General features: G+C 36.2%; 2 protein-coding genes and 3 long non-coding RNA genes across 6 annotated transcripts; 3 read left to right on the forward strand and 2 right to left on the reverse strand.

Annotated features, from left to right (window-relative positions):
* Window positions 1-15,877: 15,877 nt before the first annotated feature.
* On the forward strand, window positions 15,878-21,303 carry LOC104119815 (polyadenylate-binding protein RBP47-like). Its single transcript, XM_009631407.4, has 6 exons — window positions 15,878-16,446; window positions 18,244-18,724; window positions 19,656-19,720; window positions 19,799-19,929; window positions 20,020-20,116; window positions 20,908-21,303. Exons 1-6 carry the CDS (start codon window positions 16,021-16,023, stop codon window positions 21,076-21,078), a joined length of 1,371 nt encoding a protein of 456 aa, XP_009629702.1. The 5' UTR covers window positions 15,878-16,020; the 3' UTR covers window positions 21,079-21,303.
* A 1,630-nt stretch (window positions 21,304-22,933) lies between these two features.
* Window positions 22,934-26,596, forward strand: LOC104119817 (F-box/LRR-repeat protein At3g26922-like). Its single transcript, XM_009631409.4, has 5 exons — window positions 22,934-23,160; window positions 23,335-24,165; window positions 24,279-24,440; window positions 24,951-24,979; window positions 26,125-26,596. Exons 1-5 carry the CDS (start codon window positions 23,110-23,112, stop codon window positions 26,192-26,194), a joined length of 1,143 nt encoding a protein of 380 aa, XP_009629704.1. The 5' UTR covers window positions 22,934-23,109; the 3' UTR covers window positions 26,195-26,596.
* A 1,798-nt stretch (window positions 26,597-28,394) lies between these two features.
* LOC117273311 (uncharacterized) lies at window positions 28,395-34,039 on the forward strand. The gene is made up of 2 exons (XR_004503324.2): window positions 28,395-28,647; window positions 31,570-34,039. It is a non-coding gene; the product is annotated as an uncharacterized lncRNA (long non-coding RNA).
* Window positions 34,040-43,210: 9,171 nt separating this feature from the next.
* LOC104104062 (uncharacterized) lies at window positions 43,211-44,658 on the reverse strand. 2 transcript variants are annotated; one of them, XR_011415835.1, is made up of 4 exons: window positions 44,456-44,658; window positions 44,196-44,287; window positions 44,017-44,115; window positions 43,211-43,441 (listed from the first exon to the last, which is right to left on the reverse strand). It is a non-coding gene; the product is annotated as an uncharacterized lncRNA (long non-coding RNA). The 2 variants fall into 2 exon arrangements; XR_011415834.1 differs by lacking the exon at window positions 44,456-44,658 and having other exon boundaries at window positions 44,196-44,310.
* Window positions 44,659-49,843: 5,185 nt separating this feature from the next.
* On the reverse strand, window positions 49,844-51,286 carry LOC138910684 (uncharacterized). The gene is made up of 2 exons (XR_011415836.1): window positions 51,085-51,286; window positions 49,844-50,300 (listed from the first exon to the last, which is right to left on the reverse strand). It is a non-coding gene; the product is annotated as an uncharacterized lncRNA (long non-coding RNA).
* Between the last annotated feature and the right edge of the window lie 7,697 nt (window positions 51,287-58,983).

Below are 58,983 nucleotides of genomic sequence, written 5' to 3' on the forward strand. Positions count from 1 at the left end.
TATTTATACCCCTGCAGTCATACTTTGGGTTTAAATATACCGCTCATTTAAACGGAGGGACACGTGTCATCGTCATGTTGGTCAATTCTAAATATCTCTTATTTAATTAAAAAGACTCATTACCCATACCAGAAAAATAATATATATTTTTTTTGTTAAAACTGGAAAAAACTGAAATTATTTTTACTAAAAACTGAAAAAACAAAAATATTTGTTTTTTAGTTTTTACAAAAACTGCTTTAGAAAAAACTGAAAAATATTTTCTAAAACAATATTTTTGTAAAAACTAGGGGGGAAAAGGCTGAAAATTAATTTTCTAAAGCAATTTTTTTTGTAAAAACTGGAAAAAACTGAAATTATTTTTACTAAAAACTGATAAAAACGAAAATATATTTTTTTCCAGTTTTTACAAAAAAAGCTGCTTTAAAAAAAGCTGAAAAATATTTTCTAAAATAATATTTTTGTAAAAACTGGAAAAAAAAAAATAATTTTCTAAAGCAATGTTTTTGTCAAAACTGAAAAAATAAATATTTTATTTTTTCAGTTCTTAGTTAAAAATCATTTTTTTCTAGTTTTTAATTGCTTTAGAAAATTGGTTTTCATCTTCTTTTTTTTTAGTTTTTACAAAAAAATTATTTTAGAAAATATTTTTTTCTAAAGCAATTTTTTTGTAAAAACTAAAAAAAAAAATTCGTTTATTTCAGTTTTTAGTAAAAATAATTTTAGTTTTTTCTAATTTTTACAAAAAATATATATTATTTTTCGGTATGGGTAATGGGTCATTTAATTAATTAGAAAATATTTAGAATTGACTAAGTGTGGCAAGTGGGCCAGTCCAGGCCCGGAACCCGCGGGCCAAACGGGCCAGGACCGTTTAGCCCAGTTTTAGTGGGCCTGGGCCGGTCCTATGATTTGGACCTGCCAAGCCCGGGACCATTTAACCCGCCAGGGTCCGGGACCGGACCGGTCCCTTAGCGGGCCAAACGATCCCAACGGCTATATATATATATATATATATATATATATATATATATATATATATATATATATATATAGCCGTTGGGCTGTCAAAAATAGTCGTTGGCTATTTATAAAATAGCCATTTAACCTCCCCTCCCCCTCCCAACTTTGTTTTAATCCCAAACTTTTTATAATTATAATTTTTTCCTATTTTCAACTATAAATACCCCATCATTCTTTCATTTTTTTCTTACAAAATCATCAATCTCTTTCTAATTTTCTTCTATAATTGCTACTATTGTTTACTTTATTGTTACAATTTGTGGAACAATTGTGAAGTTGGTGAATTGATAGCGATAATAGTTTATTGCAATTTACTGAAAGTCAATTTTGCCATGATATTAGAGCTGGTAAACAATTAGACCATGAATTAATGAATGCTCTTTATTCTAATCCAATTATTGATGAAAATGATGACGAGGAAATAGATTTTGATGAAACTCAACCGGATGATGATACACCAACTAATCCTGCTCCTGATTTTAACCCAACTAGTGATAACCATGCTAATCCTAATGATGCCCCATTTGATACTCCTGTTACTACCCTTACTTTTTCTAGACAACCTAGCAAACGGACGGAAACATCTCCCGTTTGGCCATTTTTTACTCAACTAATTCCAGAAAATAAGGCTAAGTGTAAAACTTGTGGCACGGAATTAGTTTTTAAATATTTTGGATCGGGGAGGGAGGGGGGAAGATGGGAACTTTGGCTAGACACATAATGAAACACTCTCAAGATAGAGTGAGATATCTTCATCTGAAAGCTTTGGCCGAGGGGAAAAGTCTACCTACTCCTAGTCAGGTTGACCCTAGTACCGGTTCAAATCAATTTCAACCGGGAATTAACAGTGTTACCGGTGGTATTTTATATTATGATCCAAAAAAAGATCGGGAAGAATTGGCAAAAATGGTAACTGTTATGTGTTTACCCTATAGTTTTTCTTCTGACCCTAACTTTGTGCATTATATTAGAAATTTTTTAATCCTACTTATAAAGGTTTTCCTCGCACAACCGTAAAGAGCGATATTTATAAATATAAACATGAATATGAACAATATTTGCGCTATTTATTTACTCATATAAATTGTCGTGTTGCTATTACAACTAATATTGGTAGAAGTGGTAACGACTGTGATTACCTTACTGTTACCAGTTATTGGATTGATGAGGATTGGATAATGCAAAAGCACATTATTTCTTATAGAATAATTAATTCACGTCACACATGGCAGTTTATTGCTAGCACAGTTACAAATATTTGTAGATATTTTTGCATTAGTGATAAAATAATGTCAATTTCAATGGATAATGCTACTAGTAACACAAATGCTATAGCCTCGATATATATATTATACATTTAATATATATACTATACTATATATACATCTTATATATAGTATATAAGATGTATATATACCTTATCGAATATACCTTATATATATATATATATATATATACTATCTATACATCTTATATCGATATACTATATATACATCTTATATACTATATATATTCGATATTAAATATTGAATATTAAAATTTAGGTCACAATTCTATAATAAAATTTACAAAGAATTGTCTTAGATATTTTTTTTAACATCCTTTTGTCTATAATATCTATTTAATTTTTTTTTTTTAAAAATATGTTGGGCTCACTTAGCCCACTTAGCCCGTTTAGCCCGCGGGCTGGGACCGTTTAGCTCGGGACCACCAAACGGTCCCGGTCCGGTCCCTACAAAAAGCATGTTTGGCCCGGGTCCGTTTAATTTGGGACTGGGACCGGGACCGTTTGGACCGGCCCACTTGGCCCGTTTAGGTCCGGGACCGGCCCACTTACCAGCCCTAGAATTGACCAACAGGACGATGACACGTGTCCCTCCGTTTAAATGAAGGATATATTTGAACCCAAAGTATGACTGCAGGGGTATAGATAACTCAATAGTATAATGAGGGGTATTCTTAGACCATTTTCGAAAGTAGAGTGACATATTTGGCCCTTTGCCGTTGTTTTAATTGGTACGACTTAACAATATGTACCTAGTAAACGTTTGTTATTCACATTAACATATTGCATAGACATTTTAGTGATGTATGATGCAGTTGACATAGCATAAATGAATTAGATACGGCATTCAGGACTATATAAGGTCCAGACCTAACTACTCGTTCCCAACATAAAATCTTAAATCTAAAGTAGCCATGCATTTAATATTATAGCCTAATTTATGTGATAGTAAGAAAGAAGCAAATGAATTTGAGTTTGTGGCACCGTCATTCAAATCATGACCAGTAGATCACTACGCAGTCCATAGTTGATATAATTATGGAAAGTCAAAGTTCATAAATACGGATAGAGATGCTATTATAGCTCAATATTGATTGAATGTTTTCGTTTGAAAAAAAAAGGGGGAAGAGAAAAGTTTTTTTTTTCCTTTCCAGTTTGCTGTATTTATATATTTAATTTAAGTTTAATCATCCGTATACATTAAGGCCTCATTTATTTTTATTAAGACATATGAATTTGGATACACATCTAAATATTAAGATGTGTATTAAAATTTAGACCTCTGAATCTGAATATACATCTGAATATTAAGATGTTATATTAAGAACTGAATACTGAATAATTAAAGATGTTTATTTTCTCAGCATCTGAATGTATAAAATTTATTTTTATTTATAAGGTAATATTATCAATTCAAAATAATAATACTAATTAATATAATACTTCTAAAATATATATGATGATTGGTGGTGGTGATGGCTAACGATGGTGATTGTGAGTGCCAGCTGGCAGTGGCGAAGCCACATGGTCATAAGTTGCTCACCCTTCATCGAAAAATTATACTGTGTACATAGGTAAAATATTACGTTTTAGATGTATATAACACATATTGAACACCCTTTATTGGAAATTTTTTTCACTTCTTTTAAATTTGAACACCCTTGAAGAAATTTTTAGTTTCGCCACTGCCAGCTGGAGTAGTGAATGGTGATAGTGTTGGCTGATGGTGGTGGTTGTAGGTAGTAGTTAGTGGTGACGGTGGATAGCAGTAGTTGTTAACAATGGTAGTTGATGGAGGTGGTGCCTAGTAACAGTGGTTAATGATATATAGTGGTTAATGATGGTGGTAATAGTCAGTAGTAATTGGTGGTTGTTGGGGTAATAGTGGTTGGTGATGATGATAATAAATAGTGACTAGTGGCAGTGCCATCTGACTATGATGATTGGCAGCGGTGGTTGTCGTGGTTGAATATGGTGGTTTTGAGTGGTGGTGGTGGGTAGTGGTAGTCTATAATGGTGGGAGGCTGCGTTAGTTGATAATGGTGGACAACAATGACAGTGATGGTGATGGTTAGCCATAAAAATGTACTGAGTAGTAGTGAAATATCATCTTTGCATAAATTCTTGAATGTATAATATCTTAATGATATTAAGACTTTGTTATAAATCTTATTTATTAAGATCTATTTAGACCCATAAAGTGATTGTAAAATGAAAAAATAAACGAAACTCAATGATTAAGATCTGAATGATTAAGTTTCAGATCTAAAAAACAAACACTCGTTCAGACCTCCATTAAGTGCAAAAACAAATGAGGCATTAATATGTTTGGTGGAAAATGAAGGGAAAAAAAGGACAGTGTGATGCACAAAGCATCCCGCGTTCACGCAGAATCCGGGCCTAAATATGTTTGGTGGAAAATGGCGTAATTAAAATTCACCTAGATAGATTTGATGACAAAGTTGACTATATTAACATGACATGAGCGTTAAGCGGTTCAAGTTTCCGTTTTCCTTATTGTAAGGGCTAAAATTGATTATTTGTTTTTTCTAAAGATGTGTATTCAATTTCTTAGATAACACATTGATGAATGTGTTTGCAATAGCAATTACAACTTGGTTGTAATTGGTTTCGGCACAAAGCTAATAAAGCGTCAAATATGAGAGATGTTTTCAATAATTGATCCTATTTTTTTTTGCATACAATATCTTTTATATTGGGTGAAAATTGTGTATTAATGAAGTGCTTCCTCAAACAATTTTAGTAATTTACGGATCAATATTTTTTCAGAATAAGCAGGCGAATAACTTTATTTACATTGCTAAAATTGAAAAATTGTTATGTGCAAACAATGTTACATATGCATGCGTGTATATAAGTAAAGCAATTATATTGAGTTAATTTGCTCCAATTGATCATTTCTGGAATAAAGCTGATAAAGATAAAATAAAATCTCAACTTTTTGCCAAATCAAATTATAAAGAATGATCTGGCAAAAAGAAGAATCTTCTGAGTTTTGATTAAAATTTGTTCCTGCTGAATGTAGATTTGGCCTTTGGGAAGTCTGAAGTCTCCAAACAAGCCAACGTGTGATTATTAAGAAGTTTATGTGATTATGGTTAAAACTTAAAAGCACTTCTTCAGGATGTTAACCAAACATTTTGCAAAACAGAAATTTTGGGCCTGGGCCGAATAAAGATGCACGCAAGGGCAAGTGCACAAATAGCCATTCTCAGGAATGCTATTTAAAGATTAGCTATTATTTATGTTTTCCAGAAATTTTAAACTAAAAATCATAACTTAAGGACAATTCAGGACATTTTTATCCTGAAAATTAAAATTCAGAATGCATTGACTAATTTATAAATAACAGCCCTTTAAGTGACTCTACCTGGTGTCATTTCTACAAGTATGCATAACAACCCATTGGTCCTTTTGGTAATTGGGCTTATGGAATGAGTCCACTATGTCATGATTGATCGTGATTCGCTAAAGACTTCTTCTTCATCACTAGTCCAACGGAGGCTACATTGATTCTAGTAATTTTTACCTCCTATAGCAAATGTATACATTTTATTTATTATAAACTAAAATTATTTTAAAATATTATTTTCTATAGCTACCTTTTATATTTTATAGCAAAATAAGTATTTTATGGTATATACTACCATTGAGGCATGAAATACGCTATTTATGTTTTCTCTCTCTCTTAGACAACTGGACATACCTATTTTTAAGGGATTGTCGTTACTGTATTCATGAAAACATAGCGCGAATATATGTAAATATATGTGCGTACAACTATATTCATGAATACAGCAGCGCGAATACATGTGAATACATGCGCGTACAACTGGACTGCCCTGATTTTAGGCGCTTTTTACTGTTGTATTCATGAATACAGCAATGCGAATACATATAAATACATGCACGTACAACTTGACTGCCATGATTTTAGGCGCTTTTTAATGTTGTATTCATGAATACATGGCGCGAATACCTGTGAATGCATGCACGTACAGCTGGACTGCCCTGATTTTAGGCATTTTTTGTTGTTGTATTCATGAATACAGCAGCGCGAATACATGTGAATACACTACCGTAACAACTGAATAGTAGCTATAAGAAGAAATTATGTATACGGTAGCTATAGGAAGTTAATAGCCACTAAACAATAGTAGTTTCTGAAAATTCCTCTTGATTCTACGGTTTATTCGATCTCAATAACTTTGATTTTTTATGTATTAAAAAATCTCTAAATAAATACAAATAATAAATTTTTTGGGGGGTGGAATCATTCTTTATAATCATAAGTTGTGAACCTCTATGATCAAATGTAACGAACCGGCCGGTCGTTTTGAGTATTATAACCCCATCCCCCCATTTACTGTTCAATTTCTATTTTACAGTTGTTATATGACTTGTTGGGGTAACTAGTTCGGGTCCGGTGAAGTTTTGAAATGAATTGAGACACTTAGTCTCCAAAATAAAAACTTAAGTTGAAAAGGTTGGGTGGATGTCGACCTATGTGTAAACGACTCCGAAATAAAGTTTTGATGATTCCAATAGTTCCGTATGGTGATTTTGGACTTAGGAGCGTATCCGAAAAATTATTTGGAAGCACGTAGCTAAATTAGGCTTGAAATGGCTAAAATGGAAATTTAAGTTTGGAAGTTTGACCGGGGAGTTGACTTTTTGATATCGGGATCGGAATCCAGTTCTGAAAAATTGAATAGGTTTGTTACGTCATTTATGACTTGTGTACAAAATTTGATATCAATCGGACTTGAATTGATAGGTTTCGGCATCGAATGTAGAAGTTAGAATTTTTTAGTTTCATTAGGCTTGAGTTGGGATGTGATTCGTATTTTTAGTGTTATTTGATGTGATTTGAGGTTTCTACTAAGTTCGTCTGATATTTTAAGACTTACTGGTGTATTTGGTTGAGGTCTCGGGTGTGTTTCGGGGTGGTTTCGGACCAAGTTTGGCTGGGTTGCTGCTCCCGATTTGCTCGTGTTCATGTTGTTCTTCGCTAACGCGAAGAGACTCACGTATTCGCGAAGAGAAAATTTGGACTGACCCATTTTGTGCTTCGCGTTCGCGACCGAGGGCACGCGTTCGCGAAGGTTTGAGGTGCAAAGCTACGTGTTGGCGATTGAGGCCTCGCGTTCGCGATTGAGCAGCCTGGTGAAGCATCGCGTTCGCGAGGCCAGGCTCGCGTTCGCGAAGAAGAAAATTTGGGCAGCACATTTTTGTGCTTCGCGAACGCGAGGCAAGGGTCGCGTTCGCGAAGAGGAAAGACCTGGACAGAATGTTTAAGTTGTGACCCATTTTCCATTTTTAACGATTTGGAGCTCGGAAAGAGGCGATTTTCGGGAGATTTTCAAAAAAAATAACGGGTAAGTGTTCTTAACTCAATTTTGGTCAAATTATCCGAATTTTTGGTTGTTTTTAACATTTAATTAGTGATTTAAGTTGGAAAATTTAGAAAACCCTCTTCGTTTAATTTGAAGATTTGAGGGTCGAGTTGATGTCGGAATTTGAAAAAATTTATATGACTGGACTTGTGGTTGAATGGGCGTTCATATTTTGTAATTTTTGTCGGGTTCCAAGACATGGGGCCCACGAGCGATTTTTGAGTTAAATTTTGGATTTTGTTGGAAAATTAGTATTTTCATATGGAATTAATTTCAATGATTTGTATTGACTTAATCGAATTAATTGTGACTAGATTCGAGAAGTTCGGAGACTGATTAGCGAGGGAAGGGTATAGAGGAGTAAAGAATTATACGATTTGAGGTAAGTATTATTTCTAAACTTGGTTCTGAGGGTATGAATCCCCGAATTTTATGTTACATCAGTTGTTGGAAGCGACACACATGCTAGGTGACGAGCGTGTGAGCGTGCACCATAGAAATTGTGACTTAAATAAATTATGTGAAGTTGTAAATTTAAAGAATCATGTTATTATTCGAATATTCTCCACGTGTTAGGGAAATTGAGCTAAAACTCGTATTAAAGATCATGTTTAGGCTACATGCAGATATTTTGGGACCCATAGGGTTGTGTTGTTGTTGAATTTAATTGTTTAAAAATATATATTTCATTCTCAGCCATGTTCATCCATTGTGAGGATATTTATGGGATCGGGGGCTGCCCGCCTGCAGCAGGCCATATCGGTTATATATATATATATATATATATATATATATATATATATATATATATATATTATATGGATCAGGGCTGCCTGCCTGCAGTAGGCCATATTAGCTTTATTATTATATGGATCGTGATTGTCTGCCTGCTGCAGGCCATATTGACTTTATATCACGCTTGGGCTAAAGGAGCCCCTCCGGAGTTTGCACCCCCACAGTGAGCGTAGATGATTATATATTCGGGATGGACTTCCCAGAGCATGGACTTGCCTTATTTATTTATAATCATGATGAATTCCCTGAACATGGATCTTGTCCGAATTATTTACATTTGGGGATAAATTACCCTAGGGCTAGATTGGCCTTATACGGTACTGAGTGACTGACTGTCAGTCGATGTATATATATATACGGGATGGAATTCCCCTAGGCTGGATTGGCCATATACAATACTGAGTGACCGAATAACTAGTGATCATGAGTACACAGGGTTTTTCAGTGAGATGTCATATGCCTCATATCATGCAATATTGATATATTTTACTTGTACTGAGTTTAACTGTTAAACTTGAAAGCATGCCTACATTTCCGTACTGTTATTTCTATACTGGACTATACATGTTGAGCTCGTCACTACTTTTAGCCCAAAGGTTAGTCTTGTTACTTATTGAGTTGGTTGCACTCATACTACACTCTGTACCTGTGTGCAGATCCAGGTGCTTCCGGATACAGAGACTGTTAGATCTCAAAGTGTTATCAGTTGGAGATTATCAAGGTAGCTGATTGGCGTCCGCTGACCTTGACTCTCGTCCTTTCAGTTATTGTATTGTTCTATATTGTTCAGACAGTGTTTTTATCAGTCAGACCTTGTTATCATTTAGATGCTCATGTACTCAGTGACAGCGGGTTTTGGGAATGCATTTTATGTCAGTAATTTGTGAGATTTTCTATGGAATTCAAATATTATATTTTCCAACTTAAAATAAATTGTGATTTATTGAGGTTGTCGGCTTACCTAATATTGAGATAGACACTATCACGACATGTTAAGATTTTGGTAGATACATCAAATTGCATCTCGGGTGGCTTTAAAAGCCAAATTCTCTCGCTTGTCTGCTAGGTGTATCCAGAACAGAAATATTCCTTATGTTTTACGAAACTATTAGACTCGAATGAATATCGAGATCAGAAAAAAGTCTTGAAACCCAAAAGGTAATAAGTACACTGGTACGCAACGTCCAAAGTGCTTATACATGAAATTGTTTTCCAAAAAATTCAACTTTAACCTAATTCCCTCACCTTCAATGCTACATATTCAATTGCCCCTCCAGAAAAAGATAAAGAAAACAGAAGGCAACTTGGAAATATGTAACATTTGACTAAGTGAGTATTATGCCAACGAGGGGGGGGGGGGGGGGGTCAACCCGGTGCAAAAAATAACTTGCATTCACACAGGATCCATGGAAGAATCGCAACCTAAGTGGTATGATGTAAGTCTAACCTAATTCGAGCATTAGTAGCTTAATTACTTTCATGGCTCGAACCTCTGATTTATAAGTTATACGAATACAACTTTATCATTGCTCTAAAACTTCCTTCTACCTAGCTACCACCTAGGAAAGTGCATATCCTTATCAGATAAAATCATGATGTAAAACAGAAAAAAATGAATGAATGTCAAATACCCAAAAGAATAATGGAGAAAAAGTGTCCATTGTTTATGGGATTCTACAGTTGAGTTGGATTCAACTTCCCCAACTTTGGGAGCCAACCAGGCAAAATCCATTTAATTCTCTATTGAAGAATCTTCCCTTAAGTGGAAATAAATTAATACAAAATCTATAAAGTTTGAAACTAGTAGGAATCTTTGAGAAAAATATGACTCAACCAGGAAATTATGGCCTCCTCTTTGTGATCTCCTAGTCCCCACTCTATATGCTAGAATTACTCCACTAAGCAAAGCACATTTAATTTCGAAGTTGTTGCTCCCACTTTAATTTGTGTTTTACAACGTTTTATGTGTGTGAGCTTGCTCATAGTGCTACTTCCACACTTAGATAGACCTATATAAATTAAAAAGCATAAAAAACTAATTAATTAATTATGATGAATCCCGAGGCACACTATAGGTTGAAGAGTTACGGGCACCCGGACTCTGATACTTGCAAATGTCTTAAAAAAAAAAGGTCAGATATTAGCATAAGCCCTATAGCAGTGATAAATTTATATTAAATGTCATAGTGTCTCCGCGACCGACGAATCTTAGGTCCGTCTCTGCTCATACTATAGAGTACGTCGATCGGACCCTATCTTGCTTCGATGCATAGTTATTATTGTAGTATCAAGATCTATTTTTTTTTAAATCAATAATTATCTAACACCAGTTGTACGTTTACATGGTGACCAATAAGACATCAAAATTTTGGGTATATAGGGCGAGTATCATGAAACCCATTTAGTCGTTATTACTTGATTAAGATATAGCAAAAATGATCTTGTTAAGTTCTCTCAATATTATTTATTTCCTTTTCACTATATATAGTTTTTGATTTCTTCTTTGTGATTTACTAGCTATATTTTTTTCCGAATTAGGATAGATTATCACATAACAAATTAGACTTAAAAATAACACACCTTTTGAAATCACATTTGAAGGACCTTTGACTCGTGGGTGCATGAACCAACTTGATTTGGAGCGGTAAATACTCAGTTCATCATTAACTAGAGATCTCAGGTTTTCAACTCTGAATATGAAGCCACTTTTGTTCGAGAAAGCTTTACCCCTAATATGAAAATTTATGATAAGACACCGAATTTAAAAGAACCTATAATACGGACATCTCACACCGGATATAAAAAGCCAACTTGACTATACGAGCACATGGAAAATTATTGAACTAGTATGGTGGACGTACTATTTCTGCAGGCAAAAAATACACGAAGCAGATTGCTAACCCCTATATATTGGACTTGTACCAGACATGTCTCTCTCAATGCAAGTTAGTGGGGGTTTCTAGTATTAGTAAGCTCAACACTAACGTCTAAAACTTGAACAACTTGATCAAAAACACCACCCTTTACTTGTACAAAACCTCTTTTCTATCCTATGTACTTTTGCTCAATTATTTGCACTCCCACAACTTGACATTGCGTCCGTTGGCTCCGTTAAGAACAGGCAATATGATCTGAATTATTGAACACATTTACTAATAATGGAAACTTTCTTTGAAATGATATTTCTTTTTCTTCTTTTAGTTTCTCGTTAAATCATCTCGTGTCCAACACTGGCTGGCACAACTAATCTGGCTTTGTATCGGGTAGATCCACTACGATGTTAAAATACTTCTTGGTAACAGAAAGTTATTCATTCTTCGAACTTAAACCCAAGATTTTTAGTTAAAAATAAAGGAATCTTGATTATACAAGGTTGCTAATTTTTTTTGGGAATGATCATTATTAAATGCACAATTAACATTACTGTTCTGTTAGTATTGCTCCAAATTGGACAGTGGCCATGCATATGATCAAATAATTCAACTGGCGAGAATTTATATTTGTCGGGTTTAACTTTAATCTCTTACCATGAACTCAATTATAGGTTCAAAATTATATTCTTTTTGAAATTTTAGTAATTTTTACATATATATCTATACTCTGTGCCGAAATCAAGATCGTTCAGAGTGGAATTTGAACCGCTAATTTCACTTGTAGAGGTGCACCCCACACTAATTGCTCCATAAGAGTCTTTGAGCATGAGTTCGCGCACATATATTTAAATAATTTTGAAAAAATATAATATTATTATATATAATTTAGAGGAAAAAATATGAATTCACGTGAACCCATATCCTCAACCTCGATATGCCTAACTTCAGTAGCTTGCACATGTAAAATTAGTACAAGGAAGGTTGACAATATAATAATGTATTATGTATACAAAAAAAAATATCTATTGGAACAAGAGAAAAAGGAGATAAAGTTAGATTATATATATTCAATTGGACACTTTTTGCACTATCAGTGGTTATTTCATATGTGGTGGCAAAGTTCCATTTCGAATACTCTGTGTTTCCCCTGAAACTTTTAGAGATCCTTTTCATAGAATCTAGGAACCACTACAAAGATATATATAAACTTGAGTAGAGGTGGCAAAACCAACTGATCAGTATTCAATAATCCGTTCAACTTGTTGTTGTCCAAGTATAAACGAGTTAGGTTATGACTCGTTTATTATTTAGACTTGACTAATTAACCGGTTGAACCCGAATTGAATTTACCTATTGAACTATATTGGGTCAGAACTCGTCAAAATAGTGTAACTTGATGGATCAAAATATAATCCAAACCGAAACATACAAAATCAAATGAATGGAGATGGAGAATTATGTAAATTTAGAAGAACTTTACCCAAAAAAAAGAAGAAGAAGAGGAGATTGGGCCATGTTACACGGATTGAGCCATGACCCATTCATTAACTTGACCCGTTTTAACTAGCTCAAATTTGACCCAACTCGTCTATTTTCCACTTTAATTCATCAATTCTTTCTTTTTAATATTTTCTAAAAGCTCCATAGCTCTTAAGACTATAGCCCGTGCCCATGGCCTATGTAGTCTATTAACGATGAGTTCAATTGAATCCATAAGTTTCGACGCGGATTAAGAATTTATTAAAATTACAAAAATAGTAGATATGAACCCATAACTCTAAAAATAGAGTAGGTTAAATGCTAAAAACCTTAAAAGATTAACCTATAAAGTTTAAATTCTGAATTCGCTTCTGCCCCTCAGGGGCGAAGCTCTGTTGGCCTAAGGGTGGTCAACTAACCACCTTTCGCCGAAAAATTATACTACGTATAAGGTAAAATATTACTACTTGTTATTGATTAAAAATAGATTTTGAATACCCTTGCATAGCCCACTGGCAAAGAGTGTTCAAAATTTGAACACCCTTATTGAATTTCTGGCTTCGCCACTGGTGCCCCTGCCTCTCTATATATACCTCAAAGGAAAGGAGCATCATATACAAGTATCCTACCCACCAAACCAAGAATATTGAGAGAGAGAAAGAGAGAATTAGCAATTTCATGGCTGAAGCAAAAGTGGTGTGTGCTTGTGTTCTCTTCCTAACATTAATAATCATCTCCTATGAGACTTTATTGAGTGAGGGAAGAATCTTGAAAACAGAGAAGAAGACTAGCTTCACAATAAGCAATGGAGAAAATAGTAGCCAAAGAAAAGTGGAGAATTTCAACTTTGTTCATGATCATAACAATATGCATGTCAATAATGTTTCAGAAGATGATCGTAAACCAAGCCCAATTGCTGCTATTGATCATATGTTAACAGAAGGAGGTCCAGGCCACAGCCCTGGTGTTGGTCATGCAAATGGACCTTCATAAAAGAATAATCTGGAATTTTTACATCTAAAATTAGTTGCTAAGGTTGGGTGCTTGATCAATAACTTTGTATATTATTACTACTTACTTGCCGTGGAAAATTTAATTTAAAATGTCGTGGAAACAGCATATCGCAGAAATGCAGGGTAAGGTTGCGTACAATAGATCCTTGTGGTCCGGCCCTTCTCTGGATCCCGCACAGTAGGAACTTAGTGCACCGAGCTGCCTTTTTAGTGTGTGGGTAAATAAAGATGGTGCTCAAGCACTGAGTAACGTTAATATAGGTCCGCCACTGATAATCCATTTACCTAATTGTGTAAAAATCTTTATACATTTAATGTGTATAAGTTTAATTAATCCATTTACATGTAGCTATGTATATATGTAATTGTACTTGAATTTATTGGCTTCGAAGTTGGATATAGTAGTATTATTCTCCTTTTCTGTAACCTAGTTTAGCTTGTAGATAAATTAATACTTAGGTTATCAAAATATCTCTATTGTTATTTAAATCTATCACTATATATGTAAACTGTCTTTAAATCGTTTTTATCTTACTTTATTGGTCTGTAAAGTGTAAATTGTTAGTATGCCTTAAAGTTTTCATTTAATTGTTTATGCTTCAAACTGACTCTTATTAATTGTTAATGAATGAGATAAATAGGATAAAATATATATGTTCATGTTTAAAACGAAAAGAAAGGACATCTATCTATATTTTCATCAATCAAACACCATAGAAGCTAATTGATAATTTCCTTTCGGGGATTAGAAAATCACCATTGGTTGGCTATTTCTAATTGTAATTTTAAAAACAGAAAAGTGAAACATATTTTTACTTTACTTTATAACTCTTGAGATTAAATTATTTTGCGTGGTTCACGCACCAAGTGTAAGCAAGCATTTTTCAACGTGAAAAAAAAACTAATAATTTTTCTATTTGGAGTGTTAGTCATTAAAGAGAGCTATTACATGTGAATGTGCATTATATCATTAATAATACCTTTTTAGGAAAGTAAGAGTATTCTGAGCATATATACTATAGAATTTAGTTGACTAAAATCATTATCTTTTGATTTATCTCCTTAGATTTTTTCAAGAAATCAATAACAATTAATGCTCACACAAGACATGGATCGAAAATTCAATGATCAACCGAAGGACCCCATTTATTACAACGTGCTCGTCTTTGTTAGCTCCTTCAAAATTAAAAGCTCGCAATTTCATATGTATTATATGGTGACTAGTGAGCTCAAAGTGCAGTTATATTAGTTATGCATTAATTAATGCAGTATTTTGGGCGGGCCGGTGCAAGAAGCATCTGTATTTATGCAGGGTCCGGGGAATGGTCACATCCTAAAGAGTGTGATGTAGACAGTTCACCTTAATGCACGCATTAGTGACTGATTTCACAGTTCGAACTCGAACCTATAGGTTATACAAAGATAACTTTACTATTGCTCCAAGATTCTCCTTCAATTAATGGAGTATTTTATGCTAGATAAATTGATGCATAATTCATTATATTATTATCCACTATATAAATAATCCTTTCATTAATGTCTGTAAAACTAATCTGTAAATCAAACAATTCTAGTAAAAGAAATGTGTTATTTATATGAATAAATTAAAAAGTGAAATAGTAGTAGTGTGTCACTACTTACCAAAGACTGCCAAATCCAACTATATTCCTACAAGTACTATAAATAGCAGTCATAATTTTCTGTCATATCTATCACTGTAAAATCTATCAGAGGTAAAATCAGTAACTGTAAAATCCTAAAGAGGTAAAAAAAGACAAAAAAGATGATAACCCAAAACTGGTGGCCGACCAAATTTATACGAACTCGGTAAAGATTTAGTAAGCAACTATTCAGTTCGTATATATCCAAAACATTCTGAAATCAACGGTAGATATTGAATGACCACCGTTTAATCCAACGGCTGATAATTCATACAGGCTTCACTGAACCCGTCATCCTCCCCCATAAATTTTCTCTTTCTTTTAGCCTCCATCCTCTTTTTTCTCTCTCAGATTCACCTATACTTACACACTCTATATTTTTATAGGATTATTAATTATTATTATATAAATATAAATAAAAAGTGTGTATTTTTACGTGTGTTTTGTTTACTCTAGGGTTTGTTTGAGGTAAAGATGCAGAAGAATAACGGTACTGAATCTCAAGAAAATAAACAACCGCCGCCGCAGCCGTCACAGCCTACGGCGTCACAGCCACAACAGCAGGGGGTGAGTGGGGGAACGATTGTACCAGTGGTGGCGGCGCAACAGCAGCCTTGGGTACCGATGCAGTATCCGGCGGCGGCGATGGTAATGCAGCATCCAATGATGCCGGCCCCACATTATCCGCCACACTACATGCCGTATCATCCACACCACCACCACCATCTCCTCCACCACCACCCGCCGCCGCCTCACTCGCCGTCGCCACATCAGCAGCAAGGTGGAGGAGGATCTAATAATAATAATAATAACAATGAGAACCGAACGATCTGGGTCGGTGATCTTCTTAATTGGATGGACGAGGATTATCTACGTAACTGCTTTGCTTCCACTAACGAGGTTGTTCTTTTTTATTTTTTCTCATTTCATATAGATGCTTTATTTATATGGTACTCTGTTTTTTTTCAACACGTAATTCATGTTTATTTGTAAATGTATCTTGGGTATTATGTTTTTCGTTGATTAATTACCGTTGCCAAATGTGAATCTAGACTTATTAAATTAATGAATGTATTGAATATTTAGCTAGCTAGCTAGCCGCCGTCACTCGGTTTTAATGTAAAATTTGCGCTTTTTGTTAATTAATTGTACATGTTTTAAATTAGTGGCAGACGTGTTGATATTTTGGAGTAGATAGTTTGCATGCTTAGTCCATGCTTTAGTGGTTATGCTATCTTCCTTATTAATTAGGGCATAAATTGCAGATTTATCAAAGTTCATATAGTCTTGCCTGCATGTTATCTAGAGAACATATTTAAGGCTAAATTACAGATTGCATTAAAAAATGGGGTAATTAAGGTAATTATATTATTTTTACTAGTAATTCTAATTTTATCATATCATTGCTAATAAAGGAGCCTACCGAAAAAAGCCTCTCTGCATACCCCACTTGTGAGAAATCATTGGGTATGTTGTTGTTGTTGCCAATAAAGGAGACAATGTTGATTTGAGTCAAGAACTCAAGTTGGCAGCTTCTCTATGACTGCAGGAGGTTAGCTTTGGGATTATTATAAAAAGCTTATGTTCAAGGTTGAAATTATTGCTACTGAATCCAAATTTTAGGATCCAGAAAGCTGTCAGCATTATAAATTTCCTCATGTTGAAAATTGAAACATGCTTTCGAAGTTACTGCAGGATATATATACGCATAATTTTTTGGTCCATATGGATTCATCATGTAAATCTCTATATAACCTCTCTGATCTGGTTAACATTGATGTTGTTTGAGAGGGCTAGACAATAATGCAGATAGCCAGAAAGTACAAGCTTAACATTGTAATGTCTTAAGGTTTCAAGGTAAGGTAGTTGGAAATTTCATGTTATAAAACTTTATTTTCATTTTTGAAGTTTCGAACTTTGGTGTGTCAAAGCTTCTCTAAACTCTCTATTTATCTAAGCTGGAATTTTCTTAAAAAGACGTGGAGTTATGAGAAGATTATAATATAATCTTCCTTGAACAATTGGGTTGTTTTCAGAAATTCGGTCTTGCTGGAGTATAATAATCTTAACTATGTAGTACGTATTAAATTTCCAAGTTCAGCTGTTAATGTCTCTTCAACAAGCAAGTTTAGTGAGGAAATAAAAGCATAAGTAAGTTTTTGTTGAAATGTCTATTTTTTCCTCGTTGTTGGCTTTTCGATATGTTTAGCAAAATTTGGATAACAGCCATTAAAAATACTAATAGTATGTAACTATGATGCTATTGAGAACCTTCTGAGAAAGCACCTCCACCTGTCATTCTTTTGGCTCATAAGGCTACTCTATACTGAAAACACATCACACAATAAAGGTTTTTGTCCATGTAATGAACAGGACAAATCATGCATCAAAGTTAGTGAACATTGACTCACTCTGGTGTTAAAATTGAATATCAAGAAGATACTACTTAAATAATAACAGCACATAGATTCCTGGTAGCAGTTTAAGATATATTTATACCTGAAAGTCTGAAACAACATCAGCAACTCTTGCATGAAGATGAAAACCATTTTTAATTTTATAATGTATTTGGAGATCAAGTATTGACGCCTGGCTCAAGCCAAACTTGACTCTGCTGTATGGGAAAAAAAAGGAACAAACTGAAAGTCTTTGACCACATGATTTTCTTGTCAACTGATATGGCTCTTGTTTGTGCAGGTTGCCTCTATCAAGGTAATTCGTAATAAACAGACTGGTTTCTCCGAAGGATATGGTTTTGTGGAATTCTTCACACACGCAGCTGCAGAGAAAGTTCTGCAGACATATTCTTGCATGACAATGCCTAATGTGGATCAACCTTTCCGTCTGAATTGGGCTACATTCAGCATGGGTGACAAGCGAGCAAACAACGGTTCTGATCTTTCCATCTTTGTAGGAGATTTAGCTGCAGATGTTACTGATACCTTACTGCATGAAACTTTTGCGACAAAATATCCTTCTGTTAAAGCTGCTAAAGTTGTCTTCGATGCCAACACTGGTCGTTCAAAAGGATATGGTTTTGTAAGGTTTGGAGATGATAATGAGAGGTCTCAAGCTATGACTGAAATGAATGGTGTGTATTGTTCAAGCAGGCCCATGCGAATTGGTGCAGCCACACCACGGAAATCATCAGGATACCAACAACAATATTCTTCTCAAGGTAATGACCGATGTAGTTTTAGATAGCTTTGTTGGCATAAATTGTTGATATTCTTTCAAGTTTCTTTTATTTCTGAACAATAAACAGTCACACCGTTGTGAAGGAAAGAAAAACGAGTTGCCTAGTTGCATCTTACAGCTGTTTTACCCGTAAAAAGGGTGATAAGGAACTTTGTTCTTACACATTTTCCTTTCACGAATGCCGTGAAGTCAAAAGTTCGTTCTTTCTTCTTTTAATTTTCTAGTTTAGTAACTTCAAAAGAGTGTCACTGAATTTGGTTCCTCTAATCAACTTCCTGCCTTGTCTTTGATATTTGTATACTCATTCAGAGTGATGATTTGAACATAAAAGTGCCTAGCAATTTCGTTCTTCAAAGTTAACCTTGAAGCATGCATGTTTTTCTACATTCTACATGGTTTAGCTAACAAAATTTAATTCTTGAAGAAGAGATAAAAGAGATGAACTCCTTTCTCACTCCAATTAGCAAGAAACACGCGCTTCTTTCTTGAGGTTGTGTTTGTAACTGTCATCTTTGTTTGTAATGGTCATCTTTAGGTGAAATTTTTACGATAAAAGTGATTACTTTAGTTGGTGGCAGTATGTGTCAGGTTGTTATTTGGCACGTAAAAGTGAAAGCACGAATGAGATTTCTTGTAACTTGATAAGACGTTTGTATTTTCTAGAGCAGGAAACTAAATTAATGTGCTCCCTTCCTTATTAATACATTAGGCTGTGTTTCCAATTGCACTTCATCTGCAGTTCTCCATAAATTGCAGGTTGTTGGTTGTTTTTTCTTTTGCTGTTTTGTCGTAATTATAGTGTAAACTTCAGATCATGGTTCGTTACTTTCAAACACTGACTGTGGATGTTGTGGTAGTCATGTTGATGGTTCTTATGGCATTTAATACTTGTGTCTAACTGCATTTGATAGGTGGATACTCCAACGGTGGACCAGCTCAAGGATCACAACCTGATGCAGATTCTACAAATACAACAGTTTGTTAACTAGTCCATTCTTTTTTCTTTCTTCTTTTTTAATTTTCTAGTCCCTTTGGCTAACCAATATTATCATAGATTTTTGTTGGAGGGCTAGACCCCAATGTCAGTGATGAAGATCTTAGACAGCCTTTCGCACAGTACGGTGAAATAGTTTCTGTAAAAATACCAGTTGGGAAAGGGTGTGGGTTTGTGCAATTCGCGAACAGGTAGCTTGTTGGTTTTGAGTTTTCTCTTCGTTAGGTATCTTATTAGAGAGTAAATGTTCAGTAACAAATCTCCATAATTTGTTATGCCAGGAACGATGCAGAGGAAGCCTTACAGAAGCTGAACGGAACTGCTATTGGCAAGCAAACAGTGCGCCTTTCTTGGGGACGAAACCCCGCAAATAAACAGGTATTCTTTCTTTCATCACCTCTTTATCTCTTCTCTGTTGCTTCTTTGAAGTTTTTGTCTTTGGATAAAGTAGAATCTCCAAGACAGCCGAGCAAATGCTTAGGACAAGTCATGAATGCAGTGGCTAGCACCTGTCACGTCTCATAGTTACTCTATTATCCAGCATTTGCTTAACTTGAACTCCTAGTTATGCTTGTCAGTAGAAGTGGGAATATCTATTATTTAGTAAGGTTATCAAAATTTTAATTACTGTTCCCTCCCGTTCTTCTGAGAGGCTTTTGATATGTGTAACCTCTGATAAATCGTCTGCAACCAAATAAGCTGCTTTGCACCAGATTCTTTTTATTGCATGACCTCTTTGTCTCCGCTCTGTTGCTTCTTTGAATTTTATGTCTGGAGAAAAAAAGAATCTCCAGGACAGATGTACTAATGCTTAGAACTTGTTACCAGTGGCTAGCATCTGTATCTCTCATAGTTATTCTAGTGTCCAACATTCGCTTGAGTTACAGAAACTTTAATCTATGCTTGTTGGTAGAAGTGGGACTATCTATTATCATATTGCATACGCTATTGAGAAAACACTAGGGTGTTGAAATAACATATTGTTGAACATATGCAGTAAGGTTTATCAATTTTCTTGCTCCTCCTCCCCCTTCTTCTGAGGGTGGCGGGAGGCTATTGATATGTAATCTCTGACAAATTGCACCTATTAAGATGTTATGCACCAGATTCTTTAACATGTCTCGATATTTGATTGCATTACTCAAATCTCCACCTATGAAATATTGCAGTCAAGAGGTGATTTTGGAAACCAGTGGACTGGGCCATACTATGGGGGACATTTTTATGATGGTTATGGGTATGCATTCCCACCACCGCATGACCCAGGGATGTACGCTGCAGCTGCTGCCGCCTATGGGGCTTATCCGATGTACGGGACTCACCAGCAACAAGTAAGCTGAAAGCCTGCACCCGAGTTCCTCTGCTTGAATGGTGAATGTGCTTAATGCCTCTATCTCTTTGTTTCAAGCAAGGAATGTAGAAATTAATGATTCCCTCCAAATGAGGAGTGGAACTGAATTTTGACTTGATGTGTTAGTCTCCTAGGGATTTTATTAAACATTTATTTAGAAGTTTGGACTTAGACATGAAACTTCTTGAATGGAATAAATGATCTTACCGTGGTACATGTTCTGTACTTCAAAAAGCAAAATGGTGCTTGTATCTTAAAGGGAGACCATTGTCCACTTGATGGTGGCGAATTCAGGATTTAGATGATTTATCAGTGGAGAATTCTGGATTTAGACGATTATTGGTGGCAAATTCAGGATAACGTTTTGAGTTCGGAGTTGAAAGTATGGATAATAAAAGAGTTGTTAGTTGAATGTACGGACACTAAAGTGTATATCAACTTTATACACACGTCTATGTATAGAATTTGAGCCAAACGTAGCAAGCTCTAAGGATAACAACTGATGGGGAAGACATGATTGGTATGAAATAATTCAACAAGATATGAATAATACTCCTATTATTGCCCTGCTTTTATTATGGCAAGTATATTAATTATTGTCTTCCACCAACATCACTAATCAAATGCTTGGTTTGCGCACATGTTTAAAAGAGAGGACATCTATAGTTTAATTATTGTCTTCAACCTATTTGCTCATTTGCTGTAAGGTAAGGATATAATATCACTCGATCTGTATCACATAATTTCAGAACTCAAATCTCACGGATGAGCTCTTTTTTCAGTTTTCCAGTGACCTACTTTAGGAAAAAATGTAAATTAAAACGAAGAAATGAACTCAGAACAGAAGTAGAATAAGCACAAGTATACTGTGCGAATGACCACCTAAGCTTTTGGTGGAGTGTAAATATTCCTCAATTATTCTGATTTTTTCTGGGAATGAAGTCGCTTAAGCAGGGGTGCGGTTTACCTCATAGTAAAACTTTCCGACGCAAAAGGGTGCGGTTTACCTCATAGTAAAACTTTCCGACGCAAATCCATACTAATAGAGCCTTAAAATAGGTATCGGACATTAAATCCATACTAATAGAGCCTTAAAATAGGCATCGGACATTAAATGAAAAACCAAAAAAATAAGATACGGATGGAGGAATAATTGGTGCAATGTGGTATCATGAAACAACACCCGACAATGGTGTGCTTGCCATGAATTCTGGTGATAAAAATATGCACACCCACAATGGGTGCGTTAGCAGTTCAATTGAGAATTTGACAACGAATTCATTGCGGCACACCCAAAGTGCCCATCCACCATGGTTGGGCTAATTTTTTTTTTTACAATATCGGTTTAAAAAGTAAACAGTAATTTTTACAAGCTATTTGTGCAAACATTCTTTTTTTTTTTATGAGAACATTTATATAGTTTATATTCTCAAAACGAAGAAAACAGAGTTGATGCTGCATGTTACTATTTTGAAAAATAGTATATAATTATTAATTAAATTTGTTGTTATTCACAATGATTCTTGTTTAAGATATCAACGTGTTAACTGTCAACCATTAACTACTTCAATAGGTTTAATTGTTCATTTACTCCGATTAGAACATCGTCACGTGATTCAATAACATCATCACGTGATTAGAAGTATCTAATAACAAACATAAATTATACATGATTGAAAATTTATAAAGGGACAAATGCACTGTCAATTCGATTAGAGATTGATTCAATTTATTTAGTTAATACCAAATCAATGAAATATTATTTCAAGCATGTTTTAATTTTATCACCTATTGCAGTTAGGAGTAAAGTTATTCGGTAAAAGGCATTGTTAATTCGTAATATTAGTTAAAATTTTCAACCTTTTTTTACTAAAGTTCTGGTTATCCACAAGGAAGTGCCTCCAAATTTTTAGTAAGGAGTTTATTATTGCAAAACCTTTTTAAGGGGAGTTAAAAGTTAAATAGAAGCCAATTTCCTGAGCTAATCAAACCCTACAAATCGAAACAATAACAAAGAAGAATGAGAGATGGACAATATTGTACTTGTACCTCTCATGTTCGGCTCCAACAGGTAATTCTGGTTTCCACCTTTTTTGTGGGGGTTTTTGGGGTGGGGCAGGGTCGGGGGGCAGGGCCTAAGTTACAGATGACCCCATTCGTCGAAAATTATACGGCATATATATGTAAAATATTAAGTTTTAAAGACACTATTTTATTGATAGTATTGTTGCCTTTTTATGTGTAGGATCCGATGGAGTGTAAGATTGACGCATTGTCCGATGAGTTGCTTGTGGCAATTCTTTCATATTTATCAGTAAAGAAAGCAGCAACAACCTGTCTTGTCTCTCGTAGATGGAGATATTTATGGCAGTATACCTCTGGCTGTCTTGAGATTTATGATAGGGATAAAAGCACTAGAGATCCGAATGTAGAACATGAGTTTGTGAAGTTGGTAAATCATGTTTTGAAATTGCACCAAGGTCCAACTTTAGATCAATTCCGAGTTGGTTTTTGCTTTGGTGGTAGTTTTTTCACTTTTGATCACTGGATTAAATTTGCCATTGAAAAAGAAGTCAAAGTATTTGAATTGAACTTAGCAACTGGCGGTGGATTTGGTGTTGGATTGCGATATTATTGTTTTCCTGACATTGAGAAATTGTCGTCTAAGCTAAAGATTTCCAGATTTTGTTGTAATCTAAAATCACTTAGCCTAGTTAATATCGGTGTTAAGGAAGAAGTCGTTCATTTTTTTCTATCCAATTGTCCATGCCTCGAGAAAGTACGTGTTTCAGGTTCTAAATGTCTACAGAATTTGAAAGTTACGGGTGCACTTCCTAGTTTGAAGTTCATGGAAATATCACGGTGTTACAATGTCCAGGTTCTGGAGGTTGATGCTTCAAATCTAGAGTCTTTTACATATATTGGACCTGATATACTTGTGCCTTTTCAGAATCTACCCAAGTTATCTGAGCTATCGATCGGACATCAGTATTGTCATTCTTTTATCTTTGATGCGGACAAGCACACACGCTATTCCTCTAAGCTGAGAAAGCTTAGACTAATAGTGCCTCCTCAGGTTGTAACGTCACTTTGACACACACACACACCCTTTTTTTCTTCTTAATTTTCCTTGAAGAACCATTTCAGTTTTGTGTTTTGAACTCAAGTCTTATAAATTTCTTGCCACAGACTTTGTGGAGTAGGCTCACATCGAGTCACCCTGATAATTTCCCTAGATTGGACAATTTAAGGGTGTTGGAATTGGACTTTATGTTGGCAGCTTGTGAAAGCCTACTCTTCTTCACCTTTTTGGTCAATGCATCTCCTTTGCTGTCTAATTTCACAGCTCGAGTAAGTATATCATCTTTACTGCCTCACCATTATCTTTTATGTTCTACACAACCTGCATTATGTGTTTGCTTCTGGCAAATTATAATCCTGAGCTGATACCATAGTGTTTGGGCCGGGGTGGGGGAGATCTTCTTTAAGCAGGGGCAGATCTAGCTTAATAGGTGTGGGTTCTTTAAGCATCACCCTGTATATGTATTAAAAAATCTACTAAATATCTATAATTGTTTGATTGTGAACCAGTTACTTATTGTATATTTACTTGAGGTTTGTGTAGGAACCCATAAACTTCAAATCCTGGATCGTCTTTAAGGAGCTATTTTTTTTCTCTGTTTCACAATTTCCTTTAAAACATAGAGTCTTCACTTAATTCCTTTTGGCGGTTTTTCCAGTATTATGCATTATTAGACTTGCTTTCCCTATTTGAGATGACTGTTTTCTGCATTCGCTCCTGGCCCTATCAGCAGTGCTCTTACTCATTCTTTTCTTCTTTTGTTGTTTCTATTGAGGCAGATACAATACACCGGTGTCTTAGCTAGGAGGTAATGTATTTTTTTAATGTTACTTCTATGGAAGCTTTAAGTTTTAAATTGGAGAGTATAAGCATTGTATTTGGTCCTGATTCGATTCGATTCGATCATACCCAGTATATTTGGGATCTGGGGAGGGTAATGTGTACGCAAACCTTACCCCTACTCAGTGAAGATAAAGAGACTGTTTCTAATAGATCCTCGGCACAGAAAGGTGGAGATGATAAAGAGGAAAAGAGGAAGAAAAAGAAAGAAGGGGAGGGGAGGGGAGGGGAGGGGAGCAACAACAAGAGAATACGATAACCGAAACAAATTAAATAACATGATGCAATATAGATCTACTAGTACTACTAGCAAGAAAGAAGGAAACTCTCAGCTACCTACTAACCATCTACCCTAATTCTCGATCTCCACACCCTCCTATCAAGGGTCATGTCCTGAGTGAGCTGAAGCCGTGTCATGTCCTGCTTAATCACCTCCCCCAGTACTTCTTAGGTCTGCCTTGACCTCTTCTCAAACCCGCCATAGTCAATCTCCCACACTTCCTAACAGGTGCGTCAATGCTTCACCTCTAACATGCACGAATCATCTCAGCCTCGACTCCCGCATCTTGTCTTCCACGGCGGCCACTCCATTTTGTCCTGAATAACTTCATTCCTAATCTTATCCCTCCTCGTACACCCACACATCCATCTCAACATCCTCATTTATGCTACTTTCATCTTCTGCATATGAGAGTTCTTGACTGGCCAACACTCCGCTATCGGCGGAGGCAGGATTTCTGCTAAGGGGATTCAAAAAAAAAAGTTAAAGAAAATTGTAGCTAGTGATATTTGAACCAATGACCTTACAACGGTTTTGACCCTCCTTGACCACTAAGCTATGCTTTCGGGCTGTGCCAAGGAGATTCAAAACATAATATATAGATAAAAAATAGATTTTAACTTATATTTGCAGTATAATTTTTCGGCGAAGGGGGTTCCGAACCCCCTTCTGCCCCCTAAATCCGCCCCTGCACTCCGCCCCATACAGCAGGGTCGGTTAAACCATTAATCCAATACGATGCGTGGCATCCTCGCCGATCTCCCCGTTACCCTGTATAATAGATCCGAGATATTTCGTCCTGATTGTTGTTCTTTTTTTCTTTTTGGTCGCAGCGTATGGATATTCACCGTCATGTTGAACGTACAGCTTGGCGGGCTACCCGTATTGTTCACAACCATCTAAAGGTGGTGAAGATAATTGGTTTTACAGGATGTAGAAGTGATTTTAACCTTGCCTTGCATTTACTTGGAATTGGAGAGTCTCTTAAGAAGATGATCCTACAGCCTACTAATGACAGGCATCACTACAAGGTTAAGGAAATGGCTGCTACATTAATGGAAAAGCAGAGCAAGCAACTTGAAGAGAGGTTGCCACCAGGGGCTAAATTGGTGATGCTATAGTTTCAGTTCCATCTTTGACTTACTTTTTCAAGATTTTTTTTTAAAAAATTATGCTCTGTGAGCTTTGGGATTCTCTGTTTATTTCTCTGCCAATATGTGATAATAATATGGAATAGCAGAACATATGTTTATTTATCAATAAATGAACTCAATGGTCAGTGAAAAAAAAGACAAGGAATAACATTTTTAGTCCTATTATTGCTTTATTATCACGTGAAAATAGGGGACGGTTTTGGTCAATACAGTATTTGTGAGACACAAATAATATAAGAAAATTTAACGTTAATCGGCTGGTACAAGCAAGTGGAATAAAATAGGGACATAAAGAGTTATGATGGAAAATCATATAGATGCATAAAGGAAGCAAGTTAAATTCTTTCATTTGGTGTAAAAGATTTTGGAAATTCGAAGATAACAAAGCTCCTGAAAGTAGAAAAAGACTTTTTTTGGAATGGTAACAGAAAATACAAAAAGTCTTGTGGAAAGTTCAGTACAAAGTACCAAACACAACCATGGTATACCGTATACGTGCTTGTGTATAAGAGAAAAGTAATCAAGCAACTCAATTCTCGTAGCATAACTCTCCCACCCTATAACATAACCATGAAAAAAAGAATAGTATATATTTTCCATTGACCAACCAATTTCAGCTTTGGGAAAGATCCAACTACCTGTAGAAATGCAAATGAGATCTCCTGAAGCAGAGACTAAAGTACTAAGATGACCAATGGAGAAGAAGATACTGTTAATGGAAGAAATATGCAAACCATTACCTTGTCCAATGCTGATAATTGATAAAATGAAGTCAGAAAGTTCTGGAACAACAAGAACATGAGCTCCCTTTTCACCCTAAACATCACAAAGAGATGTTCAAAACGACCCAATACTTGGCCAAAATGGGAAGTCCATATGTTACAACGGTTACACATATACACACAAAAGAACAACATCATGAGATACCTTGAGGCTTTTGATTAGTCAGGGCGTATCAGAGAAAGTAAAGAACAAAATATAACTTTAGAACAAAAGAAAATTTTTAAAAAGAAAAAATGGATAATCAGACGGATAATTTGATATTGCCAGAAAATATTATATAATTCTTTTAGTTTGAAACTGCAACCAGCAGTCTCCACAGAAGCTCAACGAGATGTTCTATTGCTGTTATTGTTATTCCTGTCTTTCACAAACTAGCAGAAATGCTAGTGATAAATGTATTTCGAGACTGTAGACTTCACTACATGTCCTTAAGAAATTTAATCCATTCATTGTATTCGAGGTTACAAATTATTTCCTCTCAAACTAGAACAGAATAATTGTGAACAACTAATTTTTGACCACAAACAAATTCTATACTATTTTACTGTAAATATGTATTTTATGTCTAATTTTGATATTTCAAACCTTTATCTCACTTTTAGTAGAGCTTATAAAAACTACAGAAATATTCACACTTTTAGAATAAATTTTTTATTTCTATTTGTAAAGAGAAAAAGAAAATTTACAAAAAATATTTGATTTTTTTTAATTAGAATTTTTAATATGTAAGTTATGGTATTTTTTTTAGTGTCATTTAAATTATAGTTTAAATATTTGATTTTCTTATATCTTTTTAATATATAGTTAATTAGATTCTTACTTAGGTATTTTGTTTTATCTTATAAAAAATAAGTACGTTTCTTTTAGTATTATAGACCTAAGTATGTAGTACTTTTTTTAAAGTAATTTCTTTCAGAAATATATGATATTAGTATCAGTAGTTATTTTTTTCTTTTTAATATTTGATTATTAAGTCTTGTTAATTGGCTTTTGCTTTTCTTAAAAAAAAAAAAAGGATAAGAAAATAAATAAAAAATGATTTCTTCCTATCCTAACTAACAGTCTAACACCACGACTTTCTCCTTCCAATCCCCATTTCCCTAATTCTCTCATAATGCTCACATTAATCCTAACTCCCTCACATTCTATTCTCCACTTCCCCCATTCATCTCCTTAACCCACATATTTGTCACACACACAAATATTCTATATATAGCACACACACTTTAGTAGAAGAAAAAGGCAATCAGATAGAGAAAAAAATAGCAACTAAGAAAAACTAGCATTGTTTTTTTAGAGTGAAAATTACTTTGAGATAAACTGGTTGGTGGACTTAGTAGGTTCGGAGTAAAAAATCGAAGTATCCTTCGTGATTTTAAGTTCACGGGTTCAACTCAACAGATTAAAAGATTACAAAAGGTAACACTCAATCTCCTCTGTATAGTTTAAACATGATATATGAGATCTATGTCTTCTTAAGTCTGAAAATTTTCTTTAATTTGTTTGTAAGTTTTTGTTAGAATTATTTTTTTGCTATCTTTTCTTTTTCTCTGGTAAGATAGAGAAAAGTGGCTAAAGTTTGTTATTCCTCTTTGTATGTAATATTTAATATGTTAAAAACACTTTTATACTAATTCATGAATTTGGAGGCAAGATATAATGAGAGTTAACATGTTATTCTTAATTAGTTAAGCTTATATAGTTTGTAAAGCTCGATTTTATTTTGAATAAGTAAATCAAATTTGGGGTTGATAATATTAATTAATTTTAATAAATAGGTCAAATGTTTTTGATAAGTCAGTGTATTAATCAAAGGACTTTTATCAAACAAGTTTAGTAAGTTGACAAATTTTTTTAAGAATCCGTTGGTAAATCTAGTATGTTCGGTTATGGTATTCGATACATTTATTTTACTCTCCTGGATATAAAATAATCTTTGAGTTTTGGAATTAGTTTGTATTGACAATATACTTACCGTCAAATAGATTTAATGAATTAAATTATTGAGTCAAAGAATTTAATATTCGATTTTGACAAACTGATTGTATTCTTTAGTGCAAGTTTATTTATTTTAGTCACATATTACATTTCGATTTTTTAAAGATAAATACTTATTTTCTTATTAGAACGTAAGATAAAGTTCTATATTTTTCAAAATGTGAATATGGAATCTGTTTATATTGACGTGTGCTTTGGTAGAAGAATTGTTTCGTATCATGTTTGATGGCTTCATATTTGTTATCCATTTTTTTTCTTTATGACAGATTAATGGTTTGGGATATATGTCTGTTCAAATATTGTAGCTTGTTTGGTATATGATCGTTGCAAGAAGTAAAATAATTAGCATGGTAAGAGTAAAATATTTGTAAAGTACCGAGATGAGTCAAATAAACGGAATACTCTAAACCTCTAGAAAATTTTTAGATGTACTTTAAATATTAGCCCATGTGTTCATACCCGAACTTTGGATTGATATGCTTAAGTACTAAAAGGGTCATGTGCGTATTCTCGCATCTCGATGCCTTTAAATTTAAAATAATTATGTTTTAACCATGTGTACATTCTGTACCTTGGTTTAACATCTACCTTTAAAGGAATACCTTGTGTGCATACCGCATCTAGGTCAAAAGAATCAATAAAATATAATAAATTAAGTGAAGTGGTAATAGACAAGTCATAATCAATAAAATAAAAGAATAGCCAAAAATTAATTTTAGCCTTACATTAGTCAATAAATCGACCGTGCTAGAACTACGGGATTCGAGGGGTGCCTTATACTTTATCCTCGGTCAACAGAATTCCTTACTCAGTCTTCTATTTTCGTAGAACATAAATTAAGAGTCAAACCTTCCTTTTGATAAGGGATTCAAGATAAAAGATGACTTGGAGCACCAAAACTCAATTTCAAGTGGCGACTCCAAATAATAAATAATCTCTTTTCAAAATGTCACTTCAATTGGAAAAAACTCTTCTAACTCAACCTCGTAATAGGGCTGTGCGGGGAAAAAGAGGTGTGACAGCTCTTGAGACTCTGCTGGGGATAATTAATTAGAATTCGAGCTTTTTACATTGATTCGTGTTTGACTTTTATCATGTTTTGGATATTATTGTGTTTGGGAGCCTAGTGTACTATTTGTCACTTGTTTACCGCTTTAATATTTATTTGAACTGTGATATAAAGTGTATCTTCTCTTGCACCACTCTGAGTCTTCTGATAGGTAGTTATGTTGTGTTTGCCTACCAGCATCACAAAATTTCTATCCTGAGATAAAACAGTTAGCCTACCAGCTTATGGTGAAGGATTTAGTCACACATATTTAGGCGGGAGAGCCGTTAGCTAGCTAGTGTTGTTCTACTACTGGTGACGCTTGATGTTCCTCGGCTCGGGTTGTCCACCCGGGTAAGCCAGGTCTAGATACCACTTCCTTTAGGATTTGAAAACTTAGAAGAACAAGCCACAAGCAATGAATATCCCTAGTAGGCTACGCTTTATTTGTATAATGTGCATTGGACTTAGCGGGACTCGACACAGGAGCCGGGCCCGTCTAGGACAGATACTAATTTTTTCAGACCAATATATTCATATTTCTATGCTATATGTAACATTATTTTGTAGGCTTTACTCAAATGTTGACCGGCTTTAGGATAGATTGATTTAACAGAAGAGAGAGAAAGAGAAAATTTCCTCCAAGTTTTCATGAAGTACCCGTTTTTTTAAATAAAATTTTGAAGGATTCTGGTGTGTAAAATTATAATTTTTAAAATAATTTTTATTTATTTATTTTAACCGAACTACGCGGGTTTGATTCTCACCGGATGTGAGATACGTAGGCAGCCTTCATCGGGTTCAACCCCATTTTTTGTTTTAAAAACATTAAAAAATGTCTATGAATTATTTTTTTCAAATAATAATAATAATAATAATAATATAATAATAATAATAATAATAATAATAATAATAATAATAATAATAATAATAATAATAATAATAATAATAATAATATAGTCACTTTGTCAGTTTTATCCCTTTTGACCAGTGTTACCCTTGCGTCCGCTCCTTTTGTTGAAATAGCCTTGAAACCTTCCTCGGAAATGCGAAATGGTCGTTTTAATAAAAGAGGCCAAAATTTTTTATGTTCACTTATTTTTATGAAAAGTAGTCATTTTGAGCCTTTTATTTTTTATCTCATGATTATTTTACTAATTTAACTTTTTTTTCTTAGTCCCACATTTTGGCATTTAATTTTTTTTATTTTTATAGAGTCAAAACCCGAGATATCAGAATTCTTGTGTGTCAATAATATATTTGATTAAAGCCTAACCTTGTGTTTGGGTAAACAGGTACACCATGAGTGGGGAACGAGGTAAATTTGAAAAGAGGCCCAGATCAGAAGGGATACCGGATTTTCTGATTATCGATTAGATAACACAATTGTTGTGGGATTGGTGGAGAGACTTTAAGGAATATGAACGAAGCGAGATAAAGAAGTACTTAGGACATTTGGTTCATATGATTACGATCAAGCCCAGGAGGGATGTGATTGAAGCTTTAATTCCGCACTAGGATCCTGAAAATAATGTGTTCCGTTTTACCAACTATGAAATGACTCCGACCTTGGAGGAAATCGCCCATTTACAGGGGTAGGGCCGCAATCTTCGCCGCCAAAGGCCCATAGTACTAAAAAATAGGGTAAGTTTCTGAAGCTCATAAACATAAATTACGGACAATATGAAGGTTTATGAGGCAAGTGGGTTAAGTTGGGATTTCTGTTTCACTTGTATGGCCTAGAATTAAATTTCGAAAGGAATGTGGGAAAATTAAAATCAAAGGAAGATAAGGAAACATGGAAGGTTCACAGAAGGTTTGCATTTATGGTCGCCTTTTTGGGGCGTGTAGTTTTCCCAGAAAGGGAATGACGCATTGACATCCGCTTGACAGGTGTAGCTGAGGCTCTGGCCTCAGAAGGGGATGATTATACTTTGGTCCCTATAATTTTTTCGTGCTTTAACTAGATGTATATTGGGTGCGCGAAACTTTGATGCTGCAACATTTTGTTACATGTATGGTTTTTGGAGCATTTTTATCGTCATCCTACGATCACTAATTTTTGTGAGCTATGGCCCCATCATACTTATGATCACCAGAAAAGAATTGACAAATGTGACTTACCAGAAGGGGTTGACGCTTGGAAAAAACTACTTCTTACTCTGTCTGCCAAATGGATCACTTGGAACTACAATTGGTTTTTCTCTAAAGAGGTCATTTGTGAGTCTGCATACCATTCTTATTTGGTACTCATAGGATTAGATGGTGTTCATCCCTATGCTGAATCATACTTATGATCACCAGAAAAGAATTGACAAATGTGACTTACCAGAAGGGATGGACGCCTGGAAAGAACTACGTTTTTCTCTGTCTGCCAAATGGATCACTTGGAACTACGATTGGTTTTTCTCTAAAGAGGTCAATTGTGAGTCTGCATACCATTCTTATTTGGTACTCATAGGATTGGATGGTGTTCATCCCTATGCTCCATTTCAGGTAATGTGCCAATTTGCACGACTACAAGAGGTGCCACCAACATGAGATATGAGCAAGTTCTGTTATAATTTGGGTAAAAATCAACCTCATGACGAAGAAGAAATTATGAAAAATGGGTATGCAAGTAAGGTCTCGAAGTTAAATGAGATGGTAGAAGACCGAGATAGTGGATAAGTGATCCCTGAATATATTACCTGGTTTCATGACCCTTCGTTGTTTAGAGATAGGCCTGAGGGGTTGAGCATGAGGAGAAATGATAAAAGAACTATAGAAAGGCTAAAAGAGGAATTGGAGTATGCTCACATGACCATAGCCTAACAACAAGCCCAACAGCAAGTCGGATTCGCTCAGATTTATTTAAATATTGAGAAAGATTATCAATCTGCCTTACGGGTCATGGATAAAGATCTAAAGCATGCTAAAAATAAGGCGGCCCACTTAGAAGAAGAACTGACAAACACGATTGGTTTAGTTAGAAGAGTTGAGGCGAATAAAAATGCTGAAATACATAAGCTGCAAGAAGACTTGAGTATCATTGAAGAGGACGCGCACCAGCAACATTTGGAGTTTGATCAGCAGAAAGAGCAGTTTGAAAGAGAAAATGCCTATTGGATACGCTCAAAGGGCCAGCTTCACGCACAATTGGAAGAAATAAAAAGGTAGAAGATGGGTCATCAACATGCAGATTTTGAGGCAGAGCGGTGCCAGTGGATGATTGAGAGAGGTGTGCTAAACCGTCTTATTGAAGAATACGAGGGACATGAGGCTCAGATGAGACACACCCTCAACACTACCCAGATGTGGTTGGAGAATTATCACGTGAATATGGGGAAAGCAGAGAGTAAGTACTTTGGTTGGCAGAGAAAGAAGCATATATTCATGATGATCATCGTCATCTAAACAATGAGAAAGTTGGTCAACAGACACGTGCCCTCGTTCCATAATTGCCAATGGTGTTTCAGAATTTGGACGAGACTTTGAGGGGAGAGTGGATGCCAAGAGATACAGATCATTGATGATATCAGTTTAAGCAAGAAGACCATTGAAGATTAAAATTTTAGTGCAGTAAATTAGTTTTTAGTTTCATTTTCGTTTGTCGCATTTTCAATTTTATATTTGAAGTCTTTTATTCCTATCAAAGTTTGTTTTATTCCAGTCATATTTATGTCTTTAGAGTTAGTTGAGTCAGTTTCTATATATTTTTCTATTCTCTCATTGTATATAAAAAAATTAATTGAAAATGAATGAAAAATATTTTATTTTGTTTTATTTTATTTCATAAAAAATTTAAAAAACCCATCAAAATTATTATTATCTCCTCCCTGAACTACGTAATGGTCTGATTCATGAGGCGTCATGATACCTAGGCAATCCCTATCGGATGCGATCATAGCCATAATTAATCTGAGCAAAAATAATAATAAAATATAAATAAAAATTGAGAGGAAAAAAAGAAAAAAAAAGAGGAAAGAAAAGAGAGCGTTAAATTCAAGATGAAATAACCAATAAGCCGGGGATGAAGCATGAAGCCTTCCAAGCTCATTTTAGAAATAAAAATGACATACAATGTGTGATTAATATTTGCAAATTGCTTAACTTTAACACGTTTGTTGTTTGTCATTTTAAAGATAAAGTTAAACAGAGGTGGTTGGTTTGTGGTTTAAGCTGACGACTCACCCTTACAACACGAGATCAAAAGGAAAAAGTAGAATGACAAACAATAATGAAAATGAGTCAGATAATGATGATGTCGAGGGACAATTGGTTGAACAAGGTTCGTGATTGGTTGAAGAAGTAAGAGTGCTGAAGCAACAATTAGCAGAGATGTACGAAGCCTGGGTGAATGGACAGGCACCACCTCCAATACCCATAGGGCCTTCAGACAATTTTCATAATGTGTCGGTTGCAACTCAAGTGCCCATATCTATAATAAGTAATCCATTGTACCAACCTGGATTCAGTCCGAGCATTAACCTTCCCACTATCCCCATTACCTCCATTCCACATCCTCAAACCGCATCCCTCAGAAATGGCCCACCTACTGTACCCATTACCCATACTTTCACTGTCCCTCAACTGACTCTTGCTCAAAAGTCCAACAATGATCCATAACTGAATGCTCATGAGGCCCAACATTACTCTTCAGAACTGACTTTCAAGGTTCTAGATTCATACAAGCATACTCCTTAGAATGTGTTCCCAGTCGAGATCGAAAAGCTCGACAAGAATACAGAACAAGAGGAAATGGCCAAAAAAATAAAGAGCTTGGAATAAACCATGAGAAACATACAGGATTTAGGAGGCCACAAGAGTGTTTTGTTTAATGATCTATGCATGTTCCCCCTTGTTCATTTGCCACCCGGCTTCAAAACCCCTAAGTTTGACAAGTATGATGGGCCTGGTGATCCCGTTGCCCATTTGAAGAGGTATTGTAACCAATTAAGGGGAGCAGGAGGCAAAGAAGAATTACTCATGGCTTATTTTGGGGAAAGTTTGACAAGAATTACTTCACAGTAGTTCATAGATCAAGACATCTCTCACTGGCACGTTTGGAACGACATGGCTCAAGATTTTGTGCAACAATTTCAGTACAATATTGATATAGTGCCAGGCCACTCTTCTCTCGTTAATATAAAGAAGAAACAAACAGAAAGCTTCAAAGAATATGCAATCAAGTGGAGAGAGCAGGCTGCTGGGTCAAACCACCAATGAAAGAGGCAGAAATGATTGACTATTTTCTCTAAGCTCAGGATCCTGATTACTTCAATTACATGTTGGCCGCTATTGGTAAACCTTTCACTGAGGCGATTAAGATTGGTGAAATAGTTGAGAATGGCATGAAGTCGGGCAAAATTGTAAGTCAGGCAGCCCTTAAGGCGATCACACAAGCAATTCAAAGTGGGTCAGGCAGTTTTGAAAATCGGAAAAAGAAAGAGGAAGGATCCATGATGGCATCTGGGTTCGGGGGAGTTCAAAGAGGAATAGTTCCTTCTTATGTGAAATTCCAACAAGCACAATCTAATTCTCCTCAACATTACTATATGCCTCAGGGTCCCCGATACTCAGTTCCCCCCATAACAATACACAATGTTTAATGCTCAGGCTTATGCTAGGCCTCCCAATCACCAACAATGGCGGGCACCGATTCCACAAGGCTCCCGTCAACTCCGGCCGAATTTTCAGGCGCCATATAAGACTCGTCCCCGACAGGAATATGTGAGAGAGCAGGATCCAAAGAAAGAGTTCACCCCAATTAGAGAATCGTATACAAGCTTATTTCGAAAATTGATGCAGTTGCAGTTGATTGAACCTGTCATGCCGCGTTATGTGAATACAAATTCAAAAGGTTTTGATTGAAATGCAAGATTTGAGTATCACTCTAACACCCAAGATTTAAATTATGCTCTGTGAGTTGCTCAGGGTGGGTTGCTCTAATGGTAAGCGCCCTCCACTTCCAATCAAGAGGTTGTGAGTTCGAGTCACCCCAAGAGCAAGGTGGGAGTTCTTGGAGGGAAGGATGCCGAGGGTCTATTGGAAACAGCCTCTCTACCTCAGGGTAAGAGTAAGGTCTGCATACACACTACCCTCCACATACCCCACTAGTAGGTTTATACTGGGTTGTTGTTGTTGTTGTTGTCTGTGAGCTTTGGGATTCTCTGTTTATTTCTCAGCCAATATGTGATAATAATATGGAATAGTAGAACATATGTTTATTTATCAATAAATGAACTCAATGGTCAGTGAAAAAAAAGACAAGGAATAACAGTTTTAGTCCTATTATTGCTTTATTATAACGTGAAAATAGGGGACGGTTTTGGTCAATACAGTATTTGTGAGACACAAATAATATAAGAAAATTTAACGTTAATCGGCTGGTACAAGCAAGTGGAATAAAATAGGGATATAAAGAGTTATGATGGAAAATCATATAGATGCATAAAGGAAGCAAGTTAAATTCTTTTATTTGGTGTAAAACATTTTGGAAATTCGAAGATAACAAAGCTCCTGAAAGTAGAAAAAGACTTTTTTTTGGAATGGTAACAGAAAATACAAAAAGACTTGTGGAAAGTTCAGTACAAAGTACCAAACACAACCATGGTATACGTGCTGTTACGTGGCGCCTTCCTGAAGTTCCTTGGAAGGGCGACGTAAGGCTAAGCAACCGATGTCAGTGCGGTTGCTATGCGCCAACTGAGGTCCTCTCCGTACGCTAGACTATATTGTCAGTGCCGTACGGGAAAACCAATGTCGTGAGCAATTGAGCAGCGAAAAATGAGCAATTGATGATGAAAGCTGATGATTGTATTGATGATGATGAAAGCTATTACAAGATGCTATGCGGTATCGGGGGAGAGAGACACCAGTACAGAGAATTGTTTGAATGCTTTGGTCCCCCTTAATAATGCTTAAAAAAAATAAACCAAAGTTACATGAGTTGACCTAAGAAAGATGTAGAAGCACACTGAAAATGAATGAAGTAAAACTACTCTATAATTACAATAAAAAGGACTTGGCTTCTATGGAAGCAAGTTTGATAGCAGCAACTTTGTCTTGAGCATCAGGGTCAGCGCGCGACACTATTTGGATCTGCCAGCGGCTGGGCGCTGATGCTTGGCATTGGGTCTGCGCGCGGGGCACTGTCTGTGCGTGCGACGCTATTATCAACATGATGGTTTGTGCGCGCGGCATTGTCGGTGCGCGCGACACTGATGGCATTCGCCAGCCGCTGGTCGCTGGCATTGATTATCGGTGGGGCAACAGAGGCGCATGCGTGCTTGTCACTTGGCGCTGCCGAGACCACGGGGACCACCGTGGCGCTAGGCGTTGGGAGGCTTGCCGAAACGTCACGAGACGCGTCCAAGGGGTCATGGGTCGATGATGGAAATCAACCCATGACATTCTTCCCCACCTGAGTTGGTGACGTCCTCGGAGCATTACCTGCAGGATGATGATGATTGATCAGGCTCTTGATGGTTGGGAGGTCTATTCCCCTCGGTGTTGTGAGGTGGATTTCTGAATGATCTTCCATGTATTTCTGAAATGGCCTGAGGTGGCTGACATGGAAGACTGGATGGATTTTCCACTAGATTGGTGTGTTCAGCTGGTATGTGGATTTCCCGATACGCCTTTCAATGGAAAAAGGCCCGATGTAGCTTTGCAATAGGCGAGGATCTTGGGTCCTCTTTGCAAACAAGTTCCGCCTCGGGGTTCTTACCATCACTTTGTCCCCTGCTTGATGTTGGGCAAAGCAAAGGTTTTGTTCGGCATGCCTCGTTGCCCTTTCTTGGGCTTTGACAAGATAGCTCTGCACCATCGAGAAACTGGCAGCTCGAGGAGATAATGGCATGTTTGGAGCATTCATATTATGTGGGAGTAACGATTGCTGTCCGATAACAATTTCAAAAGCGCTTTTGTTTGTATGGGCGCACTTTTGTGAATTGAACCACAGCTGAGCAGCATCCAGAAGTTTCACCCAATGTGTTTGTGACCTGATTGCAAATTGGAGGAGATATTCCTCCACCATGTCATTGAACCGGTCTGTTTGATCATATGTTTGCTGATGATGATGGCTTGAGTTGTAACTCAATTTGGATCCGAGGCAACTGAAGAGTTGGGTCCAAAATTTGCTAGTGAAGCGTGGGTCGCAGTCACTAATGATGTTGCTGGGCATACCCCAATGTTTGACAACATGAGAGAAGAAGAGTCGAGCTGTATCTTCCGATATGTTCTGTGGGGCTGCGATGAAGGTAGCATACTTGGAAAATTGGTCTACTACCACCATGATGGTTGCATGATTTCCGACCTTGGGTAATCTTGTGATGAAATTCAGGGAAATTCTTTCCCAAGGTCTCTGTGGGACAGTAGCGGCTCCAAGAGTCCCGCTTGTGCTGAGTGATGCGACTTGTCCTTTTGGAATGCTTGACAAGTCTTCACACAATGAGGGGTGCCATGAGCTGTTGGACCCCGATGATGTGATGTTTGTTTGATGATATTGAGGGTAGCCGGAACCGTAGGTTCAGGTCTGTTGGTTACCTCCTTTAACTGCATGGCCGTGATGTTTCCAGTGGCCATCTTGATGGGTATGCACGGTATGGTGCGAGGTTTGGCCCCGTTGTCTCCCATCATTAGGAGCATGTTGGCATACGGTACCGGGATGGTGTTGGTCTGCCTGAGGAATTCCAATCCCACTATCAGTTCGAAGTCATCGATGATAGCTATGTGTAGGTCGAATATTCCCTTGTATGGGCCAAGCTTCATTGGCACTTCTTTGGCTATTCCACTCACTTGTTGAGATGGAGAGTTGATAGCCTTGACACGACCCTTGCATTTTTGCACTGCTAGACCGAGGCGTTGCACCTAAGTTGAGGCCAGGTAGTTTTGGCTAGCACCCGTGTTTATCAATGCCCGAATAGGTCTGCCGTTTACTTTCATGTCAACGAATATTAAGGTCCTCTTTTGTGATGTGGGAGGCCTCTCGTCCGCCTTTCCTTTCCCTTTCTTGTCGATTGGGAATGCATTCTTCTTGGGGTTGCCAGCATTGGTTCCCGCCAAGGTATCATGAATGGAGCCAACAAATGCGTTGAAGGCCCCTACTTGTTCTGCGTCGACTGAGCCGTCCTGATCTGACTCATCATCGTCAATAGTTTGTTGAGCATTGATTTGTATATTGGGGCATTGATTGTTCCAGTGTTCCCCGCCTCAATGACGACATTTTGATGGGGGCTTTCTCCTCTGATTGTTGTTGACTGATGCAACACCGTTGCTGCTTGAGGAAGGAGTCATAGATTTGGATGCACCTCGATCTCCTCCGCTTTTGTTGGGGACACAGTTGCTAGGTTGGCTCCCATTGTATCCCTCTCGGACATGCGGCTGGGGCCTATCCTTCTGAGTTTCCAACTGATAATCCCCAAGGCACTCTGCAGCTTGAATGGCCTTGGGCAGGGTATCTAACCGTTGTCTTTGCACCTCCATACGAGCATGAGGTTTCAAACCTTCTATGAATGCGAACAGTTTGTCTTTGTCCCCCATATCCCGTATGTTTAGCATGAGTGCGGAGAATTCACGCACGTAGTCCCACACCGACCTGGTGTGGCGGAGTTCACGCAACTTTCTCCGTGCATTGTATTCCATGTTTTCGGGGAAGAACTGCAGGCGTATGGCGGCCTTCAGTTCTGCCCATGTCTGGAGAGTATCTTCACCGGCCCTGATGGCTTCGTATTTGACTCGCCACCAGAGTTTTGCATCACCCTGAAGATACATGGTAGCAGTTGCTACCTTTTTGGATTCTTCCAACTATCCCACGGCATCGAAGTATTGTTCGATGTCGAAGATGAAGTTTTCCACTTCTTTAGCATCCCGGGCTCCGTTGTATGGATTGGGCTCCAGAATTTTCAGCTTTTGTGGCATGGGGGCAATGTTCATGGCACCCCTGATTTGGTTTTCGCCTCCTTTGAACAGGCTTTGAAGGGCAGCATTGACAACATTGAGCTGGCCTGTCAAGTTGTCTGTCTGCCTCTAGTTCCCGATGGGCTAAATCCTCGGCACGCTCCTGTTGGAGGTCCTCAAATTTGCCATGAATTTCGGTTGCCTCGACGGCAGCCTAAATACCAATCTTTCTCAGAGTCGCGACTGATGTTTGCTATGTCAACTTCGGCCTGCCGCATTCTGCGGTCCAGGTCGTCCAACCTTTGCACTAGGCTGGTTTTTAGATCAGGCAATGTATCCATGATGGGCCGTAATGCGTCAACCGTCTCTTCTAGGGTCGTGATGCGATCCCCGTAATTCACCATGGTTAGAAATGGTGATGATGATGGCAATGAGTTCCCTCGTCCGATGTCGAGCGTAGGCTCTGATACCAACTGTTACACGGCGCCTTCCTGAAGTTCCTTGGAAGGGCGACGTAAGGCTAAGCAACCGATATTAGTGCGGTTGCTATGCGCCAACTGAGGTCGTCTCCGTACGCTAGACTAGATTGTTAGTGCCGTACGGGAAAACCAATGTCGTGAGCAATTTAGTAGCGAAAAATGAGCAATTGATGATGAAAGCTGATGATTGTATTGATGATGATGAAAGCTATTACAAGATGCTATGCGGTGTCGGGGGGGAGGGGGGAGAGACACCAGTACAGAGAATTGTTTGAATGCTTTGGTCCCCCTTAATAATGCTTAAAAAAAATAAACCAAAGTTACATGAGTTGACCTAAGAAAGCTGTAGAAGCACATTGAAAATGAATGAAGTAAAACTACTCTATAATTACAATGAAAAGGACTTGTCTTCTATGGAAGCAAGTCCGATAGCAGCAACTTTGTCTTGAGCATCAGGGTCAGCGCGCGCATTGCTGTCGGCGCGCTCGACACTATTTGGATCTGTCAGCGGCTGGGCGCTGGTGCTTGGCATTGGGTCTGCGCGCGGGGCACTGTCTGTGCATGCGGCGCTGTTGGCAAAATGATGGTTTGTGCGCGCGGCACTGATGGTATTCGCTAGCCGCTGGACACTGGCACTGATTATCGGTGGGGCGACAGAGGCGCATGTGCGCTTGTCACTTGACGCTACCGAGACCACGGGGCCGACCGTGGCACTAGGCGTTAGGAGACTTGCCGGGATGCCACGGGGAACGTCCAAGGGGTCATGGGTCGATGATGGAAAGCAGCTCATGACAGTGCTTATGTATAAGAGAAAAGTAATAGCATAACTCTCCCACCCTATAACACAACCATGAAAAAAAGTATAGTACATATTTTCCATTGACCAACCAATTTCAGCTTTGGGAAAGATCCAACTACCTGTACAAATGCAAATGACAAGACAAATGATCTCCTGAAGCAGAGACTAAAGTACTAAGATTTTATATATATATATATATATATATATATATAGAGTGGCACTACAAAAAAACTGGGATAATTGCGGCGGTTAGATTTACGTATAACGGCGGTTCAGAACCGTCATAATTGTCATTAATGGCGCCCTACATATCCGCCATAATCGCTTCCGCCAAAAGGTGTAATACAGCGGTTTTCTCTTAACTGCCGCAATTTACAGATACAAGCGCCGCAATATGCATATTTAAGAACGGCTGTTTACTTTGCTTATTGTGGCGGTTTGTAACCGCCGTAACTGTTGTCCCTTTCAAATTAGTCAGTTTATACTGCCATAATTGTAATATTTTTAATGTTAATTTTTTAATCCTACATTTAGATCCTTTATCCTTTCTAATGCACAAAATCCATCATAATATGTTATCAAGCACCCATCATAATAATTAACATAAATTATAGTAGAGAATTAGATAAGCAAAATATTCATCATATTAAAACATAAGTGCCCAAAATCCACATCATCCAAGATTCAAGTTTAAGTTGCAGAGAGTTATTCCAAAGTTACAACACAAAAAAAAACACAGTTCATCCTAACAATGATTACTAATTGTCGTTTGCTCCGTTTTCATAGTTACTTGTTAGGATTACTAATTGTCGTTTGCTCCGTTTTCATAGTTACTTCCGTCAAAGGATCTTCTTGGCCCAGTTGGTGACGGAACATCATCTCCTAGATTGGGGTGCCTGCATAAAAAAAACTAATTAGTAGTGTCAAACAGTTTTACTTTAAAACACTGTAATCACTGCTCTCATTCCAGCAGCCTTTTACTGAGCAAAATATGAATTGTAAGAATTCTGAGTTTCATTGCTTAAGTAAAATTTTATCGTGCTTCATTCTCAATCTTATCTTTCAGTTGACCTCCAGCATATATACCACCTGTGAATATGTGAACAGCAAGGTTCAATTCAACTAGTCCTTGCTCTTGGATCAATTTTTCTTGTCATGTTTTGGCTGCTGACTGCAGTTAGCTTAGGTGGTATAATTTGGGATATAGTATTTAACTTGGTTTATAATTTCTCCCTACAATTATAAAGGGCAGTTTGAACCAAATATACAATCCAGTAGCATTGAAAAACCACTAATTTCCTTATAATATAAGTATATGTAAAGAAACTAGACATGGTTTCTTCAAAACTATGTGAACAAAAATCTCAACAATAATCCTATGTCTTTTTGCACTGGAAGTAACAGATTGATATTTTTATGAGATCGTTGTAAATTGTAATATATATTTAGCTATAGTGGAAGACCAAACTATAAATTATATATAAAGAGAAAGAGTGAAGTTCTATATGATCTTGTGTATGCAAAGTCTGACTACATATATTCTGGAATGAGAGCGATGCTAGCCACCAAGACTTATTATTTAATATAGAGAGAGTAGAAGCAAGCCTAGCGAAGTGATGGCATGAAATCGAATGTGCAAATATTGAATGTGCAAACAAAGAAAAAATAAGTACTTGTACCTGTGAAGGAGTCGGAAATAAGTGAGCAAACTCCTCGGGGATATTTTCTATTTTTATTTGAAATAAGCTTGTTAGCGCATTTAATTGTGATCTCATATTTGCCATCTCTTGCACCCATTGTGGAGGTGGAGCACTAATTCTAGCTGCGCCCATATAAGAACAACCACCTCGTCTTGATGTTTGCTTGAATACTACAGTTGGAACTGCACCCATGCCTAAGCCTCGAACACGGCCAGGGTGCTCGGGACCAAAGACTACACCAAACGCGTCATTCGGTGAAATTTCTGCCAGAGTTTCTGGTCTGTCTTCGAATTTCTTCAATTCTTTTCTACACGAGAGACAAAATATAATTACAAAAGCCTACTACAACAGATTATGTACTACAACAGAATGTACTACAGAATCATTGGCTAGTTTGACAGAAAGAGGAAAAGTTTCTCTATTTTGATTGATGTTGGTGACAAATGAAACTTGCAATTCACACATAGGTTATTAAGATTGATGATTCTTTTCATCAGATTTTCATATGAATCACCAAAACACCAAAAGTACCTGAATATACATGCTTCTGTTAAACAAAAAGAATTCTGCCATTGGATTAGCACAAAAATGTGAAAGAAAAAGCAGTTAAACTGTTAGTTGCCTTTCAAGAACATTTTCCAAATCACTAATGGGGCTGTTACCAACCAAAAACACTTAAGAGGAAAAAAAAAACAATAAGCATAATCAAAAACTTAATCAAGAATCTCCATGTATATAAAGAATTTGAAGCAGCAGAATAAGCATCACAGCTCACACCAGAGATTAACTGATCACATATTGAACCAATAGAGGAACATTGTGGCATTTTACCACTAACAGGAAAGTAAAAGAAGAAAGCAGAAAATAGTGATCGACACTTACCCCAATCTCCCTAGCTTGATCATTCACATAACTCCCATCTTTCCTCTTATGAGTCTCAGTCCACACTTTGCCGCGATCAACTTCTTTTCCCTGTTTCTTCTTAAAGTTTTAAAAAGTAAAATTTAACTAAATAACTCTTGTCACATTAAAGCGACAGTAAGTACATCGTATTAAATTACCACCAAAGCCCTTCTTCTAGCCAAACTCATAGAACCACTAGTATGGGGAAGTGTTTGTTGTCCTCGAATCCGTTGATTTCTCAAACAAAGCGCTTACGAGTCAAAGTAGGAGAATTTTTATTACATATAAAAAGCGACAAGGGGCCCAGTTGCATTAAGCAAAACGAAAAAGGAAAAAAAAGAAGCCACAACAGTGGCAGAGAAGAAGCAGCGAAACAAAAAAGGGAAAAGAAAACAGAAGCAACAGCAGCATCAGCAACCTTTGTTTCCTCTTTTGAACGATAGTTAACATACAATGCCCATTGGTCCATGGGAATGCCTTCTGGAGCATTCTTGATGATATCTTCTTTACTCAATAATGGATCTAGAGCCTCATGCCATATTTTAAGCCTTAATTCCTTCCACTTTTTGTTAAGCGAATTGTTAATCCAACCTTTTACCTTTTGTTGATCACTACTCTTGGATAACAAGAAAACTAAAGCATTTTCTGACATTAGGATAACAAGAAAACTAAAGCAAAAGAAATAGGAAAAACTACTCATGGAAAGTGGAAGATGACAAGTACTTAGTGGAATAGTCAAGGTGCTCGTAAACTGGTCCAAGAGTGATATTGGGAAGGATGTAGATTAGTGTAGCATTTTCTGATTTGGAAATGATCATTGTGATAGAAAGGTGCAAGGTGTTGTGGCCAAACGCACACGCAAGTATACGCGGTCGTCAAGTAATAAAGTGACTAAAAGTCGGATGTCGAACCCACGATGACTTGTGATTAACTATTAACTAAATTAGACTATCCTAATTATCTAAACAAGAATTAAACCTAAAAATATTTAATTCTAAACTAATTAAATAAAAAAATATAAATAATGAACTTTGAACAGAGAAAAAGCAGTTTTTTATGATATCAATATAATGAAAACGATCTAGGGTTATGGGCTATCTAACAATCCTATTGTATTCTTCAATTTAATTGACCGACTAATTTATCTAGCTTATTGGTTGTCAGGGTTAATATTGCTCATAAGAATCTGTCGAGTTCTTACTCGCCTATTCAAGCTAACCTAACGCCTATATGTCTATGGAGTTAGAATCAACAAGAACGCATTTATAATTCCTGTAAATCAACCAAGCAAGGCAATTAGGTATATGTCTATCCTAACCACGAATCCGTTCCCCGATGCCCGAGTTCAAGAACTTGCCCTACTCAATCCTATATGCAATATAGAATTCCCACTTTCGAGTTCAATTCTAGATTCGTAGATAATATTCAATTGGTGATCAAACAATTAAATAATTAAGCGCAAGATTGAATAAATAAACCAATATAATAAATCAAGAAGGCAAAATCAATATCCGAATAACAATAGTCATGAAAGAACCACAACCCTAGAACATGAAGTTTAGCTCCACATAGACATGGTAGCCAAACAACAAATCATACAAAGAAACATAAAAATTATTAAGTTTGGTGGGAGAAAGATGGAACTTGATGAATTCCGGCCTCCACGACGGCTCTGTGCTTGTGTTTTCCTCTCAAAAACGTCCTCCTTTCTCCAAAATAGGTTTAGGTTGGATTTTATATGAGTTGGGGCGTCTTGGGGTCGAAATAACCGAGTCCTGGTCGAAATAGGACACTTTTCCGTCTTGAGCGTCCAGGCCAGCGCCCCACGCTCGCTGTGGCCCTCAAATTTCACTTTTTGCGTTTTTGTCCCGATTTCGCTCCAATTCACGCCCTTTCGTCCCAAATTGCATCCGAATGATCCCTACACATAGAAATACCAAAATTTAGCACAAATAATCATATTAAACATCTCAAATCGTCGAGACATGAGCAAAATATGAGGCGATATATATCAAAATATGCATACATTAAGTCAATTATCAATACCCCACACTTAAACGTTGTTCGTCCTCGAGTCAACCAACAAATAACTCTATCTTTGAGCACTCTCCACCAATGACCATGGTTGATAGCAATAATTAAACTCTAGCATATGCAATCACATACACTTCCTTTTAACTTATGCCATACTTCAAAAATATTCAAACAAAGACAACATGCTCATAACAATCCTAGCCTCATAAACCGGCTCAATGTCACAATGCACTCATGGCTTGAACATCCAACATCCTAGAGAAGTCTAATAATGTTACATATCCCTCTTGAAATCATGTGCCCTCACAACAAAAGCAAAGAGAGTAAAATCAATCCACACATTCGAATCTCATGCTCACATATATCAACGAAAATCGCTCACTCTCACAAAAGAAGTCACATGCATGTAATTGGTACCATAGGCTTGCCCTTAATGTAAATCTCTACTAATGTAATCTCGCTCGATCTAAAATCAATTAGGACTTTTTCATGGTTGTAATGTGGGCTAAGGGATGGGTAGAATATATTTTAGGAATAGTGACTCAACCTGCTAAGCACTTTAACACATTACCAAATAACTTAATCGCAAATTCTTCAACACCACTTCAATTTCACAAATAATATCACCCCCAACAATATTTCCTCTTTCTTTAAGCACTACTTTAATTCATACCCACTGGCAAGAACAAGACAACAATTTATTCATCTATATTTATTCCAATTTTGTTTTTTCAATTTTTGCTAGCGGTGTATTATTTTACAAAACAAGTGCACCTTTCTTCCTTTCATTGGTTCCACTCAAAAGCCACCCCACACTTAGTCCCTTCTTACTTCTTTTAGCGTTCATTTCATAATTAAAGTGTCTTAAGAGGTAAAAGGATAAAAAAATATCAATTAAGAACAAAAAGGGTATAGAGTTGTAATGTGGGTGCCAAATAAAAGTCTATAGGCTCAAAAGGGTTAAATAAGGATCAATTTTTATTTGTGATAAGCAATTAAGTTCAAAAAGATCAAAGAAAGCCTAAAATCATTTTTCAAACCAAGCATCACCTAAAATTTCGCTTCAACTCACATACCGAGCAAGTTCTAGACACAAGTACAAAAATATGGACTACAAAAAAATCTCACCACACATGGCACATGACTCACTAAGGACGGCCCCATTCCGATTCTCAACAGATGTAAATATTCACAGAGCCACGAGATATTGAGGATTAAGCGCAAAGTGAACACAAGTCAAGAAAACGAGAAATAGGTGCCACAAAACATGCTATCCAATTTATAAAGGCTTCATGATCAATTTTAAAACATAGGAAAGCCACTACACATGCCAAAGCCTGAATACGCTACTATCAAACAAGTCAAGAGCCCCTAGGAATCTCATATTTCTTCCTCCATTTATTTTCTAAACTCTAATCTATTCTCAAAGAAAAAAAAATTATCCAGTTCAAACTACATCCAATGGAAAAGAACCGAGGCACAAAGAAAAACCACAGGGGATTATTACTACAAAAAAAACATATTTTTGGATTTTTCTATTTTTAATTTTTTTTTGTTTAGACTTTAATCCCTCAAGAAAATTGTCTAGGAGATCCATCGTCGGGAAAAGTCCAAAAATAAATTTTCAATTTTTTTCTCAATTGTTTATTTTTTTATTTTTTTTATTTTTAAATTAAGCTACTAAAACTATTACTACTATACTACACCATTAATTCTACTAACTATGCTATTAAAAATAAGAAGCTAGCTAACAATAAAAAGATAAGAAATTAACAATATACTAATATAATACTATAGAAAGAATAGAGAATGTTCCACCCCATACTTAAAAGAGTGCAGTGTCCTCAATGCACAAATAAAGTAAAAATAACAACAAGGGTGGACAAGAAACTCCCTGAAAGACCAAAGGCCGATACAATAGCAGCTCACGGGGTACTCAGACTTCTCCCATGGATGATCATTTGTGCGGGTACCGCACACTAGTTCCAATAATCTGGCTTGTTTTTGCACACTTCTAATGACTTTCTTCTTATGCTCATAATCCTATAAAATAAAACAACACTACAAAAATAATAAAATAAATAAAAATAAAAGAAAGCAGTAAAGTTAGGTTGCCTCCCAACAAGTGCCTAATTTAACGTCGCGGCACGACGTGAACCACTTTTTTCTCCACCTCAAACTTATGAATTGTACCCCTAACATAGCATCCAATCTGCGGCTATGCTCCAGTGGTGGGGCTACAACGATAATCAGGCCAAGTAATATATTTTTCACTCTACACTTTTCGGCCTTTACATGAGAAATATAATTTTTATTTTTTTGCACAATAAATTCAAGAATATAGGAATTCTCATCCTCACCCTTTGACTCCCCCATAGGCTCAGATGGCTCAATTACTATCTTACTATCTAAACACAATGTGAAAAAATGATTGGAATAAGGTCTAATGCGCCCTGACTCATGAATTGTACTACTATTTACATCCCCATATATAAACACACTCAAGTCTCCCAAAGTAATGTTATCTATTCCTTCATATGACTCTAGAGCATTCTTCTCAACATTAGCATCCTCAAGAAAAATATGGTCTAGTGATTGGTATTCTCGTTTTAGCTCCTCAATTTGGTTTAGAAGATTTTTCTCGGCTTCACATAACTCATCATTAAATTGTTGGGCGTTACACGCATCAACCTTTGCACTCAAATATGCATCTAAGTTATGCACAGCCAAGCCAAAATTATCAATTTTATGTTCAAGATCATCTCTCTCCTTAGACCAATCATTCACCAACATTGTCAGAAGATAACGTCGTTCCGCACATTCCCTTAATCGAGAATATTCATCCCAATACCAACCCTTACTCCCATATTCAAATTCAGACCTCCCAGAGTTCAGGGCATGGCAAGACCAAAAAGATGGGCCATAAAAGTCTTCCGCCAACCAAGCGTCTTCATCAATAACCTTACCTCCGGATACTTCATCCCTAGATGTCATGTTGAGAGAACTAGAAACACACTAAGAGAAAAGTTAAATAGTTATAAAATTAAAAATATTTACAAAAAGAAAAAAAAAATATAAAATTAAAAGTAAAAGTCTAATCTAGAAAGATAGCTAATTCTAAGTCCCCGGCAACGGCGCCAAAAACTTGTTGCGGCCAAACGCACACGCAAGTATACGTGGTCGTCAAGTAATAAAGTGACTAAAAGTCGGATGTCGAACCCACGAGGACTTGTGATTAACTATTAACTAAATTAGACTATCCTAATTATCTAAACAAGAATTAAACCTAAAAATATTTGATTCTAAACTAATTAAATAAAAAAATATAAATAATAAACTTTGAACAAAGAAAAAGCAGATTTTTATGATATCAATGTAATGAAAACGATCTAGGGTTATGGGCTATCTAACAATCCTATTGTATTCTTCAATTGAATTGACCGACTAATTTATCTAGCTTATTGGTTGTCAGGGTTAATATTGCTCATAAGAATCTGTCAAGTTCTTACTCACCTATTCAAGCTAACCTAACGCCTATATGTCTATGGAGTTAGAATCAATAAGAACGCATTTATAATTCCTGTAAATCAATCAAGCAAGACAATTAGGTATATGTCTATCCTAACCACGAATCCGTTCCCCGATGCCCGAGTTTAAGAACTTGCTCTACTCAATCCTATATGCAATCTAGAATTCCCACTTTTGAGTTCAATTCTAGATTCGTAGATAGTATTCAATTGGTGATCAAACAATTAAATAATTAAGCGCAAGATTGAATAAATAAACCAATATAATAAATCAAGAAGGCAAAATCAATATCCGAATAACAATAGTCATGAAAGAACCACAACCTTAGAACATGAAGTTTAGCTCCACATAGACATGGTAGCCAAACAACAAATCATACAAAGAAACATAAAAATTACTAAGTTTGGTGGGAGAAAGATGGAACTTGATGAATTCCGGCCTCCACGGCGGCTCTGTGCTTGTGTTTTCCTCTCAAAAACATCCTCCTTTCTCCAAAATAGGTTTAGGTTGGCTTTTATATGAGTTTGGGCGTCTTGGGGTCGAAATAACCGAGTCCTGGTCGAAATAGGACATTTTTCCGTCTTGAGCGTCCAGGCCAGCGCCCCACGCTCGCTGTGGCCCTCAAATTTCACTTTTTGCGTTTTTGTCCCGATTTCGCTCCAATTCGCGCCCTTTCGTCCCAAATTGCATCCGAATAATCCCTACACATAGAAATACCAAAATTTAGCACAAATAATCATATTAAACATCTCAAATCGTCGAGACATGAACAAAATGTGAGGCGATATATATCAAAATATGCATACATTAAGCCAATTATCACAAGACATGCCTTATATATTAACACCAAGTGCTATAAAGTTTGGTGTGTTAAAGTTCAACTTTAAGAAATCAGATTGATCTAGTTTTCTGACTAACTTCTCTGTCATGATTCATGACTTAGTTCAAAAGGCAGCATATAGTGGCTTTTCATGAAGGTGCATATATAACTTCAATATCTAAATTATCTTTGACTTTTCATGTCTATCTAAATTATCAATAACTGGATGTCAAAATTTAAACAAATACAAACTTAATTGAACAGAAAAGTAAAAAAACTTTACAAAAATAAAAGAAGAAAGAATTAAAACCATTAGATCAGTAGCTAAAATATCAACAACTACAAATATCAAAATTAAGAGCATGTATTTGACTACACTCTTAATATCATACCAATCGAACAGAAAATAACAAAAATACAGATTAAAAACTACTAGAAACAAGAAATAAAACCATTAGCAGAAATTGACAGCTAAACCAGTGAAATTAACGGCCGAATCAATAAAATTGACTGCCAAATGATGAAATTGACGGCTTAAGCAGTGAATCGACAGCTTAAATCAGTGATTTAAACTGATCTTCGTCCAATACATACACATGCACGCCTAAAATCAATGAAATCAATGGCTAAATCAGCAAAATCGAAAGCTAAATCAAGCACATTACCTTAAACGAGTAAAAATCTAATCTCCTTACATTTATCAGTGAAATCAACGGAACTTTTGGTCTTGAACCCTAAACGATTTGGAATCTGATGTCCTTACAGTGAAATCAACGGCACTTTTGGTCTTGAATCCTAAACGATTTGGGGGAATCGTCATTTTGAGAGAGAGAGAGAAAAGATCGTCGTTTGAGTCTTTGAGAGAAGGAATTAAAAAGATGTTTTAATATTAAATATGTAAAGGGAAAAGAATTATCAAAAATTATTGTAAATAATGGCGGTTTTGAACTGCCGTAATTTAAAAACGTCGTTATATCATATGTCCTAATGGCGTTTGGAAGGCCATTATCTAACCGCCGCAATGATTACGGTTTTTTGTAGTGTGGGGACCCCTTAAATAATTTTCCTGTCCCCCTCAACAACAAAAGCAGGACGAAAGAGATTGTTTTTGTAGCTTGCTTGAGAACTTCAGTTACTTGATGGACATAGGTTCGAAACCGGCTCCTACACTTTTCATTGTCATTTTGTTTTAAATTCAACTACTGTTAACTTAGGTCTTAGTAGTTTTATTTTACGACAATATACCTTTATACTTTCGAAAATGGTCTAAGAATATACCTCGTTAAACTACTGGGCTATATATACCCTTCCCGTCATACTTTGGAACAAATATACCCTTATTTTGGATGGAGTGCCACGTGTCAGCACCAAATGAAAACGACCCCTTTTTTTTACCCGATCCGTTTTAAAAAATCCACCACACGACCCGTTTTAAAATTCAGTTTTTTTAAATCATATATTTTGTAAAAACTGGAATTTTATTTTGTAAAAACTGAAAAAATAAAAATAAAATTGCAAAATATATATTTTTAAGTCTTTTCAATTTTTTTAAAGTATTTATTTTGTAAAAACTGATTTTTTTTTAAAAAATACTTTCAAAACTGAAAAATATATATTATGTAAAAACTGAAAAAAGGAATTTTTAAAATATATATTTTTCAGTTTTTTAAAGTATTTGTTTTGCTAAACACTACCAGAAAATCACGTATTACATGGGAATTTTCCTGAAGATTATGTAGGAAAATTCGCAGGAAACTTAGTTTTCTGCGAATTTTTATCTAAAAAAAATTCGATGGAAAAACCTTCGTAGATAATTATCACCTACGAAATTTACAAATCCCCAGGTATGTTACCTGGGGATTTTTGAATCCGTATGTAAATTATCTAGGGTTTTAAATCTGTATGAAAATTACTTGCGGATTTTTCGTTGGAAATTCTAAAAATTCGCATGAAATTTTGGTAAACAATTTATGAAATTTAAGAGCTTCTTGCGGAATTTCGTAGGGAAATATCTGCAAGTAAATCCCCATCAAAATATCCGAGTAAATCTGTAAAAGCTTTCAGAGAAAAGAATTAAAATTACTGCCATTGCACTTTTTAATTTTTATTAAGACAACTCTCTACATTTATATTTGTTTACGCTCCCCACACATAATATCATTATGGCACCACAACTAAGGCCGGCAAGTGGGTCGGTCCAGGTCCGGGACCGGCCCGGGTTAAACGGGTAAGGATCGTTAAGATCGAATTTAGTGGGCTTGGGCCGGTCTTATGCTTTGGGCCTGCCAGGACTGGGACCATTTGGCCCGCCAGAGACCGGACCGGTCCTTTCGCAGGCCAAACGATCCCAACGGTCAACTTTAAAAAAAAAAAATAGTTATATAAAATTTATATAATATATATATATATATATATATATATATATATGTGTATGTGTTTTTTTTAATTAGTTATATGTGTGTATGTATTTTTTTAATTACTTATAATAATATAATAATATAACCCATTTATTCTCCATTACTTCTTGTCCTCTTTATATAAAGAAATCACCCCTTTATTCTTTATTACTTTTTGTCCCCTATATATAATAATATAATAACATAACCTATATTTAATTATTTTTTAAAAATTTGATGGGCCCACTTAGCCCGCGGTTGGTCTGGGTCTGACCCACTTGACAACATTATTTTTCTAACCCCCTCAAATTATTATTAAAGTAAGCACAAGTTTACTACATTAGTACACCAAAGGGCGTTAACCATCAAAATTATTACAGTTGAATGCATTACCACCATGCCAACATTATAAAGTGGAGAAATCCACGCCTCTCCGCCGATATGGGAGAAGATGTCCTCACTGTTTTCTTTCCCAACGTAGTACTATTTTAATGTTTTCCTCTTATTATTATTATTATTATTATTATTATTATTGGTTCTGTTTTGAAAAAAGAAACATTAATTAAGGATTTCATAAATTAAACGAAAAAATCTTTTTAGAAGTAAAAGCAAGTGAATTAAATTACAATTATGTTACTTTTAATTAATAATATTCTTAGTTATTTTTCAAAAGTTTCATTTATATTCCTGGAATACCACATTCATTTCTTTTTATATAAATAAATATATCAATTAAAAATAATTATTGTACATCATAATTGGTAAGAATTATTTCGTTAATCCTAACAAATATAAGATAAAGTCATTTTAAAATGTCAGAAGTTAATCAAGAGATAATGTTAGAAAGTAAATCATATGATCACTTGAAATTAAGTTTCAATACTAACATTTACAAACTAATATAATTTTATACATATTACAATTAAACTTTATCATTTTAAATACATGTAAAAAAATAACATACATAAGATAAAATTTTAATTAAATTTTGTTATAGTTTTATAAATGTAACATTATTTTTCTCTTCTTCGAAATTAATTTGAATTTTCACTTATGCAAAATTTAGTATATTTTCTGATAATATTAATTGAAATATGCTAGATGTAGTTGTACGTTAGTTTTGTTATATCCTTTTATATCAATCATATTTAAATTTTAGTTCTTAAAATAACGAGATTTATGATAATTATTTTGTTATTGAATTTGTTCAAAAAAGTAATGACTGACTATATTATGCTTAATGGCTTGTAATGTTCAATCCGAACATATATACATCATTAAATTTTATATAGAATCAGCATTTAACTATATTTACGTACACAATCGACAAAATATATAATAGATAAAATTAACACAGAAGGATATGTTTGACATATCAAGTTTTTGTAGGTTTTAGAAAAAATATACTTTTTAAAATAAAAAATAAATATTTTCTTACAATTTTAAATCATATTTTTAAGTATTTATATAAATTCAAACTTAAATATGTAGCTATAAAATCTTCAGGTAAACTTTTAAGTATTATATATTCAACTAAAGCATCAATAGTATCTAAATCCGAAGAATAAATCCCCAATCAAAATTTCAGATAAATTTTCAAGTAAGAAAATTCCCAGCTATATCAGCAAGAACAAGTTTCTAGCAAAATTTATAATAATAAAATCCCATGTAATTTCCTAATAAGCAAATCCCCGAGATTTTTTGCTTAACTTAATTTACAGCAACGAGATCTTTAGGTAATTTTTAGAGTAAGAAAATTCCCAAGTAAATCCCCGAAAAAATATGCCCAGCTACATGCGCAATAACAACATCCCTAGATAGTTCCCCAACTAAGAAAATCCCTAGGTAAATCCCCCCCAAAAAAACTCTAGTTAAATCCGCAACAACAATATCCCTAGGTAATTCCCCTAATAAGCAAATTCACATGTAAATTTCCAAAAACATATCCCAAAGTGAATTCGCATGTAACACTACTTGGGGATTTTCCTACGGAATATAATGGATTTTTTTTCCATTCTTTTCGTTAAATTACTTGTGAATTTTCTGGCGAAAATATACTTGCCGATTAGTTCTCCCAGGTAATTTCCTAGAAAATATTTTGGCACTTAATGATGCCAAAGTTACCTATGAATTTTCCTGGAAAAATATTTTTCGCAGGTAAAATATTTTAAATTTAAGAATTTTAATTTTTCCCATAAAAAGCCACAGGTATTATTTGCAAATAAAATTTCTAGGTAAAATCTCCATATAATTAACACTTTTCTTGTAGTGAAAGTTCTTCGATCCACAAGGGAGTGCCTCCAAATTTCTAGTACGAAGTTTATTTTTGCAAAAACCTCTTTAAGGGAGTTAAAAGTTAAATACAAGCCAATTTCCCGAGCTAATCGAACCTACAAATGGAAAACAATAACAAAGAAAGAATGGGAGATGGACATGTTCGGCTTCAACAAGTACATCTGGTTTCCACCTTTGTTTTGGGGGTTGGGGGTGGGGGGACATATCTTAAAGGGCGGTCAAATGTACACCCTTCGTCGGAAAATTATATTACATATATAAGTAAAACAGTAGGTTTTAGAGGTATATAACATATAGTGAACGCTCTTTGTTAAAATTTTTTTCACTTCATTCAAGTTTGAACAACCCTGAAAAAATTCCTGACTTCAGCATTGGAGCACTATTTTATCGATAGTATTGCTGCCTTTTCATATGTGCAGGATCCGATGGAGTGTAGGATTGACACATTGTCCGATGAGTTGCTTGTGGCAATTCTTTCATATTTATCAGTAAAGAAAGCAGCAACAACCTGTCTTGTCTCTCTTTTAGTTTGAAACTGCAATCAGCAGTCTCCACAGAAGCTCTACGAGCTGTTCTATTGTAGTTATTGTTATTCGTGTCTTTCACAAACTAGCAGAAATGCTAGTGATAACAGAAATTAATGTATTTCTAGACAATAAATTTCATACTGTGTCCTAAAGAAATTTAATCAATTCACTGTATTTGAGATTACAGATTATTTTCTCTAAAAATAGAACGGAATAACGTTATTGAATAGTGTTACCTCAAATTCAACAAAATGTCGAACTCAAAGAAATGGAATGAATCACATTTACGAATCCTACTTTATTTTGAAGAAATTATGCACTTGTTCGAGTAAGGAGGAATCACACTATATTATGAAGGTTATAAAGTAAGATAGTAGTGATGTTAGCCTATAGAATTATTTTATGGTTATTGATGTTACTATCATATCATTATTACTTTTAGTATGATGATAACTATTGTAATAGATATTTAATAATTTAAAACCTTAAAATATAGAGCACATACTAACATCCATGTACATTGTTTATCCTAAAAATGAGTAACAATTAAATTTGTACGCGGTTAAAGAATACATTATTTATTTTAATACAAATGATCTAAGAACAGAAAATAATTAAAATAAAGAGAAACAAAACGATCAAACCAATCGTGATGAACAATTAAGCCTCGCTTTTAGATGAATTCTGAAAATTAACCTTGGTCGAGCCCTCGATATGGGCTCAGTTGCAACCAAATAAATAAGTAGCTGAAGAACACTATGAACAATAGTTAGGGAACAAAAATAAACTTTTATTGCTTTGATATACGTGCTTAAGTGTGTTAAAATAAAAAAAAATTATCCTTTTTATAAAGTATGGAATTTCAATCCTAGTACAAGTCTAAATAATGTAAAAATCTTCTTTTTCCATTAAACATCGACCCGCAGTTGATATCGGACGGGATTTGCCTAATTTCCGGTTGAGGCCGAATATTACGGCTCCCTACTTGTCATGCTCAATTATTTCTCTTTTTCCCGTGATCTCGAAACTTTACTCAGTCTGAATCCATTGTTTAGCCATGCCAGATCCCAGGTGCATCGTTCATCCCTATCGAGCTTAGACACGAGGGACCCTTTGGCTTCGCTTGAAGTTGCGTCAGACCGTGCTGCTCTCTCGCTTATTTTTTGGGGAATCGGGGGTAACATGTCCCCGATTTTACCCGTACACAGATAGTCCACTCACTTTTCGGAGAACAGATTTATCGAAGCGACAAAAAGTTATTAATTGACCTCGGTTCCTTCTTCCGTATGCTACAGTCGGGTCGGCGGGTTAGTAAAATGTCCCATCAATCACGTCGTTCTGATTTCGGACACGTGTCAGCCTTCGGTTGACCGTCCTTGAATGTGAAATGTCATGCATTAATGGCATATTTTCTATAAAAGTTCGGTGCTTTTTTCTCTTTTTACTTTCCGATTCTAGAACTCCTCAATTTAACCCCCAAACTTTTCACTTGCTTTTAACTCATCCAAATCTTCATACATTATTCTTCACATCTTCATATCTTCATCTTCCCTCCTTCAAATTTTCATACTTCATCCTTGAATCTTTAAGTTTGACCTTCAAATCTTCATACTCGCCTTCATACATTCATATTTCTCAGAATTCGATGGCGAAGAATTCAAAATTTATGCCTCAACAGACCATCCCTTCAACTTCTAACCCAACCACATATGCCGAGGTGGCCGTACCTGAAATGTCCCCAGAACCCCCGAAAGAACTTCATCCCCGGAGGTTGCTCCATAGAAAATGACTTCAAGGTCGAGAAAGCTTCCCGTCAAGGGGATCGAGGCGAGGAGATTTGGAGGTATATGTGCTCCATCACCGAGGAGACACTCCCCACGGTTCGGAAGAACTGCAAGTGGAAGGACAAATAAGTGGTCGTCCCTAGCCCCGATGAGGATATCACCATACACGGGGGGGGGGGGGGGGGGTTTCTAAGTATTTACACATACCCCTTCACACTAGGTCCGGTGTATACCATCATCCTTAATTTTTGCAAAGGGTACGAGGTCTGCCTCGGGCAGATTCACCCGTCCTTTTGGAGGATCGTGATCCTCCTCCGCTATTTTTTTAATAACACTGAGGCACCCCGATTTATCATAGACCACCTGCTTTGTTTCTACAGTCCCCGATTCATCCGAGGGGGATAAATCAAGCTCTTTCATCGGGCAAGAAAAGCTTAATTTTTGAGAACTGATAAAGATAGGGTTCGAGGTTGCCAGGGGATATTCGTTTGGGTAATAATCGGTTATGTCATTCCCTATGAGTTCTTTTCATTCCCTGAAAAGTGGAACCTAGCCCATAAGTTTCTCTCCCTTTTGAGTACTTAGAATTTCTTTTGGATTTTTGTTCTTCTTTCTCATTTCCTGTTTCTACCAGCGTGCAGTGGTTTCCCGAGTCCCTAACGCAGTTCGCCGCTTCAAAGAGTGCGTCGAGGGGATTTGTAAACATCTATCATACTTAGAGCGCGAATTGCACAAACTCTCGAAGGGTAAGTGGGAGGCCCGTTCCCCCCTCGATCAAGTTTCCTTCCATGTTCAACTGTCATTTTCACTAAGTCCCTCCCCTCTTTTCATAATTTTGCCCAAGACCACCGAGCTCCGGCCAGTGGACGAGGACGAGGCTTCGTCCCCTCCTTCTAAACCTTCCACTACGGGATAGCTCGAGGTCACTGCGGAGAAGGGGGAGAAAAAGAGAATAAAAAGTAAGTCTTCGGGTTCTCCGGACATGGACGCTGAGGCCTAGAAGAAGAGGGTAGTAGTTTGGGTCCGAAAGAGCAGCAAGAAGAGTACCTGGGCCAGGGTACCGGATCCCGAACCCATGGGTCGGCCGCTGATGAAAAACTCTCGGAGGGAGGGGGGGTGACCGAGAGGGCGAGCCTTCTTTGGCTCGAGAGCCCGATGGAAAGACAACGACTATGGCCTCTCGAGAGGCTACTCCTGCCCCAAGAGAAGCCGTCGATGGTATTAACATCACGGGGTCGTCATCCCATACATAGTCTTTATTTGACGAGGCTCAAGACATCAAGGAGAAACCTAACGAGTCATCTCGGGCCGCAAACAAGGCCATCAACCTATTCTTTGAGGGTGTGGACATCGGCATATTGAAGGACTACTCCGGATTAGGTCACCTGGAGATCCCCAAAAAAGATGCATCGTCGGAATCAGGCAAGCCGATCCCGAGACCGAAGCTGGTGAGGCAATTCCCTGCCCCGAGTGTGGATCCTGACCATAAAAGAACGGTCATATTTACAATCCCAGTGGATACCCAGGTGCTGTCCAAATCAGTTGGCGTTGCTAGCTATCTT

This window comes from Nicotiana tomentosiformis, chromosome 4, assembly GCF_000390325.3.
Source record: "Nicotiana tomentosiformis chromosome 4, ASM39032v3, whole genome shotgun sequence".
NCBI classification, from domain to species: Eukaryota; Viridiplantae; Streptophyta; class Magnoliopsida; order Solanales; family Solanaceae; genus Nicotiana; species Nicotiana tomentosiformis.

Excerpts from the sequence above, each read along its gene's own strand:
- LOC104119815 (XM_009631407.4), top strand. The coding sequence starts at position 16,021 with ATGCAGAAGAATAACGGTACTGAATCTCAAGAAAATAAACAACCGCCG. Across the intron at positions 16,447-18,243 it reads GCTTTGCTTCCACTAACGAG|GTTGCCTCTATCAAGGTAAT; the intron begins GTTGTTCTTTTT and ends TTGTTTGTGCAG. Across the intron at positions 19,930-20,019 it reads TTTGTGCAATTCGCGAACAG|GAACGATGCAGAGGAAGCCT; the intron begins GTAGCTTGTTGG and ends TTGTTATGCCAG.
- LOC104119817 (XM_009631409.4), top strand. The coding sequence starts at position 23,110 with ATGAGAGATGGACAATATTGTACTTGTACCTCTCATGTTCGGCTCCAA. Across the intron at positions 23,161-23,334 it reads CTCATGTTCGGCTCCAACAG|GATCCGATGGAGTGTAAGAT; the intron begins GTAATTCTGGTT and ends TTTTATGTGTAG. Across the intron at positions 24,441-24,950 it reads TGTCTAATTTCACAGCTCGA|ATACAATACACCGGTGTCTT; the intron begins GTAAGTATATCA and ends CTATTGAGGCAG.